This window comes from Mustela putorius, unplaced genomic scaffold, assembly GCF_011764305.1.
Source record: "Mustela putorius furo isolate JIRA1106 unplaced genomic scaffold, ASM1176430v1.1 tig00537227_pilon_pilon_pilon, whole genome shotgun sequence".
NCBI lineage: Eukaryota > Metazoa > Chordata > Mammalia > Carnivora > Mustelidae > Mustela > Mustela putorius.
In genome coordinates, this window is record NW_025422368.1 from 36,761,391 (window position 1) to 36,833,479 (window position 72,089).

Sequence of the window (72,089 nt, forward strand, 5' to 3'; positions counted from 1 at the left end):
TACAGTGTCCTCAAATTTTTAGATATTAATTCACCAAGATTACGGAACACTTCACAAGAAGTCAGCACAGTACTAAGCACTTTGCAGGTGTTATTTCGCTTAAACCTGAAATAATTTCAAATTTCTAAAAAATAAGTGTTGGGTTGGCAGGCTTCAGGAGTGCAGGAGGAGCAATGGAAATGACCGCCATCTTCCAGCCTACCCTCCCACCACCCCCCCGCAACCCTTGACTCTCCTGCCAAAAGGATGTATGCCCAGGTCACGTCTCCATAGGTAACCCAATACCTATGCAGGAGACAGATAAAAGACCCCCACCAACTCCCACCCAGTGAGACTTCCCCCACTCCCCTTTCTGGAGTCGAGGAACCTCAACCGAGGGTGCCCACCTCCTCCTGGTGCAAATTCCAGGCTCCCCTTCTTCTGAGCCCTGAAACTTCGCAGGAGAGTGCCTTTAATAAATCTTGCCTTGCACCCACTTTGCCTGGTGTCATGTTTATCTCGCCTATAAAACCTTACAATAAGTATCAAATTTTTTATTAGTAGGTGATAATACAACCTGTGAGGCATTGTTAGCCCTTTGTTGGTTTTCCTTTCTGTCTGCAAGAATAAGCACATGTAGATAAACACAATACTATCCCAAGCTCACAGTCCTCTTAAGAACCTGCTGTCATGAAAGCCTCAAGTAGCTTTTGTTTGGCATCAAGTTCCCAAATAAGAACTTTAAATAACTCAACATTTGAAATATGGAAAACAGGAGAGTGTTCAGGAAATGTTAACATGGGAACACAATGTTTATCATCTATGAAGTATACTTACCCAGTTGGTGCTACATTTTACAAACTATTCTTTGTGCTTAATTTCTCTGATTACAAAAATTAAGAATCAGAAATAATCAGTTTTATATTTCTGACTGCACTTATACACTAAATATAGTACAGGTCTATTTTAATTTCTCTCTCATTTGGTATTTGAATATGAGCTAAATGGTTACAACCATTAGCAACAAATGTTTTGCTTTTAGAAGAAAGAAATACTTTTACTATGTAAGTGGGGTTAAAACAAAATTTTAACAAGAAAATAACCTCTCAATAAAACATTTAAATAGTGGACAACAGAAAGATCTTTGTCATGATTTTTTGCACAATTAGTGACAGATTTTATATCTTCTGTTTTCTTCCAGTGAATAATAGGCCTAAGTATTATATGTTGTTTCACAGGAGCATTTTTTTAAATGTAATTTTTTAAAAAAATAAATTATTTATTTTAGAACAAATTTAGCTTTACAGAAAAGTGGCAGATGTAATACAGAGTTTACTTATAGTACTTATTTCATTTCCTTTAATGTAATTCTCTTGTTTCCACAATCAGAACTCTAACTATGGAACATTGATACATTACATTATGATAAAGAATCTCCAGATTGTATTAAATTTCATCACTTCTCCATTCCTCTTTTCTGCCTTCCCTTCTGTTCCCTTTCCTTCCCTTTTCTTTATTAAGTTTCAGTTCAGGATACAATGACATTAATCATTACCTTTCCTTTGTTCTGTGACACTTGCTGGCTTTTCTTGTGGACCATTTTTATGTAAAATGCCTCTCAATTTTCATTCCTTTCATATTTTTCTCAGGCTTGGACTGGAGTTACAGGTTTCTAGAAAAGCTGCTCTAAAGGTCAATTACCCTAATCATCAAACCTCATCAGGGATACATGTTCTCCACATGACATTACTGGGATATTAACTTTATCGCTTGGTTAATTTAGTGTTTTCCAGGCATGCCGAATGTAAAGTTACCATTTTCTGCTTTCCATTCTGTGATCTTTGTACAAAGTCATCCAATCCTGACCACTCTACGGGGCATTAAACCTCCTGGAAAGGGAGTCGTTGTAATTTTTCTGTAAAGAGTTGTCTTTCCCTCTCCTATTTATTTCCCTCCAGTTATTAAATCATAGTAGCATAGGCTCATGGGTATTAATTTTATACTTCAGTTATGATCAAATACTGCTTTGTTTATTTTCTTGTAAATTGTTCCAGTTTTGGCCATTGGGAGGTTTTCAGGTTAGCTTCTGGGTGCCTTTGATTTGCCCCAATCTGTATATTTTTTGAGCTCTTTTAAAACTGTCTAGCCTTATAAGATGGTCTGAGCTTACTTACTCTGTATTTTCTCTACTTTCATCCTTAGAATCAGGATTCCTCCTGGAGTTCTAGTTCTTTCTCCAAGGAACTCTAGTTCCTCTCACTGGTGAACAGTATTTAGAAACCACTATCTGGTGCTGGGTCTGTGCCCACTTGTGGGGTTGCATTGCTTCTATGTTGTTTAAGTGGACAGAGCTACATGATATACTAACCCATGTATACACACATATATGCATATTTGTTTATGTGTCAATTGTTTGTATGTATACTAAGCAAAACATGAGTACATACTGATGGCTCTGATTCTGAGCTAGTGGCCAGGATTCATTCTCACCTTCCTTTGTTGCTTACCTGTAACTTGCTTCTGAAAGCGGGGAGCTTGTTTTCTACCAGCCACCACTTAAGTATTTTTTTTCCATGCCTGAGTGGGTCAGCAGTTTGTTTTTTATTTGCTATTCCAACTTTTTATCTACATTTGAGTGAGTTAACTTATAGTGTAATATTAGTTTCAGGAATACAATTTAGTGTTTCATCACTTACATATAACACCCAGTGCTCAGTACAAGTCCTCTCCGTAATACCCATCACCTATCTGACCCGTCCCCCTGACAGCCTCCCCCTTGGTAAACATCAGTTTTTTCTCTATTATTGAGAGTCTGTTCTTGATTTGCTTCTTTTTGCCCCCATGATGTTCATTTGTTTTGTTTCATAAATTCCACTATGAGTGAAAACATATGGTGTTTCACTTTCTCCGACTTATATCTTAGTCTGGTACTCTCTAGCTCCATGCATGTTACTGCATATGGCGAGTTTCAAACTATTTTATGGCTAATATTCCAGTGTTTGTGGTGTGTGTGTGTGTGTGTGTGTGTGTTACATCTTTATTTATTCACCAGTCAATGGTCATCTGGGCTTTTGCCACAATTTGGCCATTGTTCATACAATGTTTATACATATATACATTGTTTATATGTATATATTTGTATAAACAAATGCTCATGTTTTATATTTGTATAAACAAATATATACATATAAACAAATATATACATATATATGTTTATTTGTATAAACATGTATATATGTAATCCCTTCAAATTAGTATTTTTGTATCTGGGTTACATATATCCCTTCAAATTAGTATTTTTGTATCTTTTAAGTAAACACCTACTAGTGCAATTGCTGGATCATAAGGTTGTTCTATTTTTAACCTTTTGAGGAGTCTCCATACTGTTTTCCAGAGTGGCTGCACCAGTCCTTTTCCACCAAGAGTATGAGGGTTTCCCTTTCTCTCACTATATCTGTGCTCCCTGTGTTGCTCATTTTAGTCATTGCGACTGGTGTGAGGGGATATCTCATTGTAGTTTTGATTTGTGTTTCCCTGAATGAGTGATGTTGAACATCTTTTCATGTGTCTGTTGGCCATCTTTATATCTTTTGTGGAAAAATGTCTATTCATGGCTTCTGTTCATTTTTAAGTGGATTAATTGTTTTTTTTGTTGTTGAGTTTTAGAAGTTGTTTATAAATTTTGGATGATAACCTTTTATCAGATATGTCATTTTAAAAATATCTTCTCATATTCTGTAGGTTGCCTGTTAGTTTTGTTGACTGTTTCCTTTGCTATGCAGAAGGTTTTATTTTGATGAAGTCCAAAGAGTTTATTTTTCTTTGGTCCATTGCCTCAGAAGACATACCTAGTAAAAAGTTGCTATGGCCCATGTCAAGGAGGTCATTGCCTGTGTTCTCCTCTAGGATTTTGATGGTTTCCTGTGTCGCAATAAGGTCTTTCATCTGTTTTGGATACAGTTTTGGTGTATGATGTTAAAAAAATGATCCAGTATTATTCTTTTTCATGTTGTTGTCTAGTTTTCCCAGCAATATTATTGAAGAAACTGTCTTTTTCCCATTGGATACTCTTTCATGCTTTGCCAATGATTAATTGACTGTATAGTTGTGCATTCATTTCTGGGTTTTCTCTTTTAATTCATTGATCTATTAGTCTACTGTGTGCTGGTACCATGCTGTATTCATGGTTACAACATGTAATATAACTTGAAGTCTGGAATTGTGATGCCTCCAGTTTTGTTTTTCTTTTTCATGGTTGCTTTGGTCCCATAAAAAATTTAGGATTGCTTGTTCTAGCTCTGTGAAAAATGTCATTGGTATTTTGATAGGGATTGCATTAAATGTGTAGGTTGCTTTGGGAAATATAGACATTTTAACAACATTTATTCTTTCAATCATTGAGCATGAAATGTCTTTCCATTACTTTGTGTCATTTTCAATGTCTTTCATCAGTGTTTTATTGTTTTCACAGTACAGATCTTGCACCTCTTTGGTTAAGTTTATTTCTACGTATCTTTTGGATTTTGGTACAATTGTAAATGAGATTGATTCCTTGATTTCTCTTTTTGCTTCTTCATTATTTGTGAACAGCAATACAAAGTATTTCTGTGGGTTGATTTTATATTCTGCAATTTTACTGAATTTATGTATCAATTTGAGCTCCTGTCAAAATCTAGTAATTTTTTGGTGGAGTCTTTCAGGTTTTCTTTATAGAGTACCATGTCATCTGCAAAGAGTGAAAGTTTGAGTTCTTTCTTGTTAATTTGGATGTCTTTTCTTTTTTTGTTGTCTGGTGGTTGTGGCTAGGATTTCCAGTGCTATGTTAGGTAACAGTGGTGAGAGTGGACTTCCCTGTCTTTTTCATGACCATAGAGGAAAATCTCTCAGTTTTACTCATTGAAGATGATATTACCTGTGGGTCTTTCATATGTGGCCTTCATGATGTTGAGGTATGTTCCCTCTATCCTTACTTTGTTTGGAGTTTTTATTATGAATCGATGTTATACTTTGTCAAATGCTCTTTCTGCGTCTGTTGAAAGGATCATATGGTTCATATCCTTTCTTTTATTAATATGAATCATCCTCGCAGCCCAGGAATAAATTCCACGTGATTGTGGTGAGTCATTTTTATAATACTGTTGGATTCAATTTGCCATGTATTTTATTGAGAATTTTGAATCCCTGTTCATCAGGGATATTGTTGTGGAGTTCTATATTTTAGTACCTTTGTCTGGTTTGTAATCAGGGTAATGCTGGCCTTATTTAATGAATTTGGATATTTTCCTTTCACTTGTATTTTCCAGAATAGTTGGAAGAATGGGGATTAAGTCATTTTTTTTAAATGTTTGGTAGAATTCACGTGGGAAGCCATTTGGCCCTGGACATTAGTTTGATGGGAGATTTTTGTTTACTGAATCGGTTTCTTTGCTGGGTATCCATCTGCTCATGTTTTCTACTTCATCCTGTTTCAGTTTTGGTAGTTTACATATTTCTAGATGTTTGTCCATTTCTTCCAGATTGTCCAGTTTGTTGGCATGTTGTTTTCTGTAACATTCTCTTAATAATTGTTTTTCTGTGGTGTTGATGTTCTCCTCTCTTACTTGTCGACTATTTTTTTTTTTTGGTTCCTTTCTCTTTTCTTTTTCATAAGTCTGGCTAGAGGTTTACCAATTTTATTACTTTTTTCAAAGAACCAATTCCTGGTTTCAGTATTCTATTCTATTATTTTAGTCTCTATATCATTTATTTCTGCTCTAATCTTTATTATTTTACTTCCTTATTTTAATTCTTTCATCACTGCAGTAAGGGCCTTCCTACAGTCTTCTAGTCTTTTCTCAAACCTAGCAAGTGTCCTCATGATTATTTATATTCTCCATTAGGCACACTACTTATATCTATTTCACTTAGATATCTGGCCTGACCTTATTGTGTCATTTTATTTGGGATGAATTCCTTTGTCTTGGAATTAATTTTTTTCTAAGTCTCTCTCTTCTGTGTTTAGGAAAGCCTGTTATGTTTCCTGCTCCTGAGAGGAAAGAAGGCTCTTCCCCTTGGTTGTGGACAGTGTTTGGTCCTTGGCCACAGTCTGGGGAGTTGTAAGTAGGTGTGTTCTTTTGAGTTTGTTAAATGAGACCGGGTGATACTTCCACTAGAACTGAAGCTATGCAGAGCTCTCTGGTTGGGAGATATGGTTTGGACACTTGGCTGGGACTGGGGCAAACTAGGCCAATAAGGACAGTAATCCTTGAAGGCAGGAGTGTGGGATATGTGTAAGCTGATGGGCAGTGTTGGAGCTGTGCTGTTTACTGTAGGTGTTAGGTGTTTCTGTGCTTATGCCGACAGGCAGATGTTGGCAATGATGCCAGTTAACTCCTTTGTCCCTGGAGAAGGGTCTCCATGCTTGCTGCACTCAGGGAAGCACTCTGAGCAGAATGAATAAATTCCTCCTGTACGCTCCAGGCATTTTTCAGATCATAGTTCTGAAGCAGTTTTTCTCCAGATTCTTTGCCTGTCTTCTCTCTGGGAGGAAGGCAGTGCCCTCTGGGCTCTATCTCAACAAAGGCTCTGAAGTTTAACACTGTAGGATTTTGTGGTCTGATGTATGAAGTGGCCTGTGCTGGTCTTCTGGGAGTGAGTCTTCCAGTGCTGGGACTGAGGGAGGTTTGACTGAGAAGGGCAGTTGTACCTGAGCACAGTGGAGAAGGACTTGGAACAAAACAGGCTAGGCAGTCAGGGTAGGGGTGAGCCACCCTAAGCAGCTGTCCTTGTGCCTATGGTGAGGGGCAGGGAGGGAAATAACATCTATTGGTTCCTTTTCAATGGAGAAGTGAGTCTGCAAACATCACCTCTCACAGATACACACCAAGAGGGAACAGTTTCTTCCCGTGCACCTTAGGCAAGCCTCAGATTGTGCCATCTGCCCCAGGTTGTTTGCCTGCCTTCTCCCCAGGAGTTGGGCAGTGCACTCAGGGCTCTAACCCAGCCAAGCCTCTAAGGCCTCTAAGGCCCCAGACTTTAAGTCCCATGAGTAGTAAAAACTCATGAAATCCACCCCCTCTTGTTTTCCCTGTCAATGGCTTTGGGGGAGTGTTCTCCTTGGGAGTTCCCCTGTGTGGGTCTGTCTCTCACATGTCTCTGTGATCAGGCTCCCAGCCCTCCGCGCCACCCTGAACCATTTCTCTCCCAAACTAGGTCCCATCCCTTCCTAACTTCCTTGCTGTGGCTTCCTGTCTCCCTCTCGTTGTGGAGTTTGTTCTGTCAGTCCTCAGGCCAATTTCTTGGGTTTCAGAATGATTGGATAGTTATCTAGTTGTGTTCAAGAGAGGAGAGGAGCCTCGGGTTCTCCTACTACTACCACTGTCTTAGCTCCCCCAGCCCTGGCCAGACCATCTTTCTTCTGATTTAAGTCTCAATTGATAATGAGCTCAGTCCCTTTCACATTTTTAGATAAATCGAATATTTAAAAAGGTCTGTTTTGCCTTACTGCCTCTACCAAAATGGCATTAAAATAGGTGACTGGAAAACAAGAGTCTATTTTGATATTTCCTGTAAAAACAACTATTATACGTAATTCTTCTAGATGAGACATATGACAGGAGCACAGCAAAAATGCAAAGTATGAGAGGAAATAACCTTTTTAAAAAAATGATAGTGCTATTTCTGCTGGCAACTTTACTAAACTAAAGAATCTTCTTGAAACTAAATTAACAAAAATGCCAAGAGAAGCAGCACCTGGAGAAGGCAAATCAAGGCCTGAGTCTTTAACTACTAAAGGCAAGGGTGTAACCTGAATCCTCCAAAATAATTTGAGATTTATTGTACCAATGTGTTTTATTGAGCCAAAATTACACATGGAAATATTAAGGATGACAAGAAAAGCAAACTGTTTCCCTTCATCGTTTTTATTTCTGTTTACACAAACTCCTCCTACTTATGGTCAAATTTTATCACTCTTCCCTTTTTCTTGCCTTGTAATATAACCATGAATTTTGGACTCACGATTTCTTCACACTCAACTTTTCCCAATTTTATGATAAAAAAAGCACATAAATGAAAGTAGTATATAAGAAGTACATGATATGAAAAATAAAAATGAAAACCTGTTTTCTCATGGACATTTGTTTTTGGAATATTATTTCAGTATTTCATGTATTCTACCTGCTTTATTATTAATTTCATACAAGTTTATTAGATCCTGCTATCATTCTGGTTTGATCTGTTTATGGATGTTAGCATGAACATCTCTCTCCCTCCCTCTTATTTACAGTTATTTCATTTTGGGGTTAGTTCTTGGTTTCTTCATCTTACAGTCTTTTCCATTAATGTCATTATAGTTTTACTTTTCTTTGACAAAGACCAAGTTTGCTGAATGTAAAAACAGTGAACACGGCTGATGTTTTAGTGAAACCTTACAGGATAAATGAAAGTTGAGGTAGAAGAGAGGTATAGCAAATATTTTAAGATGGACTAAAAATACATTGATATCAATTACAAAAGTGTGTGGGTTTTTTTTTTTTTTTTAAAGATTTTATTTAGTTATTTGACAGGCAGAGATCACAAGTAGGCAGAGAGGCAGGCAGAGAGAGGAGAGGAAGCGGGCTCCCTGCAGAGCAGAGAGCCCAATGTGGGGCTCCATCCCGGAACACGAATCACGACCTGAGCCGAAGGCAGAAGCTTAACTCACGGAGCTACCCAGGCGCCCCAGGACAAAAGTCCTTTGGGGATAATGTCCTTAAAATGAATTGGTTAATAATAGCCTCATTCTTCAAATTATTTAGAAAATCAAAAGTAAATTTTAAAAAAACATAGTCATACACCCATACTCTGATAATGGTACTTTATATTTTTACTTCTTGTAAATATTGTTGATAAAAATATTTAAAGTTATATAATTTGATAGGTTTTAGAACTTATATCTATTTTAGTTATAACACACTTGGCATCTTATTTAAAAAGCCCTAATAAATAAAATTGCTAGTATATCCTTTTCATTGGTAGTTTGTCCCAAATTTTTAGGGATACATATGTACCAGCTGATCTATTAATATTAAACAATGATAAACATAATCTATACAACTTTCAAAAAGATCAGAGACAATGCATTTCCGTGAATGCATGCAAACTTTAATCAATTTTCTACATGGTCCTTAACATATGCAAATATTATTCAGTACCACCTAATGGGTTCTGATCCTAAGGCTCAGTCTCCCAGCACACTCGTGTGCATGGGAGGTATTGTGGATGCTGCTGAAGAGGCTGGGACTTCCAAAGTCAGTCACTTCACTCAGCTGCTGCTTCAGAAGCAGACAAGTGTAAACTACAGTCAGGTCTTCATGCCCCACACCCCAGAAGTCAGCACTGCTCTGAGAGTTTAGAAGTCATACTGTTCACCCTCTCAAACAAACATTCACAGTCAGTCTGATGGTTTAACCATCCTTTATTTGACACAAGGCATAGACAGAGATGTGCAGCTGCCACGCGGAGTCATTACACCAGGACCAGCAAGATCTCAGTTCACAGGCATGCCTAAAGACCATGTTTGCCTTTAAGAGGAAGCCCTGTTGCATGGAGAATTTGCAGAATGCTTTCTTTCTTTATGTCAGAAACCTACTTCCTGAAAACTATTCGTTAGATCTTAGCAAATAAACTGTATTCGAAAAAGGCAAACTGACAAGAAAAAGAGCTATCATTATTTAGAGGAGGATAAGCCATTTGTGTTTGAGAGTGATGGAAAAGAAAGCTCAAACCATGGGGAGAGCGCTTTTGTATAGACTTTACCTGATGTAGCTGACATAGAGGTGGATTTCCATTGTTCTTACTACACAGTTCTAAGGATTTTGAAACATCAGAGCATTGGGACCCTGTGGTGCACAGATCAATGTGGTTCATATGAAAAAATAAAACAAAACTTCTTTTGTTCCTGCCTAACTCTGACTTCTAGGGTTAATTAGGGCATAGAGCTGGTCACTGAATTAAATAATCTCTTTTAAAAAATGCTCTGATAGTTTTTGTTTCAATTACTGGGACTGTAATTGAGAATTTGAGTTTCAGAATTATGGGGACAGTAATTGAGTAATTATGAATTATGAAGTAAATGAATTGAGTAATTCATTACTGTCCCGATTACTGGGACAGTAATTGAGAATTTGAGTTTGATGCATTAAAAGGACTGCATGTAAACTTATTCAATATTTTAAATATTTCTCTATATTTCTGTCTTCATTTTATTATTTAAAGAGCTGGCTTTTTCAGGCAACTTAAAGAAATAACAGGAAATAAGAAGAAAATCACTCATATATCAAATTCTTAAAATCACTCATATATCAGTTTTTAGGTATTTAGATTTACTGTAATATATTAAGCAATATGGCTATCCTTAGGATGTTTGTTAAAAATAGAATCTAAAATTTGAACATATTTTGACAGTCTCTGTTTTTACTATAGGTATGTAACAAGTGGGAACTAACTTTCATTCCATAAAAAGAAAGCATATGAATCATGTCAGGTAGAATACAGACATTTCATTTTTTATTTTCATAATTTTTAAATTTTATTGTTAATTACTTCCTAATCTCATGAGATTTTGAAAAGGCCATTTCCCCCAATCTTCAAGGTACCTACTAAATCCCAGGTTTAAACTGATCCAGAAAATATGTATAAGATTTAGCATTTGAGTTTTCTATGAGTTTTGTCTGACACAGAGTAGAGTACAGGAGTTAATGAGATACTGACACCAGTGGAAACTATGTGGGGGGATATCTAATGTCACATGATCATTGGCTATCTTTCCTCTGACATGGTCTCTCTGAGAGTCAGTGAATCATATCAGCAGGTACCTCCTAGATCAAAGCAGAGGTGAAAGGCCCCAGAGCCAGGACATCGCAGCTGTGTTCCTGACCAAGCTATTTGTCCGGGTGGTGAAATCCCAGGTCCTGGAAGCAGGTATTGCAGCCAGAGAGCTTCTGTGCCCCATGCCTGTGCTGTCCCATTGTGGAGCAAAGAGGGATAAAGTAGAATCTGCTACAGGAAAGCTATGTGTGAAGTTGGGAGGGTTTTGGAATGTTGCAGAAAACAATTGACTTTGGGATCCACGTTAATTCATATGTAATGTTAACTTTATTCTACTAGTGAAGACAGGAATGGATCAGAATGAGAGTGAGTCAAAATATTTCCTAGGCAGAATATGATATTTTTAAATTCTTAGATGCTTTAATAATGATTTAATTCTTTTTTAGACAATATAAAATGTGTTTTCCCCCTCATCTCTCTAGATATTACTTAACTGGTTAGCAATAAATTATCTAATGGTTAAGTTCTTTCATCTTTCAGTTATGTGTAATTAAAAATGTTTGATGCTTTGATAACATGATTATTTTATCAAAATAAATCCAGGTTTATATCTGCAAATTTATTTTCTTATTATTTTGTTATACAGACATTCAGTTAAAATACAACTAAAGAAATCCAAGTAGGGAAGAACATATGACCTTAACACAAAATTTAGCTTATAATTTGGCACTTTTATTGAACACCAAATGGAAGTGTGTTTATAAATTTTATCAATATTTGGTAATTGTTCAAATCATGTTTCCTGACATTCTAAAGTAAATGAATGTTGAAATATTAAGGTATTTTAAAAACCTGAGTTTCAAATCTGTTTAAGAACAGTTATTTAGTTCTTTCTACACTTACCAAAAATATTTTCTGCACTTTAATCACTATATATATGTACTTTTTTAATTCTACAGGAGAGAATTTATTAGGTAATCTTTGGAAGGTATTGTTCATATGAGTTACGTGTAGGTGAAGGATCATATAGTTGGATAAATATAAATTAACTATATATAATATACACACTTGAACTAAATACATATTTATATAAATTATATTTAAGTATAGTATTTTAATAATTTATTTATCTGAATCAGACTATATTTAATATATTATATACCCATTTATTTACTATATTTATAAGATTTATATTTATTTTATTATTTTTTTATTTAAAGATTTTTATTTATTTATTTGACAGACAAAGATCACAAGTAGACAGAGAGGCAGGCAGAGAGAGAGGAGGAAGCAGGCTTCCTGCTAAGCAGAGAGCCCAATGTGGGGCTCGATCCCAGGACCCTGGGATCATGACCTGAGCTGAAGGCAGAAGCTTAACCCTCTGAGCCACTCAGGCGTCCCAGATTCATATCTATTTTAATTAAAGACTATCATTTACTTGCTGTTCTGACCTTGGGAGTGCTGTTTATGTTCTTGGAGCCTCAGTGTTCCTCATCTACAAATAGAAAGGGCCACTGTGCAACACTGCTGTTAGAGTTACAAGTTATGCCTCCCTCGTGTAATATTACTTCTGTAACTCCCTTTCCTTGGACCCCATGATTTCTGCATGCCCATAAACAGTAGTGGACCATTATTTAATAGTGTAGAATCTCTGTTTAAGTCATTATAAAGAGAAATGTTAAAAAAAGAAATTCCCTAACAGTCCCAGATATTTACTTTAACTTGTTTATTTCAGATGCTCAATGCTTGTCATTTGTTTAGCTGTCACTGTTACTTCATGATAAATAATGTTATTTTCATGCCTCATGAAACTGCATAGGACTTGAGCTGTGTTCTTTGCTGCAGCCCTCAAAAATGAGTGAGGAGAGAGTGACATATGCAGAGCTGAATTTACCCAATTCAAGGAAACAGAAGGGCAAAAGACGTCCAAGGAATAAAAAGAGAGGTAAAGGTTTTTCAGTTTATTTTGTTTTCTGAAAACATGATGATGTCAAATAAGAAAAAGTGCAGTCATAATAATCAAGTCTATGCTTATTTGATATTTTATGTCTGGTTTTTTATATATCAATAGGCATATTTAAATGTCATATTCAATGAGTTTTATTATCACAGTGAATAGGGACATTCATTTTAGTTCCAGAATGAATTTCCACTTTCTTCTAATTCTGGGGGTGTTTTTATGCTCAATGCTTACTATATATTTTGTCTTCTGATTTGCATAGGATTTCCATGGCATATTGTTGCATTATCCCTGGGAGTTATGTGTGTTATCCTCCTGTTGGCAATCATAGGCTTAAGATCTATATGTGAGTATCAGACATACATAGTTCTTATGAGAACGATGAGCCAGAGTGATAAATGATATGTTATAACTACTGGGTTTCTGCAGAGCCCGTGAAAATCATAAAGTCCTATACAGATGTTAATAATGGTGTTGATGATAATATTGATGATGATGATTTTATTATTTGGCTATCAGTTTTTATGCTACACAAAAGAGGGTACGTAATAGTTGTAATAGCACAAAATTTGGCTGAAATGTACAGTGAAGCTTACATATATATTCATCCTTACATTTTGTGTAGAAGAAGTTTTCTATATAATCAAAGAATTGGAAAAAATCTGTACTTGAATATTACATTCCTTATCATACTGTAATACTGCTTAAATCACAGAGGAATATAAGGTTGATCTATTTTCTATATCACTTATATATTTCATATGAGTTCCTTTTTAAAAAGATTTTGTTTATTTAACACAGAGAGAGTACAAGTAGGGGGAGCAGCAGGCAGAGGGAGAGGGAGAAGCAGACCTCTGGCTGAGCTTGGAGCCCCCATTACAGGGTTTGATCCCAGGATCCTGGAATCATGACCTGAACTGAAGGGAGAAGTTTAACCTACTGAGCCACCCAAGAGCCCCTATTGCATGTCAATTTGTATATCTATACAATATCTATACAACACCTGCTTTTAATATCTTAATATCTTTTCCTTGATGTTTATTAAATCTTTGGTTCATTCATTCAACACAATTTTGGCTCAGGATCTATGTACACTAAAGACACAGGAATTTTAAAAGTCAGTTCACAATGAGCTTAGTTTAAAGGGGAAGACTTTTTAAGTGAAGCAGTTTTTAAAATAAATATTATCAGTGCTGGGGTAATGGCATGAAGATATCAGAGGGATGGGATAGTCCCGGAGGTCAAGAAAGTTTTTCTCCAGGAGATAATAATTGTTATGATAAGAAGGTTAGGTAGGACTTAATCAGGAAGGTCAGCGAAGAGAAGACTCATCTAGGCAGAGAACAAGATGAACAAAAGAAGCATTACTATGTGAGGAGATTTAAGTTTCTGGGCAAATAAAAGAAGTAGCTAGAAACAGGGTGGCTAGGTATATAATTTATGATAACTTTAATATCATGTTAAGCAATTTTAGACTTGTTCTAAAAACAAAAAGGAACTTTTGGAAGATATTACAGAGGGAAAACATGATTCATGTCTCATGAACATATAGAGATTTGGGAAAAGTCAATTTGAATAGCCTGGAAAGTGGGTAGAGGGACAAGACAGGAGGATATTTCAGGAATTAGGGTTAGTTAGAATGACTGAACTAGTGTCTTAAAAGAAGTGATGTGGAATTGGGAACGTTTATGAGAAATATTTACTATGTAGAATTGTTAGGGTATGTCTTTTATTGATTGTATGAGGGAGAGAAATGAATTAGTGATACCATTTGACGTCAGGCTATATACCTTGACAAATATATTCTACTAAATGTTACGGAAAAAATTAGGCTATGAAGTGTGTGTGTGTGCGCGCGTGTGTGTGTGTGTGTGTGTGTGTGTGTGTGTGAGAGAGAGAGAGAGAGAGAGAGAGTAATGGTGAGGAGTGCGGAGTTGTGGCATATCAGTGTAGAGGACCAGAAAGAATTAGATTGGTTTGAGTATCTTAGAGTGAGCATTTGATAGTCCTCGCAGACCATCAGCATGCATATGGTAGGATTAAAAGTCTGGAGATCAAGAGAGATACCTAGATTAGAGATATAAATTGGGCTTTCATAAATTAATGTAACAAGTATTGGTAAACATAATAGAGGAAAGCAGAAGCTAGACCATGCTTTACCTTATGAAACTAGAGAATAGATTTTCTAGAAGGAAAAGTGTGAGGAGGTTGATTCTTAGGAAAATTTACATTTAGAATAGGTGGAAGGTGGGTAAACGGTAGAAAACAGTGATGCTTTGGTTAAAGAAGTAGGAGGGAATCCAAAACATTATGGCATCATATGGAAGGAAGGTAAAGATAGTCATGGGTTCCGACTGGTATCAGAAGATCAAGTAAAATAATGGCCAACAGTATGCTTACTATATTTGCAAGAGAAAGGTCACTGAAGACAATTTGCTAGAGTAGATTCAGTTGAATGGTGGGTATCATCAAAGCCTGATTGCAATGGCTTATACTTCACACATTAGGAAGCAGAGAGAATGAACACAGAAAATTATTTTTTTAATTATGGCAAAGCAAAAACTTTACCAAGTTTTGAAAGTATGTGGATCTACATGATCTCATACATTGTAAAGGGACTAGAAACTGATACAACTCTGTTTGGTATTAGCTTCTAAAACTGAACATGAGGTTCACCTGGGTGGCTCAGTTGTTAATATGTCTGTCTTAGACTCAGGTCATGATCCTAGCATCCTGGGACTGGGTCCCATACTGGGCTCTCTGCTCTGCAGGAGGCCTGCTTCTCCCCCTCTTACTCCCCCTGCTTGTGTTCCCTTTCTCGTTGTCTCTCTCTGTCTCTGTGAAATAAACAAATAAAATCTTTTAAAAAAATAAAGCTTAACATGATGAGTCACTCATTCTCACTGATGATTGGTAGTAGCAGAATTGGAAATTAAGATTCTCAGTTGTGTAACAAACTTTAAAGGATTTTTCCTTTAATATTCACACACTTACAGAGAAGTATATTTTATGCTTTTATATTTTTTTTATTTGTGACTTTTGGGAAGATATTGTTATTTCTGCAGAGTTGTTTAACTTTCCTTTTGCATACTGGAAGTAACTAAGTTCTTGGTCTAGGTAAATTCAATGAATCAATTACAAGCTTATTCTAGTAGAGAGTCAGTTGCTAAATAAGTACTAAATACAAAATCTCACCAATGTTGAAATCTTTATTTGAAGAGTGGATGACATATAAACTGGTTAATGTTTTATTTCAAATTTATATTTTCCAATATATATGTTTGTACGTTTTATATTTTGTGTTTTATAAGTTTTATATAATTGATAGCAAGTTAAAATTTTATTTAAGAGATCTGTTTCATTTTTGATACTTCCAACTATTTTAAACTACCATTTTCTCTGGTTGTATTTTCATTTAGTCAACAACATTCACTATGCCATTTAGAATTAGAGCAAGCAGCAAGTTTAATTATGTGATCTATGAAAGGCATTCACAACCATAATTTTATAATATGGATTGAAGTTTTTCAGAAATGTCCTGCACACACGATGCAGAATAAGAATGACACAAAGGAAAAAGATGCTTCCTTAGGAGAGGTTGAAGATGACTCAATTTTACCACCTATTATAGGTATGTACTGAATATGTATGATTTACAATTTTTAATGGCATTATCCAGTCTGTCCCATTTCAATACAGAATTTAAAAACTTTATGTTGTGCTTTGACAGGTCCTTTAATTTTGATCACCCTTTGATTTCTTCTTTTCTTTGTTTTTTGAAATCAAATCCATTTTCTTTATTATAGCTAATTTAACTCTTGACTTTCACAAAGTCATGTGATTTGATTATTTGAGTAACTAATGCTTAAGGAAGAATTTTCCCCAGTACAGGTATCTTGGAATTAACATCATCTCTGTGTATTCACTCTATGGATTTTGTCTTGTCAGGATATCTGCTCCACATGGCTGCAGCTTATTTGTCCCGTGAAGGCAAAATTTCTCAGTGCAATTCTAAAAATGGTCTGAGGTCTGTCAGAGACAGTCCCAGGACCCACAGTTTGGCCAAAGAGCTATTACCAGCATTAGACTTTTGGGAAATGGGAAAACCACCTATTTTTTTGGTCATTCAGCCTGAAGTAAGCCAGAAATATGTGTAAAGTGCAGGTCTCTAAGAGGTCTTGTGGTTGAAGATCATGGTGGCTTTTGTTTTCAAGATGAAGACTATGAGTTATTTCAAGGAAATTGGCTCTGCTGTGGAAAAAGCTGTTACTATTTTTCAGAAGAAGAGAAAAGTTGGGACGAGAGTAAGAAGTCATGTGAAGATATGAATTCTAGTCTCATTAAGATTGATAATAAAGCAGAGCAGGTATGTCTGCTTTATTAAACTTGATTAAATGCTTTATGAAAAGTCCTATGTCTTGAGTTAGGATCATTGTTTTGACTTTCCTCGCATATTATTTGGCCACTTTGTTTTGAAGCACTTGTTAATCAGTGTAGATTTCTCTAAAGAGGAGATGAAGGTGTAACATGGACCTAGAAGAACCCCTGTTTTATTTACTTATTTTTTTAAGTAGGCTCCAAACCAGCCTGGAGCCCACATGAGGCTTTAACTCATGACCCTGAGATCAAGACCCGAGATGAGATCAAGGGTCAGGTACTTAACCAACGAAGCCACCTATGCACCCAAGATCCTTTGTTTTAAAAAACGAACAAGAGAGTCATTTCATTGTTAGTCTTTTTATTGTAAGTGTTGCATCTTCAACATTGTAATGTGCATTAGAGAGTTAGTTTTTACCTTCTCAGGGCTACTACAGGGCAAAAGAAAACTACCTTTAATGGTATGAGCAATGTAAAGTGATAATTCTCATGATCTGAGTTCTGTTCTTCCTTCTTGTTCAGTATTTGGAAGGAGTCACACTTGTAAAGGATGATGAGTCTCTTGCTTTCATGAGTGGCCATGAGAAAAAGGATGAAAAATAGACTGAATATACTGGAATGATTCTTTAAAAATGAACTTTTAATTTAATTTAATTTAATTTCTTGTCAGTGTTCCAGAACTCATCATTTATGCACCACCCCCAGTACTCACGCAATATGTGCCCTCAATAATACCCACCACCATTGGGGAGGGTATGTGCCATGGTGAGTGCTGTGAAGTGTGTAAACCTGGCAATTCACAGACCTGTACCCCTGGGGATAAACATATATTATATGTTTATAAAAACTAAATTAAAAAATGTAAAAAAAAATAATACCCACCACCAGGCTCACCCCCCCCCCCTCCCCCGGACAAAAAAAAAAAAAAAAAGCCCTGTTTGTTTCTCAGAGTCCACAGTCTCTCATGGTTTGTCTGCCCTTCTGATTTCCCCCAACTCACTTCTCCTCTCCATCTCCCAATGTTTTATTCCTGATGCTCTACAAGTAATTGAAACCATATGATAATTGACTCTCTCTGCTTGACTTATTTTACTTTTAATCCAGAATGCCAGAGGAAACATCTTTTTTCTAGAAGAGACAATCTAGGTCAAATTTGCCATTCCTTATAAAGTTTAGGACTATAAAGTCAATTGAATGGATTCTGTGGATTTCCTTCTAATAATTCCATTTAGGCACCAAATTCTAGTTACACTGTTTAGTCTTAGCAATGTTACTTCTGATAGTATCTTGTGAAGGATGAGTGAAAAGCCCTGTGTTTGAAAAACAGCAACATCACTCAGGGGTGCCTGGCTGGCTCAGTCAGTGGGGCATGTGACTCTTGATCTCAAGAGTTGTGAGTTCAACACCATGTTGGGTGTAGAGCTTACCTAAAAAAAAAAAAAATAATGATGATGATGATGATGATGATGATAGTAATAGTATAATGATTAAATAAATAAAACAAAAAGCCTTGTGTTTTCTTGTTTCTAAAATTCTTATTAAAATAAAAATATGGGGCGCCTGGGTGGCACCGTGGGTTTAAGCCTCTGCCTTCGGCTCAGGTCATGTTCTCGGGGTCCTACGATCGAGCCCAGCATCGGGCTCTCTGCTCAGTGGGGAGCCTGTTTCCCTTCCTCTGTCTCTGCCTGCCTCTCTGCCTACTTGTGATCTGTCTGTCAAATAAATAAATAAATTTTTAAAAGAATATGAAGAAATCACTTTTACCTATAAGAAACAGATGAACTAAGAAATCATATTAAGGAGTCAAATTTTAAAAATGCAGCTACATCTTTTTAATACCTTGATTCATTTCAACCACAAGGTTATCAGTCTGTTTTGAAATGAATGTTTTCTTCTCTCAGAAATTTACTTTATTTGTAATATTACTCTCCCTGTAATCTGTAATTTCCAATTCAGTGTTCTTCAGTTTTAGTCCTACCATTGAAGTTTCTAGGCTTCAAAGTTTCAGTGAAACTTCTTCTACTTGTTGCCCCTGTATCTCCGTGCACTATGCTAGAGCCCTTGAAATTCCTTGTGACTTTTGTCGTGGGTTAGAGCAAAGCTCTGTTGCATAGTTTATAATCTGATCCCTTGGTGTCGGGACCTACCCTGGAATACTGATGCACTGTAGAAACCAGAGACAGACCTTGCTGCAGAGCAGCATTGCTCTGACAGTAATGGTTTTGGATTTTAGTCTTTTGCTATTTTCCAAAGTCTAGAAGTATAATGAAAGCCGTGCCTTAAATCCATTGATGCAGAAAAATGAGATTGGCTTTTATACAAGCAGTTATACCTGTAAATCTAACAAAAATATGTGAGTGAAAGAATCAATGAACATTTAATTTTAGTGTTTCTTCAGAGACCTAGAAATGAGAAAGTATATTATATTTTATATAATACTCATCTATCTTCCCTAGTCTAAAAGGGAAACTTTGAGATTTTTTCTTATACAATTTAATTATAGTGAAAAGAATATTGAAGTCTGTGTGTGTGTGTGTGTGTGTGTGTGTGTGTGTGTGTGTGAGAGAGAGAGAAAGAGAGAGAGAGGGAGGAGAGAAAGAAAGAGTGGGAGAGAGACAGGAATAGGATATGAGAGAGAGAGAGAGAGAGACCAAGAGGCAATAAATACATTGCTTTTAGGAAAGAACATTAATTTGTTGCTTTACATTTGAATCCATAAGGGAACTTTCCCCCCCTCTTTTAAATAATTTTTTAATTTTTTATTTACATGTAATTTATTATTAGCCCCAGGGGTACAGGTCTGTGAATCGCCAGGTTTATACACTTCACAGCACTCACCATGGTACATACCTTCCCCAATGTCCATAACCCAACCACCTCCCAATTCACCTCCCCATGCCAACCCTCAGTTTGTTTTGTGAAATTAAGTGTCTTATGGTTTGTCTCCCTCCCTATCCCACCATGTTTCATTTACTCCATAAGGGAAAATTTGAAGTGAATTAAATATGCCAATTGGAATAATGATGTTAAAGATATTTTTGACACTGCATTCATTACTCAGTGCAGAATATTTTCAAAACTAAGATTATGATTCCCACTTCAGTTATGGAAAATACTATAGGAAGGTTTTTTGTGTTTTTTGTTAGAGCATACATAGCAAATAAATGGCATAAACTGTTTCAACTGTCATAGGTATTGTTTCATCATTTTCACTGCTGTGTATGATTGTACAGTGTGCATATGCTTCATCCATTCTCTAGATGATAGGAATTTGGGTTGTTTCCAGCTCTTGTTGTTATGAATAGTCCTTCATGAAACATTCTTAGACATGTCTCCCATGTGTCTTCTCTCTCTCTTTTTTTTTTTATATGATAAATCATCCTATGAGTGGAATCATCGGTCAGTAGGATTTGTACAAGTTCAATTATCTAAAAATTTCTTTTCAGTGTAACAGAATTCATTGTTTTTGCACCACACCCAGTGCTTCATGCAATACATGCCCTCCATAATACCCACCACCTGGCTCTCCCCACCTCCCACCCCTAGCCCCTTCAAAACCCTCAGGTTGTTTTTCAGAGTCCATAGTCTCTCATGGTTCACCTCCCCTTCCAATTTCCCTCAACTCCCTTCTCCTCTCCATCTACCTATGTCCTCCATGACAAGTTCAATTTTATATGACAATTCCAGATCATTTTTAATATGATTTTAACATCCGTTTTAAAGATATCTTTGATCTCTACTATCCCACAAACTTGATATTGTTATTTTTACTTTCTGCCAATTAAAAAGTTGTAAAATATCTCCTGATCTATATTGAGCTTGGCTCTTTCCTATTTATTGGTTATATGATATATTTATTTGAAATGTGTTCTTATGTTTTGTCCATTTTTTTCTTATTGGATAATTTTATTTTGATATTGCTTGATAGAAATATGTGTTTGTACTTTAAGTTACTGCAGATGTCTCCAGATTTGAAGCTTGTATTTTCACATTCTTTAAGGTAGAGAGAAGTTCAAGGTTTAGTGCAATCCTATTTACCTATTTACTTTATCACATGTGAAATTTTTTAAGTCCATCATGTCCCTTTCTGGGTATCTTTCATTCAGTCATAAAGAGTTGAGTGATTTGTTCATTAAATCCTTTCAGTATCCATTTCTTCTGTGCACATGGAGAAATTAGTCTGCCTTCTTCATTTATCAGAGTGGCATTGGAAGATAAATGTGCCCGGTATTTTACAAGTCCTCTGTGGGTGATGTATTTTCAGTGATGTTATGAATAATACATAATTCTCCTTTCCTACAGAACTTCATTCAATCAAAAATAAGATACAATTACTGGATTGGATTATATAAAGTAAGAGATAAGCATCCCTGGAAGTGGCTGGATGGCACACCCCTATCTCAGACGGTGTAAGTTTTCATGTCACTGTTTCCCATTTCCTCTCTTGCTCAGGAACTGCCTGGTGGATTATAGGTCAAGAAGAGGAGAGGATCCTTGGGGACTTAGGGAAAGTCTTGAATTCCATGTGATCTCACTTCTCAGCTAGGCAACCAAATGCAAATCTCAGGCCTCCAATAGACCAAAAGAGCATTATTTATTCCCATGTTCCTCAATGGAGGAACATGTCCTTCCAAACATGGTAAAGAGACATTTTGCTTTTGTATCGTTCCCTTGTATGTTCTGTGATACTAGCATGTTCACTAGTTTGGGTGCAGGAAATGGTAAAAGTATAATGAGGAAAGAAAAGTTGTATCTAAACCCAGCTCTCTCTGTGAGTGCAACTTGTACCTATTTAGTTGGTGTCATTCAAGAACTAAAAAGAAAAGAGCTTTTTCCATTAAGTGACTTGGTAATCTTGCATCTCTAATGTGGTCCCTTAGTGTCTTTCATGCTATTATTTCACAGAAGTCTGCATAATTTCTGGTAATCCTGTCTCATTGGTAAATCCCATTCATTTGTTGGTTGATGTCCCGGAAACTAGTTTAGAAAACGAAGCAAATGATCTTACTAAATCTAAGTAACATGGGGCACAGTATGAGAGACATTGGGTTATTTAACATGTTTATTGATTGCCTGTAATATGTCAGGCACTGCTCTAGGTATTGAAACTACAGTGATGAAGAAAACAGGCCACAGTACCCTCCCCTTATGGATATTACAGTCTAATGCAGGCATGATAGTGTTAGTGGGATGAATGAGGACAATACAAAAAGGCTGAGTAAATGATGTGGCACATTAGATAAATGCTATGGAGTGTTGTGAAGTCTCTTATTTTTTTGCTATATGGCAGTGTTGTCTTTTGTGTATGACGGTAAGAGAAAGAGATTTCACTATTTTAAATGTAATGGTCAGAGACAACCTCCTGGAGACATGTTTGTACAGTACCTTGAATGAACCAGCCATCTGCATTACCTGATGGGACGGCTCCCTAATAGTAGACACAGCTGGTGTAAAGACCCTGAGGTAGGAGTGTATTTAACATGCTTGAGGAAATAGCAAGATGGCCTGCAATGCTAGAACAAGGCGAACAAGAGGTAGGGGTAGATGTAGGTTAGAGACTTAATGACAGTGGGAGTGTGTAGGACATCAGAAAAGTGTAAGAACTTGGATTTTTTCATGAAGACATGAGAAGCTATTAGAGGGTTTTGAGCAGAGGAGGGACAAAAACAGGCTTCTTGTTTTAGGGTGCCTCTGGACACTCTGTTGAGATTACTTGGTGTGCTTTCTTTTGGGGGAGGGAGCAGAGAGGCTAAAGGAGGATGCAGGAGGCTGCTGAAGAGTCTGTTGCAGTCATCCCGCTGAGATGTTGTGACTTAATGATGGTTGGCAGGGTTGACGCTGGTGTAACGTGGCCAGATTCCACACTTCTTTCAAAGATGTGTGAAAGAGGGGCACCTGGGTGGCTCAGTGGGTTAAAGCCTCTGCCTTCAGCTCAGGTCATGATCCCAGGGTCCTGGGATCGAGCCAGGCATCTGACTCTCTGCTTGGCAGGGAGCCTGCTTCCTCCTCTCTCTCTGTCTGCCTCTCTGCCTACTTGTGATCCCTGTCAAATAAATAAATAAAATCTAAAAAAAAAAAAAAAAAAAAAAAAAAGATGTGTGAAAGAGAGACAAATCACGGATGGCTCCAGGGTTTTTGGTCCAGAAGTTGTAAGAGTGATGCTGCTATTAATGTTACTAGAGCATAATTGGAATTCAGTGTTAGATACAATTTGAATGACTCTCTTCAACATTTAGCTATGTCTACAGGTGTCACACGCATTGTGGTACATGATCATGAAGATCACACGAGAGGTTGATGCAGGGAATGCAGATGTTGTACATAGCAGTGCACAATGAAATAAGTAAGTGGGTGGAAGTGATTCTCAGGAAATCTAAGATCCTTGGACACCCGATTGTTTAAGATAATGATAAGATAACGGGGAGATAAGGATAACCAGAAAATATCATTGAGAAAAGTGCTTGGAGATACAAAAGTAAAACCATGAAGGGACAGGTAGGGTGATGAAATCCTTGTAAAAGAAGTACTACTGAAGTAATAGAGGAATTTAAAATGTTGGTGAGTTCTGACTGATAAATTTTACTACTTGAAATTGTTACTTCTTGTCAGTTACATTCATGGACATTTGAAGGGAAATGAAAACTAAGTAACATTATTTTTTCTGTATGCTGTAGCCGAATCACCAAATTTAAAATCCAGGTATTTTATTCTTATAGCCCCAATTTCACAACCTTTGAGCATTTTGTTTGGTGTGGTAAACAGTAAGGTGAGTGGGGAAAAGTGCACTCTGTTTTAAATGCATAGAACACCCTGTATGATTAAAGTGAGGCTAGTGTTTTAAATGCATAGTTTGTGCACATTAACCTGAATAATAGGAAACTGGAATATTTTTATATATAGTTACAGCATGTCACATAATGAATTTATTATATTTGGTCACTTTCCAGAAGTTTCAGGAGTTTTAGAAGAAGAATTTTTCAAGTGTATATGTCTAACTTATGTATACATCCCAGTCTAAACTAGTTTTTCTACTTCTCCCCTATCTCCAGCTGTCCACTGACATTTCCATTAGTTTTAGATACAATTACACTTCATAATCTTATAGCTATATGTCTGTCACACGATTTGTATGTCTACCGAAATCATTGCACTTCTGTTGTAAATTTGTGATACATTTTGCCTGACAAATGACTTGCTAAAATAAATATATTCTCTGATGCAGGCATTTCCAGCAGAGTAAAGAAGATGTAAAATGCGGACACCTCAAGCCATCAACTATTTCTACCGCTGATTGTCAAAAACCCTTTCGTTACATTTGTGAAAAGCCGTTCCCTGGCTCTTGTTATTAAAAGATTTTTGTCATCAAAATTTTAGTATTTTCTTTCTTTAACAGCTATTAGGGAAAAAACTTAGGGTATTCACTTAAATTAGTTTACTCTGCCTGACTTATTAAGGGTAATGATCTTTCAAACATTCCTCGGCAAGGTTAAAACACTAAGACTTATAAATAGGAAAATTATACATCCAAAAAAACCATGTTTATTGTTTAGAAATTTGAAGAATGAATCCATCAGGGAATGTGAAAAAAATTCCTTTTGATTGAGTGTAAGATTTTATATTCAAAAATAATTAAATGATCCTGATACAAGTAGGTAATTAATATTCACATCGTTCAAAATATGAGACAGATAATGATGAGCAAATTCTCTTAACCTATTTTGTTCCTTATTCACCTAGTTCCCTTCTTATAGGCAAATATGTAATAGATAGTATTCTGAAAATATTCTAGGGAAGTACAGCCATATGCATGCTATCTGCTAAGCAAAATGTTACATAACTACAGAGAATAGTATTGCTTCTTTACATTTTTGTTTAGAAATATATCGTGCAGTTTGTTCCATTTCATTACATAGGAGCTTCATCAGTGTTTGTAAGCAGCTGCAAATGTTACACTAACCAGATGTACCTAAAATTTATCTACAAGATTTTTTTTTTTAGGTTTTCAAGCATTTATTTTTATTTTTTATTTTTTTAAAAATCATATAATGTATTTTCATCCCCAGATGTACAGGTCTGTGAATCGCCAGGTTTACGCACTTCACAGCACTCACCATAGCACACACCCTCCTCAATGTCCATAACCCAACCACCCTCTCCCAACCACCCTCCCCCCAGCAACCCTCAGTTTGTTTTGTGAGATTAAGAGTCACTTATGATTTGTCTCCCTCCCAATCCCATCTTGTTTCATTTATTCTTCTCTTACTCCCTTAACCCCCCTATGTTGCATCTCCACTTCCTCATATCAGGGAGATCATATGATAGTTGTCTTTCTCTGATTGACTTATTTAGCTAAGCATGATACCCTCTAGTTCCATCCACGTCATCGCAAATGGCAAGATTTCATTTTTTGATGGTTGCATAGTATTCCATTGTGTATATATACCACCTCTTCTTTATCCATTCATCTGTTGATGGACATCTAGGTTCTTTCCATAGTTTGGCTATTGTAGACATTGCCGCTATAAACATTCTGATGCACGTGACCCTTTGGATCACTATGTTTGTATCTTTAGGGTAAATATCCAGTAGCGCAATTGCTGGGTCATAGGGTAGTTCTATTTTCAAAATTTTGAAGAACCTCCAGGCTGTTTTCCAGAGTGGTTGCACCAGCTTGCATTCCCACCAACAGTGCAGGAGGGTTCCCTTTCTCCACATCCTCGCCAGCATCTGTCGTTTCTTGACTTGTTAATTTTAGCCAATCTGACTGGTGTGAGGTGATATCTCATTGTGGTTTTGATTTGTATTTCCCTGATGCCGAGTGATGTGGAGCACTTTTTCATGTGTCTGTTGGCCATCTGGATGTCTTCTTTGCAGAAATGTCTGTTCATGTCTTCTGCTCATTTCTTGATTGGATTATTGATTCTTGGGTGTTGAGTTTAATAAGTTCTTTGAAGATTTTGGATACTAGCCCTTTATCTGAACATGTCGTTTGCAAATATCTTCTCCCATTCTGTCAGTTGTTTTTTGGTTTTGTTAACTGTTTCCTTTGCTGTGCAAAAGCTTTTGATCTTGATGAAGTCCCAGCAGTTCATTTTTGCCCTTGCTTTCCTTGCCTTTGGAAATGTTCCTAGGAAGACGTTGTTGCGGCTGAGGTCAAAGAGGTTGCTGCCTGTGTTCTCCTCAAGGATTTGATGGATTCCTTTCTCACATTCAGGTCCTTCATCCATTTTGAGTCTATTTTCATGTGTGGTGTAAGGAAATAGTCCAATTTCATTTTTCAGCATGTGGCTGTCCAATTTTTCCAACACCATTTATTGAAGAGGCTGTCTTTTTTCCATTGGACATTCTTTCTTGCTTTGTCGAAGATTAGTTGACCATTGAATTGAGGGTCTGTTTTTGGGCTCTCTATTCTGTTCCATTTATCTATGTGTCTGTTTTTGTGCCAGCATCATGCTGTCTTGACAATGACAGCTTTGTAATAAAGCTTAAAGTCTGAAATTGTGATGCCACCAACTTTGGCTTTCTTTTTCAATATTCCTTTGGCTAGTCGAGGTGTTTTCTGGTTCCAAATAAATTTTAGGATTATTTGTTCCATTTCTTTGAAAAAAATGGATGGGATTTTGATAGGTATTGCATTAAATGTGTAGATTGCTTTAGGTAGAATAGACATTTTCACAATATTTGTTCTTCCAATCCAGGAGCATGGAACATTTTTCCCTTTCTTTGTGTCTTCCTCAATTTCTTTCATGAGTACTTTTATATTTTTCTGAGTATAGACTCTTTGCCTCTTTGCTTAGGTTTTTTCCTGGGTATCTTATAGTTTTGGGTGCAATTGTAAATGGGACTGACTCCTTAATTTCTCTTTCTTCTGTCTTGTTGTTGGTGTAGAGAAATGCAACTGATTTCTGTGCATTGATTTTATATCCTGACACTCTCCTGAATTCCTGTACAAGTTCTAGCAGTTTTGGAGTGGAGTCTTTTGGGTTTCCCACCTATAGTATCATATGATCTGCGAAGAGTGATAGTTTGAGTTCTTCTTTGCCAATTTGGATGCCTTTAATTTCCTTTTGTTGTCTGATTGGTGAGGCTAGGACTTCTAGTACTATGTTGAATAGCAGCGGTGATAATGGACATCCCTGCCGTGTTCCTGACCTTAGCAGAAAAGCTTTCAGTTTTTCTCCATTGAGAATGATATTTGTGGTGGGTTTTTCATAGATTGCTTTGATTATATTGAGCTATGTGCCTCTATCTCTACACTCTGAAGAGTTTTGATCAGGAAGGGATGCTGTACTTTGTCAAATGCTTTCTCAGCATCTATTGAGAATATCATATAGTTCTTGTTCTTTCTTTTATTAATGTGTTGTATCACATTGATTGATTTGCCGATGTTGAACCAACCTTGTAGCCCTGGGATAAATCCCACTTGGCCGTGGTGAGTAGTCCTTTTAATGTACTATTGAATCCTATTGGCTAGTATTTTGGTGAGAATTTTTGCATCTATGTTCATCAAGGATATTGGTCTGTAGTTCTCTTTTTTGATGGGATCCTTGTCTGTTTTTAAGATCAAGGTGATGCTGGCCTCATAAAATGAGTTTGGAGGTTTTCCTTCCATTTCTATTTTTTGGAACAGTTTCAGGAGAATAGGAATTAGTTCTTCTTTATATGTTTGGTAGAATTCCCCCAGGAAGCTGTCTGGCCCTGGGCTTTTGTTTGTTTGGAGATTTTTAATGACCGTTTCAATCTCCTTACTGGTTATGGTTTTGTTCATGTTTTCTATATCTTCTTGCTTCAGTTGTGGTAGTTTATATATCTTTAGGAGTGCATCCATTTCTTCCAGATTGTCAAATTTGTTGGCGTAGAGTTGCTTATAGTATGTTCTTATAATTGTTTTTCTCTGGTGTTAGTTGTGATCTCTCCTCTTTCATTCATGATTTTATTTATTTGGGTCCTTTCTCTTTTCTTTTTGCTAACTGGCCAGGGGTTTATCAATCTTATTAATTCTTTCAAAGAACCAGCTCCTAGTTTTGTTGATTTGTTCTATTATTTTTTTGGTTTCTATTTCATTGATTTCTGCTCTGATCTTTATGATTTCTCTTCTCCTGTTGGGTTTAGGGTTTCTTTCTCGTTCTTTCTCCAGCTTCTTTAGTTGTATGGTTAGGTTGTGTACTTCAGACATTTCTTATTTCTTAAGAAAGGCTTATACTGCTATATATTTTTCTCTCAGGACTGCCTTTGCTGTGTCCCACAGATTGTGAACTGTGGTGTTTTCATTATCATTTGTTTCCATGAATTTTTTCAATTTCTTCTTTAATTTCTTGGTTGACCTATTCATTAGAAGGATGCTGTTTAGTTTCCATGTATTTGAGTACTTTACAAATTTCATCTTTTCATTGATTTCTAGGTTTAGAGCATTGTGGTCTGAAAATATCGTAGGAATGATCCCAATCTTTTGATGCTGGTGGAGGCCTGATTTAGGACCCAGGATGTGATCTATTTTGGAGAATGTTCCATGTGCACTAGAGAAGAATGTATATTCTGTTGCTTTGGGATGGAATGTTCTGAATATATCTGTGATGTCCATCTGGTCCAGTGTTTCATTTAAGGCTTTTATTTCCTTGTTGATCTTTTGCTTGGATGATCTGTCCATTTCAGTGAGGGGAGTGTTAAAGTCCCCTACTATTATTGTAATATTGTTGTTGTGTTTCTTTGATTTTGCTATTAATTGGTTTATATAGTTGGCTGCTCCCACGTTAGGGTCATAGATCTTTAAAATTGTTAGATCTTCTTGTTGGACAGACCTTTTGAGTATGATATAGTGTCTTTCCTCATCTCTTGTTATATTCTTTGGTTTAAAATCTAATTGGATTGCCACCCCTGCTTTCTTCTGATGTCCATTAGCATGGTAAATTGTTTTCTACCCCCTCACTTGAAATCTTGAGGTGTCTTTGGGTCTAAAATGAGTTTCTTGTGGGCAACATATAGATTTTTTTTTTTTTTTAAATCCATTCTGGTACCTTGTGTGTTTTGATTGGGGCATTTAGCCCTTTAACATTCAGTGTAACTATGGAGAGATATGAATTTAGGGCCATTGTATTTACTGTAAGGTGACTGTTCCTGTATATTGTCTCTGTACCTTTCTGATCTACTACTTTTAGCCTCTCTCCTTGCTTAGAGGACCCCTTTCAATATTTCCCGTAGAGCTGGTTTGGTGTTTGCAAATTCTTTCAGTTTTTGTTTGTGCTGGAAGCTTTTTATCTCTCCTTCTATTTTCAATGATAGCCTAGCTGGATATAGTATTCTTGGCTGCAAGTTTTTCTCGTTTAGTGCTCTGAATATATCATGCCAGCTCTTTCTGGCCTGCCAGGTCTCTGTGGATAAGTCAGCTGCCAATCTAATATTTTTACCATTGTATGTTACAGACTTCTTTTCCTGGGATGCTTTCAGGATTTTCTCTTTGTCACTAAGACTTGTAAATTTTACTATTAGGTGACGGGGTGTGGATCTATTCTTGTTGATTTTGAGGGGGGTTCTCTGCACCTCCTGGATTTTGATGCTTGTTCCCTTTGCCATATTAGGGAAATTCTCTCCAATAATTCCCTCCAATATATCTTCTGCTCCCCTCTCTCTTTCTTCTTCTGGAATCCCAATTATTCTAATGTTGTTTCGTCTCATGGTGTCACTTATTTCTCCAATTCTCCCCTCGTGGTCCAGTAACTGTTGGTCTCTCTTTTGCTCAGCTTCTTTATTCTCTGTCATTTGGTCTTCTATATCACTAATTCTTTCTTCTACCTCATTTATCCTAGCAGTGAGAGCCTCCATTTTTGATTGCACCTCATTAATAGCTTTTTAAAATTTCAACTTGGTTAGATTTTAGTTCTTTTATTTCTCCAGATAGGGCTTTTATACCTCCCGAGAGGATTTCTCTAATATCTTCCATGCCTTTTTCGAGCCTGGCTAGAACCTAGAGAATCGTCATTCTGAACTGTAGATCCGACAAATTACCAATGTCTGTATTGATTAGGTCCCTAGCCTTTGGTACTGCCTCTTGTTCTTTTTTTGGTGGTGAATTTTTCCACCTTGTCATTTTATCCAGTTAAGAGTATATGAAGGAGCAAGTAATATACTAAAAAGGTGGCAAAGACCACAGGAAAATATGCTTTAACCAAATCAGAAGAGACGCCAAATCATGGGGAGGGGGGAGCAAGAGGATAAAAAGAGGTCAGAAAAAAAAGAAACAATTAGAAAAAGAAAACAAATATAGAACAAATATTGGGGAGGGTATGTGCTTTGGTGAGTGCTATGAAGTGTGTAAACCTGGTGTTTCAAGGACCTGTACCCCTGGGGATAAAAATATATGTTTATAAAAAATAAAAAATTAAAAAAAGAGAAAAATATAAAAAAGAAAAATATATATATATATATATATTAAATAAACTGGTTAAAAATGTTAAAAAAGAAAAGGTAAAAGTTAAAAATAATTTAGCAGAAGAAGAAAATAATTGAAAAAAAATTAAATTAACTGCAAGACTAAAGAATCATGGGAAGAAAGCCATTAGTTCTGTGCTTTGCTTTCTCTCCTTTGAAATTACCTGCTCTCCTTGGTATTGAACCTGCACTCCTTGGTAGGGAACTTGGTCCTGGTTCGATTTCTTTTGAATTCTGAGGGAGGTGCCTGTTATAGTGATACTCAAGTGTCTTTGCCCCAAGCAGAATTGCACCACCCATACCAGGTGCTGGCTGAGTAATCCGCTCTGGTTTGCTTCGGGAGCTTTTGTTCCCTGAATGCTTTCCGTAGAGTTTTGCAAGATGGGAATGAAAATAGCAACCTCCCAGTCTCTGGCTGGAAGGAGCCGAGAGCTTTGGGCCCCACTCCTCAGTGCGCCCTCAGAGAATAGCGCCCAATCTCTCCCATCTCCCTAGCCTCTGGCCACGCTCTGAGCTCACCCAGGCTGCGACCGGCTCAAGGTAACCCCGAGCTGAGAGCTCACTCCTCGGCTCTGTCTTTGCAGCCGGCTTCCTCGTTCTAATACCTGGAAGCTCTGTGACACTCAGACACACCCGATCTTTCTGTGACCCTGCAGTAGCTGGGGCCACGCTGACCTGGCGTGGGCTTCACCCTGGGTGGTTTAGCCTCTGGAGCGATGTCCCTCAGAGAAACAGACTTTTAAAAGTCCAGATGTTGTGCTCCATTGCTCCGCCACTTGCCGGGAGCCTGTCCTCCCCCTGCGGTATAACTTCCCGTCACTTTGGATTCACTTCTCCGCCAGTCCTACCTTTCAGAAAGTGTTAAATTTTCTGTTTCTAGAATTGCTGTTCTTCTCTTCGATCCTCATTTGGATTTGTAGGTGTTTGCAATGTTTAGATAAGCTATCTAGCTGATCTCCTGCTACCTGATGTAGTCTCAGCCTGTTACTTCTCTGGCATCTTGATTCCTCCTTCCTCATCTACAAGTTTTATTTCCAATGGATATTTAGGTGTGTTCCAGAGTTTTACAGTTGTAGGAAAATGCTAGAATGAATAGTACTTAAAACAGTATCATTGATATATATATTATATTAATATATATATATAATATATATTAATATAATATATATATTAATATATATCAATGTATGATATATATGAGATTATATATAGAAATATATTTAGCATATATTTATATATATAGAAAATCTCTAGCAGTGAAATCTCTTCATCAAATGATGTGTACATTAAATTTTAATAGGCATGTAATATTTCAGTAGAGGTTGTACACCTATCATCTCCACACAGCAGTATTCAAGGGTTCCTGCTTCCTCACTTCTTTGTCACCATGTGTGATCAATCTGTTTGATTTTGCCGATAAAATCTTCACCAGTATAATAGGGGTTATCTTGTATCATTTTAAATGTATATTTTCCTATTACTTGTGAGGCCAGCATCTCTTTCTGGTATTTCTTTAATTTAAACTATCTGTCCGTGTCTTTGTTGATTGATATCCCAAACACAATTTTGAGCAAAGAAACCAGACACAAAATAGTTTATCCTATAAAATTCCCCTATTTATGAGGTTCAACACCACTAATCTCTGTGATTAGAAATTAGGACAGAAATTCCTGCTGTGTGGATTTATTCCTAAAAGGAACAATAATAGAGAATGAATACTATTTGCTACGGTGCAGAGTTATTCTTGGAAAGAAACACGGTCCAAGGGACAATTCTCAGGTGTTGGTTGATAATAATGGGTGTAATAATCTGGGTGCTGGTTGTGTGGGCAGTATATTTATTCCTTCTGCTGCCATGACAAGTACCATAACCTGGGTGTCTTTGAATAATATACATATATATATATATATATATATATATATATATATATATATTTTCGTAGTTGCGGAGGCTAGCTATTTAAAGTGAAGTTGTTAGGACCAAGTTCCATTTGAGATATTTTACTTGTTTGATATTTACTTATTATGTTAGTCACTATACAGTGCTTCCTTAGTCTTTGATGTAGTGTTCCATAATTCATTATTTATGTATAACACCCAGTGCCCATTGCAATATGTGCCATCCTCCTTCCTTGTCTCTTACCAGTTTCTGTCAGTGGTGGGCAATTTTTTGTTTCCTCGTTCCTCTCTGTATCGCTCCAATCTTTGCTTCTGTTATCACATGGCATTCTTCTACTGTGTCTACTGTGTCCCTGTTAAAATATCCATCTCTTTGTAAGAAGACTCTTAGGCCTCTTCCTAGGGACCTCATTTTAATTTGATTACATCTGTGAAGACCTTATTTCCAAATAAGGTCATATTCACAAGTAATAGGAATTATAATTTCAGCATATTATTTTATGCCTTTGTTTCTTGTGGTTTTGGTGTCATTTCTAAATGATACTTCTAAAAATAAATAATGCTGCCAAGCAGAGTTTTAATGTTTTTAGGTTTTACATTTATGTCTTTAATATATTTTGAACTAATTTTTGTGATTAGGTTAAGATAAGGGTCCAATTTCACTAGACTGCAAATGGTTATCCAGTTTTCCCCACACCATTTGTTGAAGACACTATCGTTTTTCCAGTGACTCTTCTTGGCTTCTTTGTCAATATTATTTGTCCATATATAGATGGGTTTATTTTTAGGCTCTGTGTTCTGCTCCATTTGTTAATTACTATGCCAGTACTATGCTGTTTTGATTACTATAGCTTTGGAGTATAGTTTAAAATCAGGAATTGGGATGCCTTTAATTTTGTTCTCATTCTTGATTGCTTTGCATAATTTAAGGTTGTGTGGTTTCATGTAAATTTTAGAATTGCCTTCTTTATTTCTGTGAATAATGCTGTTGGAATTTTGATAGGCATAGCCTTGACCTGTAGATGGCTTTTGTTTTTGTTGTACGTTCCTTTGTAACACAAAACGACCCCCTATTAGGCTATGGATGGATTTTTCAGCAAAAATTTTACAGGCCAGAAAGGAATGAGAAGATATCTTTCAGCAGGGTGACAGAGAAAATGCCAAACAAGTACAATCTATATGGCTAGTGTATTCTTCAGAAATGAGAGAGGGACATACTTTCCTAAACAAAGAAAAGCTAAGGGAGTTTATCATCACTAGATCTGACTTACAGAGAAATCAGACAGAAGGTCAGTAAAAAAGTAGAGATCCTGAACAACACTTAAGACCAATTATACCTCACAGTTATATAGAGAATACTCTGACCTCAAGGGAATACACATTTTTCTCAATTAAACATAGAACTTTCTCCAAGATAACAGATAGAATCTCAAAGGAATATCTGTAGTCAAAACAATCTTCAAAAAGAAGAACACAGTTGAAGGCCTTACACTTCCTTATGAAAACCTCGATGTTGCAATTCTCAAAATACAGTCATTCCTGAATTTATGATGGTTTTGCCCAATAAACTCATGGGAATTTGAAAATATTGCAAGCTGAAAATGTATTTAATACATCTAACTGACTGAAATCAACACTTAGAGTAGCCCACCTCACACATGCTTAGAACACTTACAGTAGCCTGTAGTTAGGCAAAATCATCGAAGACCAAGCCTCTATTATAATAAAGTATGTCATGTAATTTATTAAATATTGAATTGAAAGTGAAAAGTAAGAATAGAGTGGTTTTATGGGTACTGAATAGTTGTAAGAGCATTGGTTGTTTACCTTTGTGATCACATGACTCTCTGGGAGGTGTGCCCTGCCATGCCCGGCATTATGAGAGTGCAGCAGAATTATTGTTCGCCTGGGAAAAAGTCAAAATTCAAAACTCAGAGTGTGGTTTCTATTGAATGTATATCATTTTTTCACCACCATAAAGTTAAAAAATCATAAGTTGACCCATCATAGGTCCATTAATTTTAAGTTTGGTTCTGCTGTAGGATGGTACTGCCATAAAAACAGACATACCGGCCAGTGGAATAGAATAGAGGGCCCAGAAATAAACCTTTGCGTATATGATCAAGTCATTTTTAACAAGAGTGCCAGGACCATTTGATAGAGAAAAGGACAGTTTCATCATCAAGTGGTGCTATAAAACTGAATTATTCACATGCAAAAAAAAAAAAAAAGTCGAGAGAAAAAAGATATTTGACCCTTACCTTCTACCATATACAAAATGAACTTAAAAAAGATCAGAGCACTACATGTAAGACATGCCATTATCAAAATCTTAGGAAAAAACATTAGAAAATTTTCATGGCATTGGATTCTGCAATGATTTCTTGTACATGACACCAAAACATAGACAAGAAGAGTTAACACAAATTAATTGGATTACACTGAACCTGAGAAATTCTTGCATCAAAAGATACCATCAACAGAATGAAAAAACCTTACAGAATGAAGAAGTTGGCAGGTTATATATCTGGTAAAGATTTGTATCCAGAATATATGGAGATTTCCAACAACTCAACAAGCACATAGAAAGTAACCTGATTTTAAAAATGGACAGAGAATTTGGACAAACATTTCTAAAGAAAATATATCCAAATGCTCAACAGGGATATGAAAAGATACTCAACGTCACTAATCATTGGAGAAATCAAACTCAAATGCAGTAAGATATTACCTCATACTGATTAGGATGGCTTCAGTGAAACAAAGGAACAAACAAAGCCAAAAGAAAACAAAAAACTGCAGAAGAGATGAGGTGGAGCAAGGGCAAATTGCAAGAAGGTCATCAAAAGGTACAAACTTTCATTTATAAGACAAATAAGTCCTAGAATCATAACGTACAACATGATGGTTTTAGTTAACTCTGCCATATGGTGTATTTGAAAGCTGTTAAGAGAGTAGAATTGACCAATTACCATCATAATGAAAAAAAAAAACCCCATATTCGAGCATCTGGGAGATGTAGTCAATTAAACAGCTGACTCTTGGTTTTGGCTTAGGTCACCCCCTTATGGTCATGAACGTGAGCCCCTCATCAGACTCTATGCTCACCGCAGAGTCTGCTTGGGTTTCTGTCTCTTCCTCTCCCTCTGCCCATACTTCCCTGGGCATACCCACTCTCTCTCTCTCTCTCAAATAAATAAATCTTAAAAAAATCCCTTTTAAAATTTTTTTCTTTTTTGGATATCTATATGAGATGATGAATGTTATCAAAATTTATTGTGGTAATCCTTTCACAATATGTGTAATGAAATTAGTCTGTACATCTCAAACTTATAAGCTTAAACTCAATTATATCTTAATAAAACTAGAAACTCAAATAAAATGGTGAAATATGAATGTTATGTTTCTGCTATCAATGTCAATTTCCATATTTTATATCATATATATTTTTATGTAAGTTGTTATGCAAACACCTGAAAAGTTATACAAGATGCTGGTTTTGTGGAAACTTGGTGTACTACCTGAGATCTCTGTATATTTTTGTAAGTCCTTGTCAGTCTGTAATTATTTCCATACAAAATGGAAAAAAAAAATGAGGAAGACATTTGTAGTGCTTATAACAAAAACAGCCATAAAGAAATGGCATTAAGAATATATTTTTTAAAAAACTTGTTTATTGGAATAAGAAAAAAGGTAGCCCAAATGTCAGAAAATTCTGATTGTATGAATAGTCAGTTTCACTCATTGCCATAGAGTTGTTCACTGCACTATTGATAGTGAAAAATGAGAAATACTCGTGATGTCTGAGATTAAAGAAATAGATGAGTGAGGTGTAATATATTTCATACAATGGAATTCTAGACTAAAGTTAAAATGAAGTTCTAGACCCACTTGTGTCACTATTGGGAAATGATGGAAGACCTAGTGCAGAATAAAATAGCATTATAGATCATATACTGCAATGGCTCCGTTTGGGTATACTTTCCCTCTGTATATTGTTCATTCATGATTATGTCATGTATATAAATCAATATACAGTAGTATATATATAATCATACAAAATATAAAAGTTGCCCATATGTCATCAAATACTAAATAACAGAAAAAAATACATAAATTCAAGGTTGGGTTGTGTCCCTATAAAGGGAAGAGGATGGGCTTGAGAATGAATACAAAGTCCTTCCCACTACCTCTGGATCTAAAGCACATAGAATACTAGATTTCTTTCACAAAAGAAAAAAGAAGGAAAGAAAAAAGGAATAAATAAAAAGAAAACCTTGTCAAAACACTTTTGGGAAAAGACAAGGAGGGGAATTCACATTACCTTGCTTGAAGATGTATGTAAAGACACAGTAATCAAGATATTGGTGAACGAAAATAGATATTCAGATAAATGGAACAGGATAGAGAGTTTAGAAAGAGATTCACATGTAAATGGTCAATTGATTTTTGACAAAAACATCCTATATTTCCATAGAAGAAAAGTGCTTTCAAAGAGTGATGTTCAACCTCTTTGACCTGAGCCACAACAACTTCTTTCTAGAAACACTGCCAAAGGCAAGGCAAGCCAGGGCAAAAATGAACTATTGGGACTTCATCAAGATCAAAACTTTTGCACAGCAAAGGAAATAGTCAACAAAACCAAAAAAAAAAAAAACCAAAAAAAAAAAAAACCTGACAGAAAGGGAGAAGATATTTGCAAACAACATATCAGATAAAGGGCTAGTATCCAAAATCTTCAAAGAATTTATCAAACTCAACACCCAAAGAATCAATAATCCAATCAAGAAATGGGCAGAAGACACGAGTAGACATTTCTGCAAAGAAGACATCCAGATGGCCAACAGACACATGAAAAAGTGCTCCACATCACTCGGCATCAGGGAAATACAAATCAAAACCACAGTGAGATACCACTTCACACCAGTCAGAATAGCTAAAATTAACAAGTCAGGAAAGGACCGATGTTGGCAAGGATGCAGAGAAAAGGGAGCCCTCCTACACTGTTGGTGGGAATGCAAGCTGGTGCAACCACTCTGGAAAACAGCATGTAGGTTCCTCAAAATGTTGAAAATAGAACTACCCTATGACCCAGTAATTGCGCTACTGGGTATTTACCCTAAGGATACAAACGTAGTGATCTGAAGGGTCATGTGCACCCGAATGTTTATAGCAGCAATGTCTACAATAGCCAAACTATGGAAAGAACCTAGGTGTCCATCAACAGATGAATGGATAAAGAAGATGTGGTATATATACACAATGGAATACTATGCAGCCATCAAAAAATGAAATCTTGCCATTTGTGATGATGTGGATGGAACTAGAGGGTATCATGCTTAGTGAAATAAGTCAATCGGAGAAAGACAACTATCATATGATCTCCCTGATATGAGGAAGTGGAGCTGCAACATGGGGGCTTAAGGGAGTAGGAGAAGAATAATTGAAACAAGGTGGGATTGGGAGGGAGACAAACCATAAATGAGCTTAATCTCACAAAGCAAACTGAGGGTTGCTGTGGGGAGGGGTGCTTGGGAGAGGGGGGTGGGGTTATGGACATTGGGGAGGGTATGTGCTATGGTGAGTGCTGTGAAGTGTGTAAACCTGGCGATTCACAGACCTGTACCCCGGGGGATAAAAATATATTAAATGTTTATAAAAACAACAACAACAACAACAAAAAAGTGTGTGGGTGTTTTATTTTTTATTTTTATTTTTATTAAGATTTAATTTATTTATTTACAGAGAGATCACAAGTAGGCAGAGAGGCAGGCAGAGAAGCAGGCAGAGAGAAAGAGGGGAAAGCAGGCTTCCCACCCAGGAGAGAGCTTGATATGAGCCTCAATCCCAGGACCCTGAGATTATGACCCGAGCTGTAGGCAGAGGCTTTAACCCACTAAGTCACGCAGGCACCCATGTGGGTGTTTGAAAGACAGAAAGATCTTTGTGTATAATGTGCTTATAATTAACTAATTAATAATAACCTCATTCCTCATAGTAGTTAGAAAATTAAAGGTCAATCTGAAAAAGTGGTATATGTCCATTTCTGACAATAAAACTTTATTATATTTGTTTGCTAAAAATACTGTTGATAAAAGATTTAAAGGTATACAGTTTGATAGGTTTACTGAAACCTATTATATCTATTTTAGTTATGATAAACCTGCCATCTTGTTTAAAAAGCTCTAACAACCAAAATTGTTAATAAGTGCTTTTCATTGGTGGTTTGTCCCACGTTTTTAGGGATATATATGTACCAGCTGATCTATTAATATTAAACAATGATAAACATAATCTATACAACTTTAAAAAGATCAGAGACACGCATTTCTGTGAATGTATACAAACTTTTAGTCAATTTTCTACGTGGTCCCTAACATATACAAATGTTATTCAATACCACCAAATGGGTTCTGATCCTAAGGCTCAGTCTCCCAGCACACTCGTGTGCATGGGAGGTATTCTGGATGCTGCTGAAGAGGCTGGACTTCCAAAGTCAGTCACTTCACTCAGCTGCTGCTTCAGAAGCAGACAAGTGTAAACTACAGTCAGGTCTTCATGCCCCACACCCCAGAAGTCAGCACTGCTCTGAGAGTTTAGAAGTCATACTGTTCACCCTCTAAAACACACATTCACAGTCAGTCTGATGGTTTAACCATCCTTTACCAGTAAGGTGTATAACATTTAGTAAAATAAAAAGAGTAACCAAATATATTTCTGCTAAATGACATATTTTAGAACTGGGGATTTGACACAAGGCATAGACCAAGATGTGCAGCTGCCACGTGGAGTCTTTACACCAGGACCAGTAAGATCTCAGTTCACAGGCATGCCAAAAGGCCATGTTTGCCTTTAAGAGAAAGCCCTGTTGCATGGAGAATTTGCAGACTGCTTTCTTTCTTCATGTCAGAAACCTACTTCCTGAAAAGTATTAGTTAGATCTTAGCAAAGAAAGTGTATGCGAAAAAGGCAAACTTACAAGAAAAAGAAATAAAACTCTTACAAGTGCTACTATCATTATTTAAAAGAGGATAAGACATTCGTGTTTGGAAGTGATGGAAAAGGAAGCTCAAACCATGGGAGAGTGTTTTGAAATGAAAATACTTCACTTGGTGTAGCTGGCATAGAAGTGGATTCCAGTTCTTATAACTACATATTTCTAAGAAGAATTTTAAAGCAGCAGAACGTTGGGAGCCTTGAGGTACATAGATTAATGTGGTTGATATGAAAAACAAAGCAAAACTACTTTTGTTCCTGGCTAACACTGTGTTCTAGGATTACATAGGGCTTAGAGCTGCTCAATGAGTTAAACTCATCATATATTTTTAAACATGCTCTGATAGAAGTTATAGAACAAATGAATTTGATGTTGATGCTTTTAAAAGGCTACTGTGAAAACTATTCAAAATTTTGTGTCTCTATGTTTCTGTCTTAATTTTATTAAAGAGGTTGTTACTTCCAGCAATTTGATGATAACACCAGAATTAGAAATATGATGTTTTTCAAATTGTTTATATCTCAATTTTTAGGTATTTAGATTTACTGTAATATTTTAAGCAATCTGACTACCCTTTGGATGTTTGTTAAAAAATAGGGGGTAAAATGTGTACCCATTTTGGCATTCTCTATTTTTACTATATATATGTAACACCTGGGAACTCACTTTCATTCTATGAAAAGAAAATGTATGAATCATGTCAGGTTGAATATGGATATTTCTTTTTTATTTTTACAATTTTTAAATTTTATTGTTTTTTTTTTTATTTTTTATTATTTATTTGACAGAGAGAAACCACAAGTAGACTGAGAGGCAGGCAGAGAGAGAGAGACAGGGAAGCAGGCTCTCCGCGGAGCAGAGAGCCCGATGCGGGACTCGATCCCAGGACGCTGAGATCATGACCTGAGCCGAAGGCAGCGGCCCAACCCACTGAGCCACCCAGGCGTCCCTTTAAATTTTATTGTTAAGCATTTCCTAATCTTATGAGATTTTGAGAAGGTCTTTTTTTTTTTTTTTAATCTTCATGTTACCTGCTAAATCCCAAATTTAAAGTGATCCCCAAAATGTGTATAAGATTTAGCATTTGAATCTTCTATGACTCTTGTCTGACAGAGAGTTAAGTGCAGGAGTTAATGCTGACACCAGTGGAAACTTGGGCGGCAGGGTGGGGGGATATCTAATGTCCTGTGATCATTGGCTCTCTTTCCTCTGACATGGTCTCTCTGAGAGTCCGTGCAACACATCAGCAGGTACCTCCTAGATCAAAGCAGAGGTGAAAGGCCCCAGAGCCAGGACATCGCAGCTCTGTTCCTGATCAAGCTATTGTCCGGGTGGTGAGATCCCAAGTCCCAGAAGCAGGTATTGCAGCCAGAGAGCTTGTGTGCCCCATGCCTGTGCTGACCCATTGTGGAGCAAAGAGGGATAAAGTAGAATCTGCTACAGGAAAGCTGTGTGTGAATTTGGGTGGCGGTTTGAAATGTTGCATAAAATAATTGACTTTGGGATCTGCATTAATTCATAACTAATGTTAACTTTATTCTACAAGTGAAGACATGAATGGATCAGAATGAGAGTGGGTCAGAATATTTCCTATGCAGAATATGATTTTTTAACCTTTAGATATTTCAAGGAATATTTAATTCTCTTTTAGACAATATAAATCTGTGTTTCTTCCCCTCTTATCTCTATGGGTGCTACCTAACTAGTTAGCAATGCATTATCCAAAGCTTAAATTCTCTCACCTTTCAGTTAAGTGTAATAAAAGAAAAAATTTTTATTTTGAGAATATTATTATTTTTCAATTACAATATAGCCATTTTTATATTCGTATATTTATTTTCTTTTTATTTTGTTATACAGATATTCAATTAAAATACTATTAAACAGAAACTGTTAGCTAAGAAAACATGACATTGAGACAAGTTTTACTTTATGATTTAGCACTTTGGTAGAGAGAATATTCGTTGGAAAACAAATGGCAATGTGTTTATACATTGTATCAGTATAGATGATTGTTCAAATAAAGTTTCCTGATATTATAGAGTAATTAAATGGTAAAATATTAACCCAAGAATCAAATTTTGGAAACCCAAGAATCAAATCTATTTAGGAAAAACAGTTAACTGCTTCTTTCTCCATTTACCAAAAATATTCTCTTGGGCAAATGTTTTCTCCTCTTTAATCACTATGTATTTATTTATATATATATATATTTTTTCTCTTGGGTTTCCACATCCCAGTATTTTTTTTTTTTTAATTTTTTATTTTTTATAAACATATATTTTTATCCCCAGGGGTACAGGTCTGTGAATCACCAGGTATTTTAAGGGAGAGAGTTTATTAAGTACTTTTTGAAAGGTATTGTTTATACAAGTTAAGTTGGGTGAAGGATCATTTATTTATTTAAACATACACAAGCTTTCTCTATGTAATATGCATGCTTGAACTCAATATATATTTGTATATACTACATGTCTCGGAGACTCAGTTTTCTTCATTTCCCAACAGAAATGAAAGCACGCCTGTGCAGCATAGTTGTTAGAATGACATGTTACGCCTCCCTCATTTAATATCACTTCCTAAACTCCCTGTCCTTGAATCCCATGATTTCCACATATTCTTCACAGTTGGAAATGGAGTCATGACCCAGTGAGTATGAAGTTCCTGTGAATGAATGAGTGGGGTCTGACATAAGTAAGGTGGCAGGTACAGAGTCTGTCAAATTGGGACATGGGTGCCCTTACTAAAGAGGGAGTTACTCTTTTTGGTGTCAGTGTATTACCCATTGGAGCATAAAACAGGCACTATGTGATAAACATAATTTTTCCAAAGATGTTATAAATCTAGACTTTTAGGTGAGTGTGGAATATAATGTACATTTTAAAATTGTGGCAGTTAATTCAATATTTATGAAAACAGTGAAAGCTTAGCATAACATGTCCATAAACATAATGGACCTTTATTTAATTGTGTAGCATCACTGTTGTAAGGCCTTACAAAGAGCAATGATAAAAATAATTTTCTTTCTAATGTTCCCAGATAAATATTTACTTTGACTTGCTTATTTCAGATGATCATGCTCATCATTCTTTTAGCTGTCCCTGTTCCTTCATGATAGATCACGTTATTTTCATGCCTCATGAAACATTGCATAGGATTTGTGCTGTGTTCCTTGACTGCGGCCCTCAAAAATGAGCGAGGAGAGAGTGACATATGCAGACCCTAAAGTACCCAATTCAAGGAAACAGAAGGGCAAAAGAGGACCAGGTGATAAAAAGAGAGGTAAAGGTTTTTCAGTTTTTGTTTTGTGAAAACATTATGATGTCAAATAAGAAAAAGAGCAGTCATAATAATCATGTCTATACTTATTTGATATTTTATGTCTGGCTCTTTATATATCAATGGACATATTTAAATGTCATATTCAATGAGTTTTATTATCACAGTGAATAGGGGCATTCATTTTAGTTCCAGAATGAATTTCCATTTCCTTCTAATTCTGGGAATTTTGTTATGCTCAATGCTTACTGTATATTTTGCTTTCTGATTTGTATAGGATTTCCAAGTTATATTGTTGCATTATCCCTGGGAGTTATGTGTGTTATCCTTCTGCTGGCAATCACAGGCTTACGATCTATATGTGAGTATCAGACATACACAGTTCTTATGAGAGCTATGAGCCAGAGTGATAAATGATGTTATAACTACTGGGTTTCTGCAGAGCCCATGTAAATTATAAAGTCCTATACAGATGTTAATAATGGTGTTGATGATAATATTGATGATGATGATTTTATTATTTGGCTGTCACTTAGTTTTTATGCTACACAAAAGAGAGTACATAATAGTTGTAATAGCACAAAATTTGGCTGAAATGTATAGTGAAGCTTACATATATATTCATCCTTACATTTTGTGTAGAAGGAGGTTTTTTATATAATCAAAGAATTAGAAAAACCTTTACTTGAATATTACATTCCTTATCATACTGTAATACTGCTTAAATCACAGAAGACTGTAAGGTTAATCTATTTTCTATATCACTTATATATTTCATATCAGTTCCTTTTTTTTTTATTTTATGATTCATTTTTTTTTTTTAATTTTTTATTTTTTATAAACATATATTTTTATCCCCAGGGGTACAGGTCTGTGAATCACCAGGTTTACACACTTCACAGCACTCACCAAATCACATACCCTCCCCAATGTCCATAATCCCACCCCCTTCTCCCAAACCCCCTCCCCCCGGCAACCCTCAGTTTGTTTTGTGAGATTAAGAGTGGAATACTATGCAGCCATCAAAAGAAATGAAATCTTGCCATTTGCAACAACATGGATGGAACTAGAGCGTATCATGCTTAGCGAAATAAGTCAAGCAGAGAAAGACAACTATCACATGATCTCAGTTCCTTTTTTTAAAAGACAGCAGCGGGCAGAGGGAGAGGGAGAAGCAGGCTTCTGGCTGAGCTTGGAGCCCCTGTTACAGGGCTTGATCCCAGGATCCTAGAATTATGACCTGAACTGAGTGAAGGGAAAAGTTTAACCTACTGAAACACCCAGCAGCCCATATTGTATGTCAATTTGTACAATATCTATACAATACCTCCTTTTAATATCTTTTCCCTGAATTTATTATCCAGACAGGAGGATATTTCAGGAATTAAGGTTAGTTAGAATGATTGAATTAGTGTCTTAAAAGAAGTGATGAGGCATTGGGACCATTTGTGAGAAATATTTACTATGTAGAATTGTTACGGTATGTGTGAGGAAGAGAAATGAATTAGTGATACTATTTGTCGTTAGGCAATATACTTTGGCAAATATATTGTGCTAAATGTTACAGAAAACATTAAGTTATGGTGTGTGTGTGTGTGTGTGTGTGTGTGTGTGTGTGTGAATAATGGTGAGGAGTAAGGTGTTGTGGCATATCAGTGGAGAGGACCAGAAAGAATTAGATTGGTTTGAGTCTCTTAGAGTGAGCATTTGATAGTCCTTGCAGACCATCAGCATGCATATGGTAGGATTAAAAGTCTGGAGATCAAGAGAGATACCTAGATTAGAGATATAAATTGGGCTTTCATAAATTAATGTAACAAGTATTGGTAAACATAATAGAGGAAAGCAGAAGCTAGATCATGCTTTACCTTATGAAACTAGAGAGAATAGATTTTCTAACAGGAAAAGGGTGAGGAGGATGATTCTTAGGAAAATTAACATTTAGAATAGGTGGAAGGCGCGTAAACGGTGGAAAACAGTGATGCTTTGGTTAAAGAAGTAGGAGGGAATCCAAAACATTATGGCATCATATGGAAGGAGAGTAAAGATAGTCATGGGTTCCGACTGGTATCAGAAGATCAAGTAAAATAATGGCCAACAGTATGCTTACTATATTTGGCAAGAGAGAGGTCACTGAAGACAATTTGCTAGAGTAGATTCAGTTGAATGGTGGGTATCATCAAAGCCTGATTGCAATGGCTTATACTTCACACATTAGGAAGCAGAGACAATGAACACAGAAAATTATTTTTTAATTATGGCAAAGCAAAAACTTTACCAAGTTTTGAAAGTATGTGGATCTACATGATCTCATACATTGTAAAGGGACTAGAAACTGATACAACTCTGTTTGGTATTAGCTTCTAAAACTGAACATGAGGTTCACCTGGGTGGCTCAGTTGTTAATATGTCTGTCTTAGACTCAGGTCATGATGCTAGCATCCTGGGACTGGGTCCCATACTGGGCTCCCTGCTCTGCAGGAGGCCTGCTTCTCCCCTCTTACTCCCCCTGCTTGTGTTCCCTTTCTCGTTGTCTCTCTCTGTCTCTGTGAAATAAATAAATAAAATCTTTTAAAAAAATAAAGCTTAACATGATGAGTCACTCATTCTCACTGATGATTGGTAGTAGCAGAATTGGAAATTAAGATTCTCAGTTGTGTAACAAACTTTAAAGGATTTTTCCTTTAATATTCACACACTTACAGAGAAGTATATTTTATGCTTTTATATTTTTTTTATTTGTGACTTTTGGGAAGATATTGTTATTTCTGCAGAGTTGTTTAACTTTCCTTTTGCATACTGGAAGTAACTAAGTTCTTGGTCTAGGTAAATTCAATGAATCAATTACAAGCTTATTCTAGTAGAGAGTCAGTTGCTAAATAAGTACTAAATACAAAATCTCACCAATGTTGAAATCTTTATTTGAAGAGTGGATGACATAGAAACTGGTTAATGTTTTATTTCAAATTTATATTTTCCAATATATATGTTTGTACGTTTTATATTTTGTGTTTTATAAGTTTTATATAATTGATAGCAAGTTAAAATTTTATTTAAGAGATCTGTTTCATTTTTGATACTTCCAACTATTTTAAACTACATTTTCTCTGGTTGTATTTTCATTTAGTCAACAACATTCACTATGCCATTTAGAATTAGAGCAAGCAGCAAGTTTAATAATGTGATCTATGAAAGGCATTCACAACCATAATTTTATAATATGGATTGAAGTTTTTCAGAAATGTCCTGCACACACGATGCAGAATAAGAATGACACAAAGGAAAAAGATGCTTCCTTAGGAGAGGTTGAAGATGACTCAATTTTACCACCTATTATAGGTATGCACTGAATATGTATGATTTACAATTTTTAATGGCATTATCCAGTCTGTCCCATTTCAATACAGAATTTAAAAACTTTATGTTGTGCTTTGACAGGTCCTTTAATTTTGATCACCCTTTGATTTCTTCTTTTCTTTGTTTTTTGAAATCAAATCCATTTTCTTTATTATAGCTAATTTAACTCTTGACTTTCACAAAGTCATGTGATTTGATTATTTGAGTAACTAATGCTTAAGGAAGAATTTTCCCCAGTACAGGTATCTTGGAATTAACATCATCTCTGTGTATTCACTCTATGGATTTTGTCTTGTCAGGATATCTGCTCCACATGGCTGCAGCTTATTTGTCCCGTGAAGGCAAAATTTCTCAGTGCAATTCTAAAAATGGTCTGAGGTCTGTCAGAGACAGTCCCAGGACCCACAGTTTGGCCAAAGAGCTATTACCAGCATTAGACTTTTGGGAAATGGGAAAACCACCTATTTTTTTGGTCATTCAGCCTGAAGTAAGCCAGAAATATGTGTAAAGTGCAGGTCTCTAAGAGGTCTTGTGGTTGAAGATCATGGTGGCTTTTGTTTTCAAGATGAAGACTATGAGTTATTTCAAGGAAATTGGCTCTGCTGTGGAAAAAGCTGTTACTATTTTTCAGAAGAAGAGAAAAGTTGGGACGAGAGTAAGAAGTCATGTGAAGATATGAATTCTAGTCTCATTAAGATTGATAATAAAGCAGAGCAGGTATGTCTGCTTTATTAAACTTGATTAAATGCTTTATGAAAAGTCCTATGTCTTGAGTTAGGATCATTGTTTTGACTTTCCTCGCATATTATTTGGCCACTTTGTTTTGAAGCACTTGTTAATCAGTGTAGATTTCTCTAAAGAGGAGATGAAGGTGTAACATGGACCTAGAAGAACCCCTGTTTTATTTACTTATTTTTTTAAGTAGGCTCCAAACCAGCCTGGAGCCCACATGAGGCTTTAACTCATGACCCTGAGATCAAGACCCGAGATGAGATCAAGGGTCAGGTACTTAACCAACGAAGCCACCTATGCACCCAAGATCCTTTGTTTTAAAAAACGAACAAGAGAGTCATTTCATTGTTAGTCTTTTTATTGTAAGTGTTGCATCTTCAACATTGTAATGTGCATTAGAGAGTTAGTTTTTACCTTCTCAGGGCTACTACAGGGCAAAAGAAAACTACCTTTAATGGTATGAGCAATGTAAAGTGATAATTCTCATGATCTGAGTTCTGTTCTTCCTTCTTGTTCAGTATTTGGAAGGAGTCACACTTGTAAAGGATGATGAGTCTCTTGCTTTCATGAGTGGCCATGAGAAAAAGGATGAAAAATAGACTGAATATACTGGAATGATTCTTTAAAAATGAACTTTTAATTTAATTTAATTTAATTTCTTGTCAGTGTTCCAGAACTCATCATTTATGCACCACCCCCAGTACTCACGCAATATGTGCCCTCAATAATACCCACCACCATTGGGGAGGGTATGTGCCATGGTGAGTGCTGTGAAGTGTGTAAACCTGGCAATTCACAGACCTGTACCCCTGGGGATAAACATATATTATATGTTTATAAAAACTAAATTAAAAAATGTAAAAAAAAATAATACCCACCACCAGGCTCACCTCCCCCCCCTCCCCCGGACAAAAAAAAAAAAAAAGCCCTGTTTGTTTCTCAGAGTCCACAGTCTCTCATGGTTTGTCTGCCCTTCTGATTTCCCCCAACTCACTTCTCCTCTCCATCTCCCAATGTTTTATTCCTGATGCTCTACAAGTAATTGAAACCATATGATAATTGACTCTCTCTGCTTGACTTATTTTACTTTTAATCCAGAATGCCAGAGGAAACATCTTTTTTCTAGAAGAGACAATCTAGGTCAAATTTGCCATTCCTTATAAAGTTTAGGACTATAAAGTCAATTGAATGGATTCTGTGGATTTCCTTCTAATAATTCCATTTAGGCACCAAATTCTAGTTACACTGTTTAGTCTTAGCAATGTTACTTCTGATAGTATCTTGTGAAGGATGAGTGAAAAGCCCTGTGTTTGAAAAACAGCAACATCACTCAGGGGTGCCTGGCTGGCTCAGTCAGTGGGGCATGTGACTCTTGATCTCAAGAGTTGTGAGTTCAACACCATGTTGGGTGTAGAGCTTACCTAAAAAAAAAAAAAAATAATGATGATGATGATGATGATGATGATGATAGTAATAGTATAATGATTAAATAAATAATTTATTTATTTAATTAATTTAATTTATTTATTGTTTTCTTGTTTCTAAAATTCTTATTAAAATAAAAATATGGGGGCGCCTGGGTGGCTCCGTGGGTTCAAGCCTCTGCCTTCGGCTCAGGTCATGTTCTCGGGGTCCTAGGATCGAGCCCAGCATCGGGCTCTCTGCTCAGTGGGGAGCCTGTTTCCCTTCCTCTGTCTCTGCCTGCTTCTCTGCCTACTTGTGATCTTTCTGTCAAATAAATAAATAAATTTTTAAAAGAATATGAAGAAATCACTTTTACCTATAAGAAACAGATGAACTAAGAAATCATATTAAGGAGTCAAATTTTAAAAATGCAGCTACATCTTTTTAATACCTTGATTCATTTCAACCTCAAGGTTATCAGTCTGTTTTGAAATGAATGTTTTCTTCTCTCAGAAATTTACTTTATTTGTAATCTTACTCTCCCCGTAATCCTTAATTTCCAATTCAGTGTTCTTCAGTTTTAGTCCTACCATTGAAGTTTCTCGGCTTCAAAGTTTCAGTGAAACTTCTTCTACGTGTTGCCCCTGTATCTCCGTGCACTATTCTAGAGCCCTTGAAATTCCCTGTGACTTTTGTCGTGGGTTAGAGCAAAGCTCTGTTGCATAGTTTATAATGTGATCCCTTGGTGTCGGGACCTACCCTGGAATACTGATGCACTGTAGAAACCAGAGACAGACCTTGCTGCAGAGCAGCATTGCTCTGACAGTAATGGTTTTGGATTTTAGTCTTTTGCTATTTTCCAAAGTCTAGAAGTATGAAAGCCGTGCCTTAAATCCATTGATGCAGAAAAATGAGATTGGCTTTTATACAAGTAGTTATACCTGTAAATCTAACAAAAATATGTGAGTGAAAGAATCAATGAGCATTTAATTTTAGTGTTTCTTCAGAGACCTAGAAATGAGAAAGTATATTATATTTTATATAATACTCATCTATCTTCCCTAGTCTAAAAGGGAAACTATTGAGATTTTTTCTTATACAATTTAATTATAGTGAAAAGAATATTGAAGTCTGTGTGTGTGTGTGTGTGTGTGTGTGTGTGTGTGTGTGTGAGAGAGAGAGAGAGAGAGGGAGGAGAGAAAGAAAGAGTGGGAGAGAGACAGGAATAGGATATGAGAGAGAGAGAGAGAGAGAGAGAGAGAGAGAGACCAAGAGGCAATAAATACATTGCTTTTAGGAAAGAACATTAATTTGTTGCTTTACATTTGCATCCATAAGGGAACTTTTTCCCCCTCTTTTAAATAATTTTTTAATTTTTTATTTACATGTAATTTATTATTAGCCCCAGTGGTACAGGTCTGTGAATCGCCAGGTTTATACACTTCACAGCACTCACCATAGTACATACCTTCCCCAATGTCCATAACCCAACCACCTCCCAATTCACCTCCCCATGCCAACCCTCAGTTTGTTTTGTGAAATTAAGTGTCTTATGGTTTGTCTCCCTCCCTATCCCACCATGTTTCATTTACTCCATAAGGGAAAATTTGAAGTGAATTAAATATGCCAATTGGAATAATGATGTTAAAGATATTTTTGACACTGCATTCATTACTCAGTGCAGAATATTTTCAAAACTAAGATTATGATTCCCACTTCAGTTATGGAAAATACTATAGGAAGGTTTTTTGTGTTTTTTGTTAGAGCATACATAGCAAATGAATGGCATAAACTGTTTCAACTTTCATAGGTATCGTTTCATCATTTTCACTGCTGTGTATGATTCTACAGTGTGCATATACTTCATCCATTCTCTAGATGATAGGAATTTGGGTTGTTTCCAGCTCTTGTTGTTATGAATAGTCCTTCATGAAACATTCTTAGACATGTCTCCCATGTGTCTTCTCTCTCTTTTTTTTTTTTTTATATGATAAATCATCCTATGAGTGGAATCATCGGTCAGTAGGATTTGTACAAGTTCAATTATCTAAAAATTTCTTTTCAGTGTAACAGAATTCATTGTTTTTGCACCACACCCAGTGCTTCATGCAATACATGCCCTCCATAATACCCACCACCTGGCTCTCCCCACCTCCCACCCCTAGCCCCTTCAAAACCCTCAGGTTGTTTTTCAGAGTCCATAGTCTCTCATGGTTCACCTCCCCTTCCAATTTCCCTCAACTCCCTTCTCCTCTCCATCTACCTATGTCCTCCATGACAAGTTCAATTTTATATGACAATTCCAGATCATTTTTAATATGATTTTAACATCCGTTTTAAAGATATCTTTGATCTCTACTATCCCACAAACTTGATATTGTTATTTTTTACTTTCTGCAATTAAAAAAGTTGTAAAATATCTCCTGATCTATATTGAGCTTGGCTCTTTCCTATTTATTGGTTATATGATATATTTATTTGAAATGTGTTCTTATGTTTTATCCATTTTTTTCTTATTGGATAATTTTATTTTGATATTGCTTGATAGAAATATGTGTTTGTACTTTAAGTTACTGCAGATGTCTCCAGATTTGAAGCTTGTATTTTCACATTCTTTAAGGTAGAGAGAAGTTCTAGGTTTAGTGCAATCCTATTTACCTATTTACTTTATCACATGTGAAACTTTTTAAGTCCATCATGTCCCTTTCTGGGTATCTTTCATTCAGTCATAAAGAGTTGAGTGATTTGTTCATTAAATCCTTTCAGTATCCATTTCTTCTGTGCACATGGAGAAATTAGTCTGCCTTCTTCATTTATCAGAGTGGCATTGGAAGATAAATGTGCCCGGTATTTTACAAGTCCTCTGTGGGTGATGTATTTTCAGTGATGTTATGAATAATACCTAATTCTCCTTTCCCACAGAACTTCATTCAATCAAAAATAAGATACAATTACTGGATTGGATTATATAAAGTAAGAGATAAGCATCCCTGGAAGTGGCTGGATGGCACACCCCTATCTCAGACGGTGTAAGTTTTCATGTCACTGTTTCCCATTTCCTCTCTTGCTCAGGAACTGCCTGGTGGATTATAGGTCAAGAAGAGGAGAGGATCCTTGGGGACTTAGGGAAAATCTTGAATTCCATGTGATCTCACTTCTCAGCTAGGCAACCAAATGCAAATCTCAGGCCTCCAATAGACCAAAAGAGCATTATTTATTCCCATGTTCCTCAATGGAGGAACATGTCCTTCCAAACATGGTAAAGAGACATTTTGCTTTTGTATCTTTCTCTTGTATGTTCTGTGATACTAGCATGTTCACTAGTTTGGGTGCAGGAAATGGTAAAAGTATAATGAGGAAAGAAAAGTTGTATCTAAACCCAGCTCTCTCTGTGAGTGCAACTTGTACCTATTTAGTTGGTGTCATTCAAGAACTAAAAAGAAAAGAGCTTTTTCCATTAAGTGACTTGGTAATCTTGCATCTCTAATGTGGTCCCTTAGTGTCTTTCATGCTATTATTTCACAGAAGTCTGCATAATTTCTGGCAATCCTGTCTCATTGGTAAATCCCATACATTTGTTGATTGATGTCCAGGAAACTATTTTAGAAAAGGAAGCAAATGATCTTACTAAATCTAAGTAACATGGGGCACAGTATGAGAGACATTGGGTTATTTAACATGTTTATTTTTTTGCCTGTAATATGTCAGGCACTGCTCTAGGTATTGAAACTACAGTGATGAAGAAAACAGGCCACAGTATCCTCCCCTTATGGATATTACAGTCTAATGCAGGCATGATAGTGTTAGTGGGATGAATGAGGACAATACAAAAAGGCTGAGTAAATGATGTGGCACATTAGATAAATGCTATGGAATGTTGTGAAGTCTCTTATTTTTTTGCTATATGGCAGTGTTGTCTTTTGTGTATGACGGTAAGAGAAAGAGATTTCACTATTTTAAATGTAATGGTCAGAGACAATCTCCTGGAGACATGTTTGTACAGTACCTTGAATGAACCAGCCATCTGCATTACCTGATGGGATGGCTCCCTAATAGTAGACACAGCTGGTGTAAAGACCCTGAGGTAGGAGTGTATTTAACATGCTTGAGGAAATAGCAAGAGGGCTGCAATGATAGAACAAGGTGAACAAGTGGTAGGGGGAGATGTAGGTTAGAGACTTAATGACAGTGGGAGTGTGTAGGACATCAGAAAAGTGTAAGAACTTGGATTTTTTCATGAAGGCATGAGAAGCTATTAGAGGGTTTTGAGCAGAGGAGGGACAAAAACAGGCTTCTTGTTTTAGGGTGCCTCTGGACACTCTGTTGAGATTACTTGGTGTGCTTTCTTTTGGGGGAGGGAGCAGAGAGGCTAAAGGAGGATGCGGAAGGCTGCTGAAGAGTCTGTTGCAGTCATCCCTCTGAGATGTTGTGATTTAATGATGGTTGGCAGGGTTAATGCTGGTGTAACGTGGCCAGATTCCACACTTCTTTCAAAGATGTGTGAAAGAGAGACAAATCAGGGATGGCTTCAGGGTTTTTGGTCCAGAAGTTGTAAGCGTGATGCTGCTATTAATGTTACTAGAGCATAATTGGAATTCAGTGTTAGATACAATTTGAATGACTCTCTTCAACATTTAGCTATGTCTACAGGTGTCACACGCATTGTGGTACATGATCATGAAGATCACACGAGAGGTTGATGCAGGGAATGCAGATGTTGTACACAGCAGTGCACAATGAAATAAATAAGTGGGTGGAAGTGATTCTCAGGAAATCTAAGGTCCTTGGACACCCGAGTGTTTAAGATAATGATAAGATAATGGGGAGATGAGGATAACCAGAAAATATCATTGAGAAAAGTGCTTCGAGATACAAAAGTAAAACCATGAAGGGACAGGTAGGGTGATGAAATCCTTGTAAAAGAAGTACTACTGAAGTAATAGAGGAATTTAAAATGTTGGTGAGTTCTGACTGATAAATTTTACTACTTGAAATTGTTACTTCTTGTCAGTTACATTCATGGACATTTGAAGGGAAATGAAAACTAAGTAACATTATTTTTTCTGTATACTGTAGCCGAATCACCAAATTTAAAATCCAGGTATTTTATTCTTATAGCCCCAATTTCACAACCTTTGAGCATTTTGTTTGGTGTGGTAAACAGTAAGGTGAGTGGGGAAAAGTGCACTCTGTTTTAAATGCATAGAACACCCTGTATGATTAAAGTGAGGCTAGTGTTTTAAATGCATAGTTTGTGCACATTAACCTGAATAATAGGAAACTGGAATATTTTTATATATAGTTACAGCATGTCACATAATGAATTTATTATATTTGGTCACTTTCCAGAAGTTTCAGGAGTTTTAGAAGAAGAATTTTTCGGTGTCTATGTCTAACTTACGTATACATCCCAGTCTATACTAGTTTTTATACTTCTCCCCTATCTCCAGCTGTCCACTGACATTTCCATTAGGTTTAGATATGATTACACTTCATAATCTTATAGCTATATGTCTGTCACACGATTTGTATGTCTACTGAAATCATTGCACCTCTGTTGTAAATTTGTGATACACTTGCCTGACAAATGACTTGCTAAAATAAATATATTCTCTGATGCAGGCATTTCCAGCAGAGTAAAGAAGATGTAAAATGTGGACACCTCAAGCCATCAACTCTTTCTACCGCTGATTGTCAAAAACCCTTTCTTTACATTTGTGAAAAGCTGTTCACTGGCCCTTGTTATTAAAAGAATTACTGTCGTCAATATTTTAGTATTTTCTTTCTTTATCAGCTATTAGGGAAAAAACTTACGGTATTCTCTCAAATTAGTTTAATCTGCATGACTTATAAAGGGTAATGCTCTTTGAAACATTCCTCGGCAAGGTTAAAACACTAAGACTTATAAATAGGAAAATCATACATCCAAAAAACAAGTTTATTGTTTAGAAATTTGAAGAATGAATCCATCAGAGAATGTGAAACAAATTCATTTTGATTGAGTGTAAGATTTTATATTCAAAAATAATTAAAAGATCCTGATACAAGTAGGTAATTAATATTCACATTGTTCAAAAAATGAGACAGATAATGATGAATAAATTCACTTAACCTATCTTGTTCCTATTCTCCTAGTTCCCTTCTTATAGGCAAACATGTAATAGATAGTATTCTGTAAATATTCTAGGGAAGTACAGCCATATGCATGCTATCTGCTAAGCAAAATGTTATATAACTACAGAGAATAGTATTGCTTCTTTACATTTTTGTTTAAAAATATGTCATGCAGTTTGTTCCATTTCATTACATAGGAGCTTCATCAGTGTTTGTAAGCAGCTGCAAATGTTACACTAACCAGATGTACCTAAAATTTTTCTGCAAGTTTTTTTTTTAGGTTTTCAAGCATTTATTTTTATTTTTTATTTTTTTAATAAACATATAATGTATTTTTATCCCCAGATGTACAGGTCTGTGAATCGCCAGGTTTATACACTTCACAGCACTCACCATAGCACATACCCTCCCCAATGTCCATAAACCCACCCCTGTCTCCCAACCACCCTCCCCCCAGCAACCCTCAGTTTGTTTTGTGAGATTAAGTCACTTATGTTTTTTCTCCCTCCCAATCCCATCTTGTTTCATTTATTCTTCTCTTACTCCCTTAACCCCCCCCCCATGTTGCATCTTCACTTCCTCATATCAGGGAGATCATATGATAGTTGTCTTTCTCTTCTTGACTTATTTCCCTAAGCATGATACCCTCTAGTTCCATCCATGTCGTCGCAAATGGCAAGATTTCATTTCTTTTGATGGCTGCATAGTATTCCATTGTGTATATATACCACCTCTTCTTTATCCATTCATCTGTTGATGGGCATCTAGGTTCTTTCCATAGTTTGGCTATTGTAGACATTGCTGTTATAAACATTCGGGTGCATGTGCCCCTTCGGATCATTATATTTGTATCTTTAGGGTAAATACCCAGTAGTGCAATTGCTGGGTCATAGAGTAGTTCTATTTTCAACATTTTGAGGAACCTCCATGCTGTTTTCCAGAGTGGCTGCACCAGCTTGCATTCCCACCAACAGTGTAGGAGGGTTCCCTTTCTCCGCATTTTCTCCAGCATCTTTCATTTTTGACTTGCTAATTTTAGCCATTTGACTAGTGTGAGGTGATATCTCATTGTGGTTTTGATTTGTATTTCCCTGATGCTGAGTGATGTGAAGCACTGTTTCATGTGTCTGTTGGCCATCTGGATGTCTTCTTTGCAGAAATGTCTGTTCATGTCTTCTGCTCATTTCTTGATTGGATTATTGATTCTTGGGTGTTGAGTTTAATAAGTTCTTTGAAGATTTTGGATACTAGCCCTTTATCTGATATGTCGTTTGCAAATATCTTTTCCCATTCTATCAGTTGTCTTTTGGTTTTGTTAACTGTTTCCTTTGCTGTGCAAAAGTTTTGATCTTGATGAAGTCCCAGCAGTTCATTTTTGCCTTTGCTTGTCTTGCCAATGGCATTGTTCCTAGAAATATGTTGCTGCATCTGAGGTCGAAGTGGTTGCTGCCTGTGTTCTCCTCAAGGATTTTGATGGATTCCTTTCTCACATTGAGGTCCTTCATCTATTTTGAGTCTATTTTCATGTGTGGTGTAAGGAAATAGTCCAATTTCATTTTTCTGCATGTGGCTGTCCAATTTTTCCAACACCATTTGTTGAAGAGGCTGTCTTTTTTCCATTGGACATTCCTTCCTGCTTTATCGAAGATTAGTTGACCATGGTCTGTTCCTGGGCTCTCAATTCTTTTCCATTGGTCTATGTGTCTGTTTGTGCCAGGATCATGCTGTCTTGATGATGATAGCTTTGTCATAGAGTTTAAAGTCTGGAATTGTGGTGCCACCAACTTTGGCTTTCTTTTTCAATATTCCTTTGGCTAGTCGAGGTCTTTTCTGGTTCCATATAAATTTTAGGATTATTTGTTCCATTTCTTTGAAAAAAATGGATGGGGTTTTGATAGGGATTGCATGAAATGTGTAGATTGCTTTAGGTAGAATAGACATTTTCACAATATTTGTTCTTCCAATCCAGGAGCATGGAACCTTTTTCCATTTCTTTGTGTCTTCCTCAATTTCTTTCATGAGTACTTTATAGTTTTCTGAGTATAGATTCTTTGCCTCTTTGGTAGGTTTATTCCTAGGTTTCTTATAGTTTTGGGTGCAATTGTAAATGGGACTGACTCCTTAATTTCTCTTTCTTCTGTCTTGTTGTTGGTGTAGAGAAATGCAACTGATTTATGTGCATTGATTTTATATCCTGACACTCTCCTGAATTCCTGTACAAGTTCTAGCAGTTTTGGAGTGGAGTCTTTTGGGTTTTCCACCTATAGTATCATATGATCTGCAAAGAGTGATAGTTTGAGGTCTTCTTTGCCAATTTGGATGCCTTTAATTTCCTTTTGTTGTCTGATTGGTGAGGCGAGGACTTCTAGTACTATGTTGGATAGCAGCGGTGATAATGGACATCTCTGCCATGTTCCTGACCTTAGCGGAAAAGCTTTCAGTTTTTCTCCATTGAGAATGATATTTGTGGTGGGTTTTTCATAGATGGCTTTGATAATATTGTGGTATGTGCCCTCTATCCCTACACTTTGAAAAGTTTTGATCAGGAGGAGATGCTGTACTTTGTCAAATGCTTTTTCAGCATCTGTTGAGAATATCATATGGTTCCTATTCTTTCTTTTATTAATGTGTTGTATCACATTGATTGATTTGCCGATACTGAACCAACCTTGCGGCTCTGGGATAAATCCCACTTGGTTGTGGTGAGTAATCCTTTTAATGTACTATTGACTCCTATTGGCTAGTATTTTGGTGAGAATTTTCGCATCTGTGTTCACCAGGGATATTGGTCTGTTCACTTGTTTCATGGGATCCTTGTCTGGTTTTGGGATCAAGGTGATGCTGGCCTCATAAAATGAGCTTGGAAGTTTTCCTTCCATTTCTATTTTTTGGAACACTTTCAGGAAATTGGAATAAGTTCTTCATTATATGTTTGGTAGAATTCCCCCGGGAAGCCCTCTGCCCCTGGGCTTTTGTTTGTTTGGAGATTTTTGATGACTGTTTCAATCTACTTACTGGTTATGGGTCTGTTCAGGTTTTCTATATCTTCCTGGTTCAGTTGTGGTAGTTTATATATCTCTAGGAATGCATTAATTTCTTTCAGATTGTCAAATTTGTTGGTATAGAGTTGCTCATAGTATGTTCTTATAATTGTATTTCTTTGGTGTTAGTTGTGATCTCTACTCTTTCATTCATGATTTTATTTATTTGGGTCCTTTCTCTTTTCTTTTTGATAAGTCTGACCAGGGGTTTATCAATCTTATTAATTCTTTCAAAGAACTAGTTCCTAGTTTTGTTGATTTGTTCTATTGTTTTTTTGGTTTCTATTTCATTGATTTCTGCTCTGATCTTTATGATTTCTCTTCTCCTGTTGGGTTTAGGGTTTCTTTCTTGTTCTTTCTCCAGCTTCTTTAGTTGTATGGTTAGGTTGTGTACTTGAGACGTTTCTTGTTTCTTGAGAAAGGCTTATACCGCTATATATTTTTCTCTCAGGACTGCCTTTGCTGTGTCCCACAGATTGTGAACTGTTGTGTTTTCATTATCATTTGTTTCCATGAAATTTTTCAATTCTTCTTTAATTTCCTTGTTGACCCATTCATTAGAAGGATGCTGTTTAGTCTCCCTGTATTGGAGTACTTTCCAAATTTCCTCTTTTGATTGATTTCTAGCTTCAGAGCATTGTGGTCTGAAAATAAGCAGGGAATGATCCTTATCTTTCGATACCGGTTGAGACCTGTTTTAGGACCCAGGATGTGATCCATTCTGGAGAATGTTCCATGTGCACTAGAGAAGAATGTATATTCTGTTGCTTTGGGATGGAATGTTCTGAATATATCTGTGATGTCCATCTGGTCCAGTGTGTCATTTAAGGCCTTTATTTCCTTGTTGATCTTTTGCTTGGATGATCTGTCCATTTCAGTTAGGGGGGTGTTAAAATCCCATACTATTATTGTATTATTGTTGTTGTGTTTCTTTGATTTTGTTATTAATTGGTTTATATAGTTGGCTGCTCCCACGTTAGGGGCATAGATATTTAAAATTGTTAGATCTTCTTGTTGGACAGACCCTTTGAGTATGATATAGTGTCTTTACTCATCTCTTATTATTATATTCTTTGGCTTAAAATCTAATTGGATTGCCACCCCTGCTTTCTTCTGATGTCCATTAGCATGGTAAATTGTTTTCTACCCCCTCACTTGAAATCTTGAGGTGTCTTTGGGTCTAAAATGAGTTTCTTGTAGGCAACATATAGATGTTTTTATTTTTTTTTAATCCATTCTGATACCTTGTGTCTTTTGATTGGGGCATTTAGCCCATTAACATTCAGGGTAACTATTGAGAGATATGAATTTAGGTCCATTGTATTTCCTATAAGGTGACTGTTACTGTATATTGTCTCTGTTCCTTTCTGATCTACTACTTTTAGGCTCTCTCTTTGCTTAGAGGACCCCTTTCAATATTTCCCATAGGGCTGCTTTGGTGTTTGTGAATTCTTTCAGTTTTTGTTTGTCCTGGAAGCCTTTTATCTCTCCTTCTATTTTCAACGATAGCCTAGCTGGATATAGTATTCTTGGCTGCTAGTTTTTCTTGTTTAGTGCTCTGAATATATCATGCCAGCTCTTTCTGGCCTGCCAGGTCTCTGTGGATAAGACTGCTGCCAATCTAATACATTTACCATTCTATGTTACAGACTTCTTTTCCGGGGCTGCTTTCAGGTTTTTCTCTTTGTCACTAAGACTTGTAAATTTTACTATTAGGTGATGGGGTGTGGACCTATTCTTATTGATTTTGAGAGGGGTTCTCTGCACCTCCTGGCTTTAGATGCTTGTTCCCTTTGCCATATTAGGGAAATTCTCTCCAATAATTCTCTCCAATATATCTTCTGCTCCCCTCTCTCTTTTTCTTCTGGAATCCTAATTATTCTAATGTTGTTTTGTCTCATAGTGTCACTTTTCTCTCCATTCTCCCCTCGTGGTCCAGTAACTGTTTGTCTCTCCTTTGCTCAGCTTCTTTATTCTCTGTCATTTGGTCTTCTGTATCACTAATTCTTTCTTCTGCCTCATTTATCCTAGCAGTGAGACCCTCCATTTTTGATTGTACCTCATTAATAGCTTTTTTGATTACAACTTGGTTAGATTTTAGTTCTTTTATTTCTCCAGAAAGGGCTTTTATATCTCCCAAGAGGATTTCTCTAATATTTTCCATGCCTTTTTCGAGCCCTGATAGAACCTTGAGAATCGTCATTCTGAACTCTAGGTCTGACATATTACCAATGTCTGTATTGATTAGGTCCCTAGCATTTGGTACTGTCTCTTGTTCTTTTTTTGGTGGTGAATTTTTCCACCTTGTCATTTTGTCCAGATAAGAGTACATGAAGGAGCAAGTAATATACTAAAGGGTGGCAAAGACCACAGGAGTATATGCTTTCACCAAATCAGAACAGACACCAAATCATGGTGGGGGGGAGAAAGAGGATAAAAAGAGGTTCAGAAAAAAATAAATCAAATAGGAAAAGAAAACAAATAAAGAAAAAATATAAAAAAGAAAAAAATATATATATTAGGTAAACTAGTTAAAAATGTTAAAAAAGAAAAGGGTAAAAGTTAAAAATAATTTAGCAGAAGAAGAAAAAAATTGAAAAAAAAATTAAATTAACTGAAAGACTAAAGAATTATGGGAAGAAAGCCATGAGTTCCATGCTTTGCTTTTTCCTCCTTTCGAATTACCTGTTCTCCTTGGTGTTGAACCTGTACTCCTTGGTAGGGAACTTGGTGCTGTTTCGATTTCTTTTGATTTCTGAGGGTGGTGCCTGTTGTAGTGATACTCAGGTGTCTTTGCCCCGAGCAGAATTGCACCACCCTTACCAGGTGCTGGCTGAGTAATCCGCTCATGTTTGCTTTCGGGAGCTTTTGTTCCCTGAATGCTTTCCGTAGAGTTACGCAGGATGGGAATGAAAATGGCAACCTCCCAGTCTCCGGCTGGAAGGAGCCGAGAGCTTGGGGCCCCACTCCTCAGTGCACCCTCAGAGAATAGCGCCCAATCTCTCCCGTCTCCCTGGCCTCTCTAATACCTGGATGCTCTGTGACACTCAGACACCCCCGATCTTTCTGTGACCCTGCAGGAGCTCGGGCCACATTGACCCCGTGTGGGCTTCACCCTGGTTTGGTTTAGCCTCTGGAGCGATGTCCCTCAGTGAAACAGACTTTTAAAAGTCCAATGGCGGTGCTCCATTGCTTCGCCGCTTGCCGGGAACTAGCCCTTCCCCCTGCGGTATAACTTCCCGTCACTTTGGATTCACTTCTCCGCCAGTCTTACCTTTTAGAAAGTGTTAGATTTTCTGTTTCTAGAATTGTTTATTCGATCCTCAATTGGATTTGTAGGTGTTTGCAATGTTTAGATAAGCTATCTAGCTGATCTCCTGCTACCTGATATAGTCTCAGCCTGTTACTTCTCTGCCATCTTGACTCCTCCTTCCTTATCTACAAGTTTTATTTTCAATGGATATTTAGGTGTGTCCCAGAGTTTTACAGTTGTTGAAAATGCTAGAATGAATAGTACTTAAAACTGTATCATTGATATATATATATATATATCAATGTATGATGTATATATCAGATATATATGACAATATATATAAAAGTATATTTAGCATATATTTATATATATGGTAAATCTCTAGCAGTGAAATCTCTGCATCAAATGATGTGTACATTAAGTTTTAATAGGCATGTAATATTTCAGTAGAAGTTGTACACCTATCATCTCCACACAGCAGTATTCAAGGGTTCCTGCTTCCTCACTTCTTTATCACCATGTGTCATCAATCTGTTTGATTTTGCCGATAAAAACTTCACCAATATAATAGGGGTTATCTTGTATCATTTTAAATGTATATTTTCCTATTACTTGTGAGGCCAGCATCTCTTTCCAGTATTTCTTTAATTTAAACTATCTGTCTGTGTCTTTGTAGATTGATATCACCAACACAATTTTGAGCAAAGAAACCAGACACAAAATAGTTTATCCTATAAAATTCCCCTATTTATGAGGTTCAACACCACTAATCTCTGTGATTAGAAATTAGGACAGAAATTCCTGCTGTGTGGATTTATTCCTAAAAGGAACAATAATAGAGAATGAATACTATTTGCTATGGTGCAGAGTTATTCTTGGAAAGAAACACGGTCCAAGGGACAATTCTCAGGTGTTGGTTGATAATAATGGGTGTAATAATCTGGGTGCTGGTTGTGTGGGTGGTATATTTATTCCTTCTGCTGCCATGAAAAGTACCATAACCTGGGTGTCTTTGAATAATATACATATATATATATATATATATATATACATATTTTTTTGTAGTTGCGGAGGCTAGCAATTTAAAGTGAAGTTGTTAGGACCAAGTTCCATTTGAGACTATTTTACTTGTTTGATATTTATTTATTTACTTATTATGTTAGTCACCATACAGTGCTCCCTTAGTCTTTGATGTAGTGTTCCATGATTCATTATTTATGTATAACACCCAGTGCCCATTGCAATATGTGCCATCCTCCTTCCTTGTCTCTTACCAGTTTCTGTTGGTTGTGGGCAATTCTTTGTTTCCTTGTTCCTCTCTGTATCGCTCCAATCTTTGCTTCTGTTATCACATGGCATTCTTTTTCTGTGTCCCTATTAAAATATCCATCTCTTTGTAAGAAGACTCTTAGGCCTCTTCCTAAGGACCTCATTTTAATTTGATTACATCTGTGAAGACCTTATTTCCAAATAAGGTCATATTCACAAGTAATAGGAATTATAATATCAGTATAGTTTTTTATGCCTTTGTTTCTTGTCATTTTGGTGTCATTTCTAAATGATACTTCTAAAAAAAAATAATGTTGCCAAGCAGAGTTTTAATGGTTTTAGGTTTTACATTTATGTCTTTAATATATTTTTTTTTTTTTTTTTTTTTTTTAAATTTTTTATTTTTATAAACATATATTTTTATCCCCAGGGGTACAGGTCTGTGAATCACCAGGTTTACACACTAGATGTCCATCAACAGATGAATGGATCAAGAAGATGTGGTATATATACACAATGGAATACTATGCAGCCATCAAAAGAAATGAAATCTTGCCATTTGCGACAACATGGATGGAACTAGAGCGTATCATGCTTAGCGAAATAAGTCAAGCAGAGAAAGACAACTATCATATGATCTCCCTGATATGAGGAAGTGGTGATGCAACATGGAGGCTTAAGTGGGTAGAAGAATAAATGTCTTTAATATATTTTGAACTAATTTTTGTGACTAGGTTAAGATAGGGTCCAATTTCACTAGGCTGCAAATGTTTTCCCCACTCCATTTGTTGAAGACACTATCGTTTTTCCAGTGACTCTTCTTGGCTTCTTTGTCAATATTATTTGTCCATGTATAGATGGGTTTATTTTTAGGCTCTGTGTTCTGCTCCATTTGTTAATTACTATGCCAGTACTATGCTGTTTTGATTACTATAGCTTTGGAGTATAGTTTAAAATCAGGAATTGGGATGCCTTTAATTTTGTTCTCATTCTTGATTGCTTTGCATAATTTAAGGTTGTGTGGTTTCATGTAAATTTTAGAATTGCCTTCTTTATTTCTGTGAATAATGCTGTTGGAATTTTGATAGGCATAGCCTTGACCTGTAGATGGCTTTTGTTTTTGTTGTACGTTCCTTTGTAACACAAAAAGACCCCCTATTATGCTATGGGTGGATTTTTCAGCAAAAATTTTACAGGCAAGAAAGGAATGAGAAGATACCTTTCAGCATGATGACAGAGAAAATGCCAAACAAGTACAATCTATCTGGCTAATATATTCTTCAGAAGTGAGAGAGAGACATACTTTCCTATGCAAACAAAAGCTAAGGGAGTTTATCATCACTAGATCTGACTTACAGAGAAATCAGACAGAAGGTCAGGAAAAAAGTAGAGATCCTGAACAACACTTTAGACCAATTATACCTCACAGATAGATAGAGAATACTCTGACAACAAGAGAATACACACTTTTCTCAACTTAACATAGAACGTTCTCCATGATAACAAATAGAATCTCAAAGGAAAATCTGTAGTCAAAACAATCTTCAAAAAGAACAACACAGTTGAAGGCCTTACCATTCCTTATTTGAAAATCTCTATCGATGTTGCAATTCCTGAATTTATGATGGTTATGTCCAATAAACTCATGGGAATTTGAAGATATTGCAAGCTGAAAATGTATTTAATACATCTAACTGACTGAAATCAACACTTAGAGTAGCCCACATCACACATGCTTAGAATACTTACAGTAGCCTCTAGTTAGGCAAAATCATCGAAGACTGAGCCTCTATTATAATAAAGTATGTCATGTAATTTATTAAATATTGAATTGAAAGTGAAAAGTAAGAACAGAGCGGTTTTATGGGTACTGTATAGTTGTAAGTGCATTGGTTGTTTACCTTTGTGATCACATGACTCTCTGGGAGGTGTGCCTCCCTGCCACTGCCTGGCATTATGAGAGTGCAGCAGAATATATTGTTAGCCTGGGAAAAAGTCAAAATTCAAAACTCAGAGTATGGTTTCTATTGAATGCATATCATTTTTTCACCACCATAAAGTAAAAAATCATAAGTTGACCCATCATAGGTCCATTGATTTTAAGTTTGGTTCTGTCGGTAGGATGGTACTGCCATAAAAACAGACATACAGGCCAGTGGAATAGAATAGAGGGCCCAGAAACAAACCTTTGCGTATACGATCAAGTGATTTTTGACAAGATGCCAGGACCATTTGATAGAGAAAAGGACAGTTTCATCGTCAAGTTGTGCTATAAAACTGGGTTATTCACATGCAAAAAAAAAAAAAAAAAAGTAAAGAGAAAAAAAGATATTTGACCCTTACCTTCTACCATATACAAAATGAACTTAAAAAAGATCAGAGCACTACATGTAAGACATGCCATTATCAAAATCTTAGGAAAAAACATTAGAAAATTTTCATGGCATTGGATTCTGCAATGATTTCTTGTACATGACACCAAAACATAGACAAGAAGAGTTAACACAAATTAATTGGATTACATTGAACCTGAGAAATTCTTGCATCAAAAGATACCACCAACAGAATGAAAAAACCTTACAGAATGAAGACGTTGGCAGGTCATATACCTGGTAAAGATTTGTATCCAGAATATATGGAGATTTCCAACAACTCAACAAGCACATAGAAAGTAATCTGATTTTAAAAATGGACAGAGAATTTGCACAACATTTCTGAAGAAAATATATCCAAATGCTCAACAGGGATATGAAAAGATACTCAACATCACTAATCTTTGGAGAAATGAAACTCAAATGCAGTAATATATTACCTCATACTGATTAGGATGGCTTCAGTGAAACAAAGGAACAAACAAAGCCAAAAGAAAACAAAAAACTGCAGAAGAGATGAGGTGGAGCAAGGGCAAATTGCAAGAAGGTCATCAAAAGGTACAAACTTTCATTTATAAGACAAATAAGTCCTAGAATCATAACGTACAACATGATGGTTTTAGTTAACTCTGCCATATGGTGTATTTGAAAGCTGTTAAGAGAGTAGAATTGACCAATTACCATCATAATGAAAAAAAAAACCCATATTCGAGCATCTGGGAGATGTAGTCAATTAAACATCTGACTCTTGGTTTTGGTTTAGGTCACCACCTTAGGGTCATGAATGTGAGCCCCTCATCAGACTCTATGCTCACCACAGATTCTGCTTGGGTTTCTGTCTCTTCCTCTCCCTCTGCCCATACTTCCCTGGGCATACCCACTCTCTCTCTCTCTCTCAAATAAATAAATCTTAAAAAAATCCCTTAAAAATTTTTTTTCTTTTTTGGATATCTATATGAGATGATGAATGTTATCAAAATTTATTGTGGTAATCCTTTCACAATATGTGTAATGAAATTATTCTGTACATCTTAAACTTATAAGCTTAAACTCTATTATATCTTAATAAAACTAGAAACTCAAATAATATGGTGAAATATGAATGTTATGTTTCTGCTATCAATGTCAATTTCCATATTTTATATCATATATATTTTTATGTAAGTTGTTATGCAAACACCTGAAAAGTTATACAAGATGCTGTTTTTGTGGAAACTTGGTGTAGTACCTGACATCTCTATTTATTTTTGTAAGTTCTTGTCAGTCTGTAATTTTTTTCATACAAAATGGAAAAAAATTGAGGAAGAAATTTGTAGTGTTTATAACAAAAACAGCAATAAAGAGATGGCATTAAGAATATATATATATTTTTTTATTATATAAGTTATTTTTATAAACATATATTTTTATCCCCAGGGGTACAGGTCTGTGAATCACCAGGTTTACACACTTCACAGCACTCACCAAAGCACATACCCTCCCCAATGTCCATAATCCCACCCCCTTCTCCCAAACCCCCTCCCCCCAGCAACCCTCAGTTTGTTTTGTGAGATTAAGGAAGAATATATTTTTTAAAAACTTGTTTATTGGAATGAGAAAAAAGGTAACCCAAATGTCAGAAAATTCTGATTGTATGAATAGTCAGTTTCACTCATTGCCTTAGAGATGGTCACTGGACTATTGATAGTGAAAAAAGAGAAATACTCGAGATGTCTGAGATTAAAGAAATAGATGAGTGAGGTGTAATATATTTCATACAATGGAATTCTAGACTAAAGTTAAAATGAAGTTCTAGACCCACTTGTGTCACTATTGGGAAAAGATGGAAGACTTAGTACAGAATAAAATAGCATTATAGATCATATACTGCAATGGCTCCGTTTAGGTATACTTTCCCTCTGTACATTGTTCATTCATGATTATGTCATGTATATAAATCAATATACAGTAGTATGTATGTAATCATACAAAAGATAAAAGTTGCACATATGTCATCAAATACAAAATTACAGACAAAAATACACAAATTCAAGGTTGGGTTGTGTCCCTATAAAGGGAAGAGGATGGGCTTGGGAATGAATACAAAGTCCTTCCCACTACCTCTGGATCTAAAGCACATAGAATACTAGATTTCTTTTGCAAAAGAAAAAAAAAAGGAAAGAAAGTAAGAAAGAAAAAGAAAACCTTGTCAAAACACTTTTGAGAAAGGACAAGGAGGGGAATTCACATTGCCTTGCTTGAAGATGTATGTAAAGACACAGTAATCAAGATATTGGTGAAAAAAAAATAGATATTCAGATAAATGGAACAGGATAGAGAGTTTAGAGAGAGATTCACACGTAAATGGTCAATTGATTTTTGACAAAAGCATCCTATATTTCCATAGAAGAAAAGTGTTTTCAAAGCATGATGTTCAACCTCTTTGACCTGACCCACAACAACTTCTTTCTAGAAACACTGCCAAAGGCAAGGCAAGCCAGGGCAAAAATGAACCATTGGGACTTCATCAAGATCAAAACTTTTGCACAGCAAAAGAAACAGTCAACAAAATCAAAAAACAACTGACAGAATGGGAGAAGATATTGGCAAACGACATATCAGATAAAGGGCTAGTATCCAAAATCTTCAAAGAACTTATTAAACTCAACACCCAAAGAATCAATAATCCAATCAAGAAATGTGCAGAAGACATGAGCAGACATTTCTGCAAAGAAAACATTTGAATGGCCATGAGACACATGAAAAAGTGCTCCACATCACTCGGCATCAGGGAAATACAAACCAAAACCACAGTGAGATACCACCTCACACCAGTCAGAATGGCAAAATTAACAAGTCAGGAAAGGACCGATGTTGGCAAGGATGCAGAGAAAAGGGAACCCACCTACACTATTGGTGGGAGGCAAGCTGGTGCAACCACTCTGGAAAACAGCATGGAGGTTCCTCAACATGTTGAAAATAGAACTACCCTATGACCCAGCAATTGCACAACTGGGTATTTACCCTAAAGATACAAATGTAGTGATCCGAAGGGTCACGTGCACCCGAATGTTTATAGCAGCAATGTCTACAATAGCCAAACTATGGAAAGAACCTAGATGTCCATCAACAGATGAATGGATAAAGAAGAGGTGGTATATATACACAATGGAATACTATGCAGCCATCAAAAGAAATGAAATCTTGCCATTTGCGATGACGTGGATGGAACTAGAGTGTATCATGCTTAGCAAAATAAGTCAATGGGAGAAAGACAACTATCATATGATCTCCCTGATATGAGAAAGTGGAGCTGCAACATGGGGGCTTAAGGGAGTAGGAGAAGAATAAATGAAACAAGGTGGGATTGGGAGGGAGGCAAACCATAAATGACTCTCAATCTCATAAAACAAACTGAGGGTTGCTGGGGGAGGGGTGGTTGGGAGAAGGGGGTGGGGTTATGGACACTGGCGAGGGTATGTGCTATGGTGAGTGCTATGAAGTGTGTAAACCTGGCGATTCACAGACCTGTACCCCGGGGGATAAAAATATATTATATGTTTATAAAAAATAAAAATCAAAAATAAAAAAAAACAAAAAAAAGTATGTGGGTGTTTTATTTTTAATTTTAATTTTTTTAAAGATTTAATTTATTTATTTACAGACAGAGATCACAAGTAGGCAGAGAGGCAGGCAGAGAAGCAGGCAGAGAGAAAGAGGGGGAGGCAGGCTTCCCACCCAGCAGAGAGCCTGATATTAGCCTCAATCTCTGGACCCTAAGATCATGACCCGAGCTGTAGGCAGAGGCTTTAACCCACTAAGCCACCCAGGCACCCCATGTGGGTGTTTGAAAGACAGAAAGATCTTTGTGTATAATGTGTTTATAGTTAACTTATTAATGATAACCTCATTCCTCATAGTAGTTAGAAAATTAAAGGTCAATCTGAAAAAGAGGTATATGTCCATTTCTGACAATAAAACTTTATTATATTTGTTTGCTAAAAATACTGTTGATAAAATATTTAAAGGTATACAGTTTGATAGGTTTACTGAAACCTATTATATCTATCTTAGTTACAATAAACCTGCCGTCTTAGTAAAAAGCTCTAACAACTAAAATTGATAATAAGTGCTTTTCATTGGTGGTTTGTCCCAAGTTTTTAGGGATATATATGTACCAGCTGATCTATTAATATTAAACAATGATAAACATAATCTATACAACTTTCAAAAAGATCAGAGACACGCATTTCCGTGAATGCATGCAAACTTTTAGTCATTTTGCTACGTGGTCCCTAACATATACAAATGTTATTCAATACCACCTGATGGGTTCTGATCCTAAGGCTCAGTCTCCCAGCACACTCATTTGCATGGGAGGTATTCTGGATGCTGCTGAAGAGGCTGGACTTCCAAAGTCAGTCACTTCACTCAGCTGCTGCTTCAGAAGCAGACAAGGGTAAACTACAGTCAGGTCTTCATGCCCCACACCCCAGAAATCAGCACTGCACTGAGAGTTTAGAAGTCATACTGTTCACCCTCTAAAACACACATTCACAGTCAGTCTGGTGGTTTAACCATCCTTTACCAGTAAGGTATATAGCATTTAGTAAAATAAAAAGAGTAATCAAATATATTTCTGCTAAATGACATATTTTAGAACTGGGGATTTGACACAAGGCATAGACAGAGATGGGCAGCTGCCGTGCAGAGTAATTACATCAGGACCGGCAAGATCTCAGTTCACAGGCATACCTAAAGACCATGTTCACCTTTAAGAGAAAGCCCTGTTGCATGGAGAATTTGCAGACTGCTTTCTTTCTTTATGTCAGAAACCTACTTCCTGAAAAGTATTAGTTAGATCTTAGCAAAGAAACTGTATGCGAAAAAGGCAAACTTACAAGAAAAAGAGCTAGAGACTCTCACAAGTGCTACTATCATTATTTAAAAGAGGATAAGACATTCGTGTTTGGAAGTGAAGGAAAAGGAAGCTCAAACCATGGGAGAGTGTTTTGAAATGAAAATACTTCACTTGGTGTAGCTGGCATAGAAGTGGATTCCAGTTCTTATAACTACATATTTCTAAGAAGAATTTTAAAGCAGCAGAGCGTTGGGAACCTTGAGGTACATAGATTAATGTGGTTGATATGAAAAACAAAGCAAAACTGATTTTTTTCCTGCCTAACACTGAGTTCTAGGATTACATAGGGCTTAGAGCTGTTCAATGAGTTAAACTCATCATATATTTTTAAACATGCTAGGATAGAAGTAATAGAACAAATGAATTTGATGTTGATGCTTTTAAAGGGCTACTGTGAAACCTATTCAAAATTTTGTGTCTCTATGTTTCTGTCCTAATTTTATTAAAGAGGTGGTTTCTTCCAGCAATTTGATGAGAACACCAGAATTAGAAATATGATGTTTTTCAAATTGTTTATATCTCAATTTTTAGGTATTTAGACTTACTGTAAAATATTAAGCAATCTGACTACCCTTTGGATATTGTTAAAAAATAGAGGGTAAAATGTGTACACATTTTGGCATTCTCTATTTTTACTATATATATATAACACCTGGGAACTCACTTTCATTCCATGAAAAGAAAATGTATGAATCATGTCAGGTTGAATATGGATATTTCTTTTTTATTTTTACAATTTTTAAATTTTATTGTTAAGCATTTCCTAATCTTATAAGATTTTGAGAAGGTCTTTCTTTTTTCTTTTAATCTTCATGTTACTTGCTAAATCCCAAGTTTAAAGTGATCCCTAAAATGTGTATATGATTTAGCATTTGAGTCTTCTATGACTCTTGTCTGACACAGAGTTGAGTTGAGTTAATGCTGACACCAGTGGAAAATTGGGTGGCGGGGTGGGGGGATATCTAATGTCCCGTGATCATTGGCTATCTTTCCTCCGACATGGTCTCTCTGAGAGTCCATGCAACATATCAGCAGATACCTCCTAGATCAAAGCAGAGGTAAAAGGCCTCAGAGCCAGGATATCGCAGCTGTGTTCCTGACCAAGCTATTGTCCAGGTGGTGAGATCCCAAGTCCCAGAAGCAGGTATTGCATCCAGAGAGCCTGTGTGCCCCATGCCTGTGCTGTCTCATTGTGGAGCAAAGACGGATAAAGTAGAATCTGCTACAGGAAAGCTATGTGTGAAGTTGGGGGGCGGTTTGGAATGTTGCATAAAATAATTAACTTTGGGATCTGCATTAATTCATAACTAATGTTAACTTTATTCTACAAGTGAAGACATGAATGGATCAGAATGAGAGTGGGTCAGAATATTTCCTAAGCAGAATATGATTTTTTAACCTTTAGATATTTCAAGGAATATTTAATTCTCTTTTAGACAATATAAATCTGTGTTTTTTCCCCTCTTATCTCTATGGGTGCTACCTAACTAGTTAGTAATGCATTATCCAAAGCTTAAATTCTCTCACCTTTCAGTTAAGTGTAATAAAATAAAAATTTTTTATTTTGAGATTATTATTTTTCTATTACGATATAGCCAGTTTTATATTCATATATTTATTTTCTTTTTATTTTGTTATACAGGTATTCAATTAAAATACTATTAAACAGAAACCACTTAGCTAAGAAAACATGACATTGAGACAAGGTTTACTTTATGATTTGGCACTTTGGTAGAGAGAATATTCATTGGAAAACAAATGGCAATGTGTTTATACACTATATCAATATAGATGATTGTTCAAATAAAGTTTCCTGATATTATAAAGTAATTAAATGGTAAAATATTAACCCAAGAATCAAATTTTGAAAACCCAAGAATCAAATCTACTTAGGAAAAACAGTTAACTGCTTCTTTCTCCATTTACCAAAAATATTCTCTTGGGAAAATGTTTTCTCCTCTTTAGTCACTATGTGTTTATTTATATTTTAAGGGAGAGAGTTTATTAAGTATTTTTTGAAAGGTATTGTTTATGCAAGTTAAGTTGGGTGAAGGATCATTTATTTATATAAAGATACACAAGCTCTCTCTATGTAATATGCATGCTTGAACTCAATATATATTTGTATATACTACATGTCTCGGAGACTCAGTTTTCTTCATTTCCCAACAGAAATGAAAGCACGCCTGTGCAGCATAGTTGTTAGAATGACATGTTACGCCTCCCTCATTTAATATCACTTCCCAAACTCCCTTTCTTTGAATCCCATGATTTTCCTCACACTTGGAAATGGAGTCATGACCCAGTGAGTATGAAGTTCCTGTGAATGAATGAATGGGGTCTGACCTAAGTAAGGTGGCAGGTACAGAGTCTGTCAAATTGGGGCATGGGTGCCCTTACTAAAGAGGGAGTTACACTTTTTGGTGTCAGTATAGTACCCATTGGGGCATAAAACAGGCACTAAGTGATAAACATAATTTTTCCAAAGATGTTATAAATCTAGACTTTTAGGTGAGTGTGGAATATAATGTACATTTTTAATTTGGCAATTAATTCAATATTTTTGATTATTATTATCAACAATATAACATGTCCATAAACATAATGGACCTTTATTTAATTGTGTAGCATCACTGTTGTAAATCATTACACAAAGCAATGATAAAAATAATTTTCTTTCTAATGTTCCCAGATAAATATTTACTTTGACTTGCTTATTTCAGATGATCATGTTCATCATTCTTTTAGCTGTCCCTGTTCCTTCATGATAGATCATGTTATTTTCATGCCTCATGAAACATTGCATAGGATTTGTGTTCTTTGACTGCGGCCCTCAAAAATGAGCGAGGAGAGAGTGACATATGCAGACCCTAAAGTACCCAATTCAAGGAAACAGAAGGGCAAAAGAGGACCAGGTGATAAAAAGAGAGGTAAAGGTTTTTCA

General features: G+C 36.2%; 2 protein-coding genes and 1 long non-coding RNA gene across 3 annotated transcripts; all 3 read left to right on the plus strand.

The window, feature by feature from the left end:
- The first annotated feature begins 10,815 nt into the window (after positions 1 to 10,815).
- LOC123389994 (C-type lectin domain family 2 member F-like) lies at positions 10,816 to 24,472 on the plus strand. The gene is made up of 7 exons (XM_045073211.1): positions 10,816 to 10,920; positions 12,613 to 12,712; positions 12,990 to 13,073; positions 16,251 to 16,358; positions 16,942 to 17,093; positions 21,407 to 21,513; positions 24,327 to 24,472. Exons 2-7 carry the CDS (start codon positions 12,622 to 12,624, stop codon positions 24,451 to 24,453), a joined length of 669 nt encoding a protein of 222 aa, XP_044929146.1. The 5' UTR covers positions 10,816 to 10,920; positions 12,613 to 12,621; the 3' UTR covers positions 24,454 to 24,472.
- A 16,224-nt stretch (positions 24,473 to 40,696) lies between these two features.
- On the plus strand, positions 40,697 to 43,049 carry LOC123389953. Its single transcript, XR_006604624.1, has 3 exons — positions 40,697 to 40,783; positions 42,580 to 42,706; positions 42,981 to 43,049. It is a non-coding gene; the product is annotated as an uncharacterized LOC123389953 (long non-coding RNA).
- A 2,891-nt stretch (positions 43,050 to 45,940) lies between these two features.
- Positions 45,941 to 53,945, plus strand: LOC123390070 (C-type lectin domain family 9 member A-like). Its single transcript, XM_045073464.1, has 4 exons — positions 45,941 to 46,042; positions 46,626 to 46,777; positions 51,119 to 51,225; positions 53,819 to 53,945. The coding sequence occupies exons 1-4, from the start codon at positions 45,961 to 45,963 to the stop codon at positions 53,943 to 53,945; spliced, it is 468 nt and encodes a 155-aa protein (XP_044929399.1). The 5' UTR covers positions 45,941 to 45,960.
- The last annotated feature ends 18,144 nt before the right edge of the window (positions 53,946 to 72,089 follow it).

What these genes read in the sequence shown, in the direction of transcription:
- LOC123389994 (XM_045073211.1), top strand. Translation starts at nt 12,622, where the DNA reads ATGAGTGAGGAGAGAGTGACATATGCAGAGCTGAATTTACCCAATTCA. An exon ending in AATTTTACCACCTATTATAG is followed by an intron (nt 16,359 to 16,941) that starts GTATGTACTGAA and finishes TTTGTTTTCAAG; the next exon opens with ATGAAGACTATGAGTTATTT. An exon ending in TTGATAATAAAGCAGAGCAG is followed by an intron (nt 17,094 to 21,406) that starts GTATGTCTGCTT and finishes CCTTTCCTACAG; the next exon opens with AACTTCATTCAATCAAAAAT.
- LOC123390070 (XM_045073464.1), top strand. Translation starts at nt 45,961, where the DNA reads ATGCAGAATAAGAATGACACAAAGGAAAAAGATGCTTCCTTAGGAGAG. An exon ending in AATTTTACCACCTATTATAG is followed by an intron (nt 46,043 to 46,625) that starts GTATGCACTGAA and finishes TTTGTTTTCAAG; the next exon opens with ATGAAGACTATGAGTTATTT. An exon ending in ACACCCCTATCTCAGACGGT is followed by an intron (nt 51,226 to 53,818) that starts GTAAGTTTTCAT and finishes TCTCTGATGCAG; the next exon opens with GCATTTCCAGCAGAGTAAAG.